General features: G+C 41.9%; 2 protein-coding genes and 1 long non-coding RNA gene across 7 annotated transcripts; 2 read left to right on the forward strand and 1 right to left on the reverse strand.

The window, feature by feature from the left end:
* Positions 1-27,205: 27,205 nt before the first annotated feature.
* On the forward strand, positions 27,206-38,141 carry LOC311249287 (uncharacterized protein). Of its 3 annotated transcripts, XM_084340211.1 has the most exons (11): positions 27,206-27,268; positions 29,040-29,086; positions 29,228-29,293; positions 29,454-29,581; positions 29,774-29,978; positions 30,090-30,165; positions 36,771-36,895; positions 37,409-37,474; positions 37,653-37,734; positions 37,878-37,967; positions 38,054-38,141. In XM_084340211.1, the coding sequence occupies exons 3-10, from the start codon at positions 29,267-29,269 to the stop codon at positions 37,952-37,954; spliced, it is 786 nt and encodes a 261-aa protein (XP_084196337.1). In that variant the 5' UTR covers positions 27,206-27,268; positions 29,040-29,086; positions 29,228-29,266; the 3' UTR covers positions 37,955-37,967; positions 38,054-38,141. The 3 variants fall into 3 exon arrangements, with proteins under 3 accessions (XP_084196337.1, XP_084196338.1, XP_084196336.1); XM_084340212.1 differs by lacking the exon at positions 29,228-29,293; XM_084340210.1 differs by lacking the exons at positions 29,040-29,086; positions 29,228-29,293 and having other exon boundaries at positions 27,207-27,268.
* On the forward strand, positions 38,133-42,848 carry LOC311249288 (uncharacterized protein; the record flags this gene model as incomplete). Its single annotated transcript, XM_084340213.1, has 7 exons — positions 38,133-38,259; positions 38,354-38,450; positions 38,997-39,153; positions 39,250-39,347; positions 39,606-39,750; positions 40,344-40,465; positions 41,546-42,848. 7 exons carry the CDS (start codon positions 38,133-38,135, stop codon positions 41,565-41,567), a joined length of 768 nt encoding a protein of 255 aa, XP_084196339.1. The 3' UTR covers positions 41,568-42,848.
* Positions 42,849-43,274: 426 nt separating this feature from the next.
* Positions 43,275-54,157, reverse strand: LOC311249101. 3 transcript variants are annotated; one of them, XR_014621114.1, is made up of 11 exons: positions 54,099-54,157; positions 47,014-47,093; positions 46,204-46,890; positions 46,010-46,055; positions 45,828-45,919; positions 45,616-45,744; positions 45,219-45,356; positions 44,789-45,059; positions 44,518-44,702; positions 44,260-44,301; positions 43,275-44,105 (listed from the first exon to the last, which is right to left on the reverse strand). It is a non-coding gene; the product is annotated as an uncharacterized lncRNA (long non-coding RNA). The 3 variants fall into 3 exon arrangements; XR_014621112.1 differs by lacking the exon at positions 45,219-45,356 and having other exon boundaries at positions 45,616-45,726; XR_014621113.1 differs by lacking the exon at positions 45,219-45,356.
* Positions 54,158-72,089: the final 17,932 nt, after the last annotated feature.

The following is a 72,089-nucleotide window of genomic DNA, read 5'->3' on the forward strand; positions in this document are numbered from 1 at the left end:
ATATTGGCTCGTGCAGATCCTCCGCAAGAGTGCTGTCAATTCTGAGGAAATCAAGTGTATGTCAGACATTTTCTATGCCAGCTTGACAGCAATCAGAAGTACATAAATCAAAATAAAACTTAGCGATTGTTTTGTTAATAATTTTTGGATTGACAGCATCTGATGAGGATTTAATACTAAGAATAAACCTGGACACTGCTGCAGCTCTGGCCTGGTGAACCAGGAGCTTGCCAGCCCTGTCTCCTGAATCAATAGCATGTTGTCTTGACTAAAGTTACTGCAATGCAGCTTTATTTGTAGTTAAAAGGTCAAACTCTGATTGAAGCGAGTGATGGGTCTGGGAGACTACCATAGCTTATGGAAACTTTAAACTTCTGCAACAGTACAAAATTGTACAAAATTAAAATCCCCACCAATGATAATGTGGTAAATCTCAACATTGGGAATGGAGGTAAAAAAGAGAAAGAAAAGAAAATAGAGGTAAATTGCTTTTCCTAGGAAGGTGCATAAATGTGTCATCTCCCATTCCCCTTAAGAGCCAGGTGTGCCAGGACCAGATACATATTAAACAGTAGCACCCATCTTCGATGAGGGAAAGGGATGTGATCCTCGGCTGCTGGACCCACCTGACCACACCTCATTTTAAGACCAACCAACCAAGGGGCGCACAGGTGGGTGCAAGTACATTTGCTATTTACACAACATGGGCACTGGATGTGAAAACTACAACTGCGTCAGTCTGAAACTAGCAATGACACTTGGCGCAGAGTGTAAGACAGAGCCCTATGTCTCTTCCCAGATCTTGAAGGTGAGATATATTATCATTTGTCTTGATAATGTTGCATTGTCTCCTTGAACATTATGTTTCTCAGTTGTCTGCCTTTTGTCTGAGAGGGAGTGCAGCTCTCTCTCTCTCTGTCTCTCTCCCTCTCATTATGATGGTTGTCTGCAGGTGCAGGACTCAGGGAGGAGCCACCAACTGCACTGCATCACCATAAACAATATAATCAAGACCTCTTCTTATACCCTGCTCAGTCATGTCCACCCTGCCAGTTCATCATTGTTACTACAGTTAGTGCAGCCATGTTCAAGCCTTTTTGCTAAGTGAGTTCTATTTTGCCTGAAAATGACCTTGTTTTCCATCTGCTTACAGTCCTGCCTTCCTAAGTCCGGCCTTGCTTATCCTACTCGACAGCCAAGCCTGCTCCTTATTCACCAACCATCCACACTGCTTTGAACCCAACCATCGGTTAAGAACCCCTGGAAACCCCCACCCTGGACCTACTCCTCTCTGCCCCAGCTCCTTGGTTTTCCTGAAATAAAAGACCTTAAATTGATTTTCTAGCTCCCTGGTGTTATCTGAATTTGGGTTCACTAGTTGCCCCTTAACAGGTAACTCGGTTTGACCCCTTGACCCCTGATGAAAACTGTGTTGTCACCTGAGCTGAAAGGACTAGCCAATCAGCAGAATCAATAGGTGCTGTCTTTGTGGACTGACTTGTTGCAGGCTGTGCTCTAGCTGTACATGATGTCTGGTACGGTGATTACTGTAGTGGGTAAACATGGGGCTGGTGCAGGCTTGGAGTGGCTACTCTGAAAGATTCCTGGTGGGCCCGGCTGGTTATTAGGCTGCAAGGTTCTTCAGTGACAGGATTTGTAAACACAAATAGATAATGCAGGCTGCACTTGCAGAAGCCCAGGAGGTTATGATTCGTCACCTCATTGATAATATAACGTTTGACCCTTGAATCTGGTCCACTGAGTCCACCCTGAGTGACATACAGTGAGGGGTGCATGTTGGTGAGAGATGGGAGTAACCCGCAGATTCCACTGGATACGGTACGGCTGCGTTACGGCTCCGCCACGGTGGCGGAGCTGATCCGTAGCACTCTAGTCCATGTGTTAACTTCCACCAGGTCCGCTGCGCTGCGTGTCTGCTGCGTCCCAGCTCCGGCAGTCCGCAGCCCTGCGGAGCAGATATGCAGGACTTCTATTCTGGCGGACGCCGCAACACAACACAGCAATTCAGCCGAATTTAGCACAGAGCAGACAGGAAATCAGACAAGAAACAACAACAAGACATCTGGTTGATTTTCAAAATAAAACACTCCTTGTTGATACAAACACAAAAACCTCAAAAAAGAGACAAATACGAGCTCTTCTTCTAATCCGTCGGTCGGGAACACTTCGTGTTGTTGTGTTTATAACACATACATATAACTGCGGTCGTGTGTGATTATGTAATTATCGCGGGAATTTCTCGGTTTCGTAACTCCAGCTGCGCCGTGGCGGACTCAAAACGCAGCTGGTGGGGGTTGCCGGACGAGAACGACGGAGCAAAATCGTACCGGAGCTGTAACGCAGCCGTACTGTAGCTGTACCGTATCCAGTGGAATCTGCGGGTAAGACATGAACAAGTACAAGATGGCTAATGAGAAGAGCAAAGAGTTCTGAAATGGCCAGAATGAAAAAACAGAAAGCTCTCCGAGCTCACGTGGCCAAATGTGCAAAATTCAGCTTAAAAAAGTTTATCAATAAAACAAGCTTGCAATTTGAGAGTGAAAGTAACATTAAAGAACAAGCCCCAGATGGAGACGATGAGAAAGGTAAGCTAGCAGTGCCAGGCATCAAAACAGAATACAATGTATAACATTGCCTGCAAACCACTGTTCAAGGTTATGAATCGAGTCAATGAATTGTGTGGTGTTACAGAATATAATGTATACAATACGAGTAAGTGCTTTGCAAATAGTATGTTGTGACGCCACCTAGGTGTGAGACACTTTGTCTTGTAGCCCCTCAGCAACAGACGTTATAAAGAGTGCATTCTAGACCTGCTCTACATGAAAAATTACCAGAAATAACTATGATTCGGCACTATATTAATAAAACTGACTTGACTCAAGATGATTAGAACATGGTTGTAAGGAGGGCAGACTGTGAGTGCTGAAAATGATGACAATTTTTCAGATTTGATGGAAGCAGTGCCAGGATTGATTATAAGCTCTGGTCTCCACTCTACCTGCTGCCAGATGACTTCATCAGTACTGAGTGGTAGTCCCTGCTACTGCTAATCTCTTTAAGAGTTTTCTCATGTTGTTCTCTGTGCATGTTACTAAGAGATCTAACTTGTTTTTGCTTTCAGTAATCTACATCGTTTTCATCTACCAGCGGCTGTTTCCAGTGACCCAGCCAAGGTGCTGAACACCTCTGCAGCCAACAGCCTTGCCCTGAGTTCCTCTGAGTTCCACACTCCATGCTATCCACCAACACCACCGTGAGCTACCTCTCCTCCTCCTCCTAATCTCTGGCGGATTCTCCAGCCAGAGCCTCTCACTATTCATACTTGCGTATTCCCTGTGAAGCATCAATTCATTTCCTTACTACTCTAGTCCCTGCCTTGTTGTCCGCTTCTGGGTCCTACTCAGTAGGTGATTTGTTAATTTTTAACAGGGGGGATGGTTCAATGGGAGCACCACCTTGCCCCGTCACACCTATGTACACCTCCTAAAGGACATTGTTGATGCCTTAACCATAACTGTGACATTTCTAATTCTACAATTCCATTTTATCCAGTTATCTTCCTTCTCTCCCTACTACAATTGTCTTTTTATAACTGTATTTAAGTAATGAGTAAATACACCTTTAAATTGTATGCAGTGGACTGAGTTTATTCAGGTAGGGTTTTCTCATGTTTCTCACAATACACTACAAGCAGGGTCATTTTAAGTTACATGACCCCTTGGAATTTTTTACCATCTAAATTCCTTGAAGGACACACATTGAACATTGTGCAAAATAGTAGAGCCCGACCGATTTATCGGTAGGCCGATTTTATCGGCTGATATTAGCCTATCACAGATATATCAGTATTGGTGTATATATTGTCCAATATGCACTGATATGAAAACCTTATATTTAAAAACTATAATGCAGAAAAACATGCTTGGGCTAATTTAAAATTGGTGTAATGACATAGTTTGTCCAGCAGAGTGCGCTTCAATGGGGGATAAAACAGCTGGTGTCTGGAGATGTAACAGCTACCTCACTAATGGCTAGACTATAAACTAGCACAAAAATGACAATTACCAACATAACATAAGCCACCATGTTCTGAACAGACACACTAAAAACACTTACAAAAAGTGACATTTTAGTTTTAGAACAAGCAAACTTGTTGTGCTCCTCCTCTACATGAGAGACGCGCTGGGAATCCACCGGAAGCTGCTCTATGACGTCGTGTCTGCTACAGGTTTTGTTCTGCCCTCCGCACGGCATCATACCATGAATGTATGAAGAGAACGACAGTGGGAACGTTTCAGAAGCGGAGCTTTTGGCCTGCCCGATATTGTTGACTTGCTCAGATTTTGTTGATCTGGTCATTTTACAATCAGGAGTCTGCACACAGTGTTTAATTTTGAAAATTGACCGGATGCTCTATGCCGTTCCTGTGTCTCTAACTTTCTGCTGAAGCGATCTGTTCTGTGCAGCTTGTTGTGGCTTCCGTCAAAAATCGACCAGGCAGCCGGAACGCAAAGCAGCCATGCACGGCTCAACTGTGCGCCGTCGATCGTGGCCGCTTGTGATTTGTAACACACTTTCTGCTACTAGGGGATGGAGAGTGATGGCAGGCTAACAAGGGGGAATCTATTTGGTAATTTTGCTAACAAGGGGGACGGCATCCCCCCTCAAATTGTTAATACCAACTCTGCATTTAATTAATTCAACCACTGGCCAAAGTCAGTCCCATAAGTACTCAGCAAAACGTTCAATTTCAAATACGCACAATTAAGGTTTGCAAAATGATGAGGACTCAAATGCAGACACTAGGTAGGCAGGAGGACTTGACAAAAAAGTGAACTTTAATGAACTAAATCTGTGTTCCAAATAACAGGCAACAAAACGGCTGGTTGTCAAAACATAGAATTGAGTTTCAACATACCTGTGGTTTGCAAAGACATACATTGCCAACATTTATTCTGGTGATTGGGTTGGGAGCACACAAAGGAGCCCCTGTTTCTTTCTTTCTCATGGATTCCCAGGTACACACACCTTTTTTTAACAATACAAACAGAGGTAGTCACATTGTGAGCAGGACATCATCCATCACAGAAAAAAAATCACTATGTGGACGACCACCAGAAACCCTTAAACTGGATTAATTTATTTGAGAAGTGTGTCTCAAAAGGTATAAAAGGCCTGTCTGTTGTGGGGAAAGCAGTTGAGAAATACACATGTTGCTCTGTACACTTGATCATTTCAACATTTACACATGCACATAATATGGCTTTTGTCTTTTAATCAACTATTACCATAAAACAGTGAAAAATGATGTGATGTAGTTTGTGAACCATCTGAAAAGGCCTGTGCCATAGAACAAACATTCCTTTAGGTAAGGTGGTCCAATTAAATTTACAGTAATCTGTGTGAAACATACCTCACTCTTTTTTAATTTCATTCAGAAAACTCACACTTAATGTTTGCGTATGTACAAATGAGGAAATGTACGTACGCAAACAAATATTTAGATTGATAAAAACCTGGCGTACACCAAACAGTGCACAATTTCCTTTTATAAATCCCAAGTCAACTTGATTCCTTGGTTTTCCTGCAATAAAAGACCTTAAATTGATTTGCTGGCTCCCTGGTGTTATCTGGATTTGGGTTCAGTAGTTGCCCCTTAACAGGTAACTCCGTTTGATCCCTTGACTCCTGATGACAAACTGTGTTGTCACCTGGGGTCCGTTTCACAAAGCAGGTTTAGTGAAAACTCTGAGTCTGTTAACCCTGAAATGAGGGAAACTCTGAGTTTTCCGTTTCACAAAGGGAGGTAACTCAAACCAGAGAAAGAGGGGAAACTCCAGCCTGTTTCACAGAGAGAGGTAACTTAAGCTCTAGGTCAGTTACCATGGTAACATACTCTATGAACCTAACCTGGTCGGGACCAGGTTTTTCTCAACAAACCTCGAGTTTCTCTCTGTCTCCGCCCTCTTTCAGCCACACACGGTATTTGATTTCCTCATTCATTCAGTCAGCAGGCGAGTTTTGGCGTAATATAGTTCTGCCGTCTGTTTTTTGAGAAAATCATTGTAAAAATCAGTCAGTAGGCGACATTAGCAGTTACATTAGGTGGCGACTATTTTCACTACCATGGCATGTCCTTTTGATAATGATCCCGTGGATGAAGGTGCAGCATTACTGCGCAGAGAATTACATATTCGTCGGGAGATGATTATCAGACCGCGCATAGAATTATCTTTTTGAGCGGTACCGTTTCACGTCACAGTCCATCATTTACATACACAACCTAATCCGTCCTTACATTTCCAACATTACCAACCGAAGTCATGCTCTCACATCCCAGCAGATATTGTGTGTTGTGCTGCGGTTTTTTGCAAATGGGAGTTTTTTATACAACGTCGGAGATGCAGAGCACTTTACAAAAATAAAAAAAAGTCATGAAAGGGAAATAAATATTTTTATGAATAGGCTTAAAATATATATATAGGTCTAGGCATATTACATTTTATAAAAGCACTTGTGTCTTGGGGGGTGAGCTCAGAGGATGAGCTCAGCCACTGGCCTTCCTAAACTCTGGCTCAGGCCCAGCTCCTCTGCCTCTGTTAGAGGTGCGGTGCTGGGCCACCACCCGTTTTACGGGCATCTGCTTTCTTTCTGTTGGCTGAGTAGAAGTCTGTGTTAGTTTAAATAGGCTTAATTCTTTAACAGAACATGATATAGATGAGAAGACATTTATGTGTGTGAAAACAGCATTATGTTGGAGATAAAACAACTGTACAGTCAAACAGCCACTTAATATTTACTTTACAATGTAAAACATGATCAAAATGAGGTACCCCGTGAGATTATGCTGAGGTCTTACCTGTTTGAACAATGTTTTTATGTTTCATCTTAAGCTGCTTACACTTCCTTCTAAAAACGTGCTCAAACTCACCGTATGGGCGCATTAATTAAAAAAAACGTAGCCCTCCTCTTCCCCGTTGCCATGGTGACTCGTCGAATCGGGGCTCCATTGATGCTGTCTTTTTATACTTGTGGCGCACGCGCTTAACTCCAGGTGAAACTACTCCGAGTTGATCAAACTAACTCAAATCAGCTGTTCTGGAACCGAAAACTCAGAGTTTAAGGTTAGACTCAGAGTTTGTTGAACCTGCTTTGTGAAACGGACCCCTGATCTGACAGGACTAGCCAATCAGCAGAGTCAATAGGTGCTGTCTTTGTGGACTGACTTGTTGCAGGCTGTGCTCTAGCTGTACATGATGTCTGGTATGGTGATTACTGTAGTGGGTAAACATGGGGCTGGTGCAGGCTTGGAGTGGCTAATCTGAAAGATTCCTGGTGGGCCCGGCTGGTTCCAAATCAACTTGGAAATGCGTGCATGTGGATCCACCTCATATCCCGCACTCTCCACACCCACATTCAACCATAGATGATCAATGCAAAGCACTTAATGAATGTTAAAATATGGTAATGAGCCGCTGATCAATGACCAATGAGAGAAAGATGAGGAAAGTACATATTTCTGGTGAGAAGGAGGTGTTCCTTTGTAAGGTGGAGGCTACAAAGCACATATTGTATACGTTCATTCATGTTGTCCTCGAGTAGCGGAGGACAGTGGCAGTCCGTGCAGTCCATGCAACAATACGGAGTGGCACTGCAGTATTTCTATGTTTTTGGTGATCAGACTGGCCGTTCCACTGGCCAAAATGATCGCGATCAGTGTTATCCCCTACGCTTAGATATCATTTGAAAGTGGAAGTTATATCAGTTATATGTGAAAATTTTTTTATTTATTTAAGTTTAGTTACGGTGAACCCGGCCTGCATTACGATTAGGACTCGTTATAATGGTATGGAGTGTAATGATTGTGAGAGAGGCGTCACTGACTTTATTTCCACACGTTCTTAATTTACACAATCCATATGTGTTGGTTGTGAAGGTCTACCGAAGGTCTACCGGGTGAGCTGAAGAGAGGAAAGAAAAAGTGCGTGTGTGTGGCAGCCACAGCACTGTCTCCAGTGCACTCTGTGCGCGCACAGTGTGTGCCTGACAGCATAGTTGATGGTGTTCACTCCTACTTAGTCTGTTATATGTGTACAGTATTCATTATTTGATGATTCTAAGTGCTGTATCATAGGCAACTGGACTTGTTATGCCTACGATACAGCACTTAGACCTCAGACCTTGATGACTGAGAAACCTTCATCAACATTATTTGATGATATCTGATGTGATCTTAGAATTCTACAACTGATGATGACAATTTCGTTATCAATCAGTCCTCTCCAGTGTGCTCTGGGGGCAGGAATGTGATGGTGAGACAGCACCAATGAAATATTGATTTCAGATGAGTTGGTTTATATCTTTTATGTTTTAAATGTGTTTATGGAATAGTCATGGTTCACTTCAAGCGCAAGTACAAATGACACTGCTGGTTTGAATGTTTATGATACGAAAGATGTATTACAGCAATAATAATGAAATGCACATGGAAATGTGATTACTAGTAATAACAGTAGTAGTGGTTAATGGTAAGGATGGTATGTAGTAATGCATTACAATAATAGTAGTGGAACGTATGTAACAGAGATGTGACTAATATTAGCGACAGTAGTGGTGGGTGTCAGGCAGGGCCATGGCAGTAGGCGCATCCACGATCAGGCCATATAGACCATATAGTCAGCTACTAAGATTAAGACGCATTTGCAATTCTGATTAATCTTGATGAGCAATCTAAAGAGCTTTGTACACATTTTAAGATGAGAGGTTATGGGAAAAACTTGTTAGAGAACCTTCTGAATAGAGTACACCAAGTTCAACAGTCTGATTTACTCGAATCTAGGTCAAGAGAAACGTCTTCTCAGGGTCCTACATTTGTATCCACCTACAGTCCTATATCCAAGTTTGTTAAACAAGTAGTGAATCGACATTGGTAAATCTTGAAAAGTGATCCTTACATTGCTTGTTCATTTCAAACTCTGCCTAGATATTTTTATGAACAGTCTTCGAACTAAACGATTATTTAGTGAAGTCAAATTTGCCTAAGAGGCACACTCACAGAACCTGTGAGCATTGTTCTATTCATAACTTTGTTGTTAAATCATCAGTAGCTAGGTACTTTAATAGTCATAAACACAGTTTGAGTGAACTACATTATATGGGCATTGAGGCAGGGAGAATGCCTTTGAGAGGTGGTAACAGGGACAGAATCCTCTTCCAGAGAGAAGTCTATTGGATACACTTTCTCGGCACTCTGATTCCAAAGGGACTGAACTGTGATACAAACATGTGCTATGTTGTTTCTTGTGATACAGTTAGGTGCTATTTTTTTGTGAGTTTTTGTGTGCATGAGACCCTGTGTGGTCCTTTGCTCTCCTCCAAAAAGATACAGCTTCCCCTATTGGGGTATATCTGTTGTGCAGTTTTTGGGTAACCTATAATTAGTACACCTGTGTAGTTTTATTGTGAATTTGCCAGACTACACGCTGAAGAAGGGCGTTTTGCCCAAAACATCCATGTGGCAAGAACAAACAGTTTGATGGGAGTGCTGTCCTTTATTTTTCTTTTGTTTATTCACTACAAGAGGGATTCAGCAACCCCGTACTGAAGCTATATATGTGAGTTGAGCGCATTGTTTCTTATTCTTTTTTTGATCAAAACTTTTGTGTGGGAAGTTGCATACGCCTCTTTCAGGCCCCATTTTGTGCATACATAACGTTTATAAATGAGACCCATGGCCTTTTTCAGCCATGCAGTAGGGCCTACTGTACATTGCAACAGTTCAGTTTCACATATTTTAGATTGAGTCTTTAAATTTAAAGGCTCATTATTTTTAATCACATTTTATTCATTTCCCTTGTAGTTTTTGTCGACTCAATTCAATACAGTTTTATGTCAATGAAAGGTCATACAATTTAACTTTCTTTTGTATATCTCTTTAAAATGATTCAATGGGCTGATAAGCCTCCATATAATCAGCTGCTCCATTTTTGCAGATTTGTTTTCAAATATGCCACACAGTTTGATCAGACAGTCAGTTGTACTTACTTACTTAGTTTTACTCCATTAATAGGATAATATATGATTAAGTATTTCACTGGTCTAACTAAAATGTACTAGTCCTGGACAGAGCATGTGAGTGGAGCAGAGCAAGATGATCTTGGATGTAGTGCAGAGTAGCTTTTTTAAATAGGTGGAGCATCCCCTTATCTCCCTCTAATTTTGCTCTGGTACCACTCACACCATGAGTCCGAAGTTGGCACAGTGTTCAGCATCTTGAACCGCTCTGCAAGCGCTGAAAGGGCATTCTCTGCTGTCAAGACCACCGCTTGAGTCTGAAGCCTCAGACTTTGGCCGAACTTGTATTCTTGAAGGTTAGCGCAAAAAAACTGGAGATAAGGCAAGCAACTCGTCCTTGTATTTTATTTTACAGTGCACTTTACAGTAAATGTAGGCTAATTTTTTTTTTGTTACCCTTATGCCCAATGTGCAATTTTAGTTATTTAAGGAAAGACAATTTTACTTAAAACAAGTCCAAATTTAAGGCTTGCCCTAATAGTTTCTTTTGCTTTAAAACGTGGATAACTTGCCTTTTGTAGCCTAATATTTCTTATTTTTTTAATTTTATAGATGAGTTTTAATTTGTGAGTTTTTCCTTTCTGTGTGAAAAATGTGGTTTTAGCTGCGGACTAACTTTGGATGCCAGGCTACAGTTTAAGCTAAAATTTAAATACAATGCAGATCTTTGATTCCTTTTTTTCTTTTTCTTTTTTTTTTTTTTTTTGAGCAAGCAGTGAGCAATTTGACTGGAGCGAATTGGAGTGAAATCTGAGTGCAAATTCTCACCACTCCACTCCACTCACATGCTCTGCTCCTGGAAATGTTATGAGACCATCTAAATCATTCATTCATTATTTTGCAAAGACGATGTAATGACATGGTTTGGCCACAATGAAAACTGGCTTCAGAGCCTGGCACTCCTCGTGGGGGCTTGAGGTGGCCACAGAAACAGGGTGTGAAATTAAAATATGGGAGGAAATGAAAAGCACAACATGACACATAAGGGTAAAACTTCAAAATAAAACAGGAAACCACAGACGCAAAACCAGAATCATGACATTTGCCACATTTTGTTCATGTTCCATATTGTTGACTGCTGACTGAAGCTAGAGGGGAAATATACTTAACTTGAAGAGGGTAATGCTACAGAGAGGAGAGGAGAAAAAGATAAGAGTGAATCGGAGTCTCTGGTGAGTGATGAGTTTAGTGAGAGGTTAGCCTGAATTCAAACAAACATACAAACACACACCCTTGGCGCCTGCCACTGCTTGCTATCTTAAGCCTTTACAGTAAGGGAATCTGGCTGTTTGGTGCATATAGTTTAGTTTATTTGGATCCTCATTAGCTACACCATTGCAGCAGTTATTCTTCCTGGGGTCCACACTTAAGCAAATATAGTAAATTACTGCAAATGATCCCACGGTCAAACTCGCTTCTGTGGGGCTGAACAAACCATTACACAACACTATTGCTGAAATTTGTCTGGTGTGACATAGGCACCAATATTATACATACAAGGTAATGTTTTAAAGTTTTGTTCACGTAACATTTAGTCTTATTCATTGACTTCCTCACTCTGACTCCCTCCCATAAGTTTCTTTCGCGAAAGGCAACCAAATGATACACATTGTAACCTTAAGTAAACTTTTTTTCTCTGGTTTGAACATTGTTGAAAACATTTTGGATAATGCAAATGCACAACTCAACAACAAAATATGATTATGATATGATATGATTTTGATGATACAAAATATTTAGCAAAGGTCTAGTCATTTTTACACATTTTACTGCAGAATTCTTGTACATCTTGCATAAATCTTTATTGTATTTGCACAGTATTTTGTGCAGGGGGTACAGGGTTGGGGTGGATGAAGCTCAAGCATATCAGATAAGACAGAAAGTGGGACAGTTGTAATATAGGCCTTCCTTGCTGAAAAAGGCCAAGTCCTGACAAAAAGGAGTGGGGTGTGACTCACATATATTTTTACTGTACAGTAAATCACTTTGGTATCAGACCACCTCACTTAAAATGGTGTTTGTTTGACACAGACCAAAGGCATGCAATCTTTGAGTGTGCAGTTAGCCTTTTATAATCACTGTGTACCCTGTGACATATAAAATACATGAAACAGCAAGAAGTAAACAGTTTTTGCCTGAAGTAAGTACTGGGAACACCACATAATTCCTGTGTTTGTATTAATAGTCGATACTGGGACAAAAGCCATACTGTAATGTGCAACTGAAAGGTGTTTATGGAATAATTTTTATACTTCACTACAAGTGCATGTACAGAAGTGCAAGTGCATCATCACACATCGTTATGTGTAAAATAATGCCTCTCATGTTTAATTTCTGCAATCAGGGTTTAATTTTTCCACCTCTCTGTCACAAGTTTCCCCAGTCTCCAAATTATTTGTATGCATGGGTCAAAGTTTTTAAAGAAACATCCCAATCTATGCTTAGAAAGTTGCAAGGTTTATAAATGAGGCCCCTGGACTGTGGACACAGCCTTAATAACATACAGTACAGACCAAAAGTTTGGACACACCTTCTCATTCAAAGAGTTTTCTTTATTTTCATGACTATGAAAATTGTAGATTCACACTGAAGGCATCAAAACTATGAATTAACACATGTGGAATTATATACTTCAGTGTGAAACAACTGAAAATATGTCTTATATTCTAGGTTCTTCAAAGTAGCCACCTTTTGCTTTGATTACTGCTTCGCACACTCTTGGCATTCTCTTGATGAGCTTCAAGAGGAAGTCACCTGAAATGGTCTTCCAACAGTCTTGAAGGAGTTCCCAGAGATGCTTAGCACTTGTTGGCCCTTTTGCCTTCACTCTGCGGTCCAGCTCACCCCAAACCATCTCGATTGGGTTCAGGTCCGGTGACTGTGGAGGCCAGGTCATCTGGCGCAGCACCCCATCACTCTCCTTCTTGGTCAAATAGCCCTTACACAGCCTGGAGGTGTGTTTGGAGTCATTGTCCTGTTGAAAAATAAATGATGGTCCAACTAAACGCAAACCGGATGGAATAGCATGCCGCTGCAAGATGCTGTGGTAGCCATGCTGGTTCAGTATGCCTTCAATTTAGAATAAATCCCCAACAGTGTCACCAGCAAAGCACCCCCACACCATCACACCTCCTCCTCCATGCTTCACGGTGGGAACCAGGCATGTAGAGTCCATCCGTTCACCTTTTCTGCGTCGCACAAAGACACGGTGGTTTGAACCAAAGATCTCAAATTTGGACTCATCAGACCAAAGCACAGATTTCCACTGGTCTAATGTCCATTCCTTGTGTTCTTTAGCCCAAACAAGTCTCTTCTGCTTGTTGCCTGTCCTTAGCAGTGGTTTCCTAGCAGCTATTCTACCATGAAGGCCTGATTCACACAGTCTCCTCTTAACAGTTGTTCTAGAGATGTGTCTGCTGCTAGAACTCTGTGTGGCATTGACCTGGTCTCTAATCTGAGCTGCTGTTAACCTGCGATTTCTGAGGCTGGTGACTCGGATGAACTTATCCTCCGCAACAGAGGTGACTCTTGGTCTTCCTTTCCTGGGGCGGTCCTCATGTGAGCCAGTTTCTTTGTAGCGCTTGATGGTTTTTGCGACTGCACTTGGGGACACTTTCAAAGTTTTCCCAATTTTTCGGACTGACTGACCTTCATTTCTTAAAGTAATGATGGCCACTCGTTTTCCTTTACTTAGCTGCTTTTTTCTTGCCTTAATACAAATTCTAACAGTCTATTCAGTAGGACTATCAGCTGTGTATCCACCTGACTTCTGCACAACACAACTGATGGTCCCAACCCCATTTACAAGGCAAGAAATCCCACTTATTAAACCTGACAGGGCACACCTGTGAAGTGAAAACCATTTCAGGTGACTACCTCTTGAAGCTCATCAAGAGAATGCAGAGTGTGTGCAAAGCAGTAATCAGAGCAAAAGGTGGCTACTTTGAAGAAACTAGAATATAAGGCGTATTTTCAGTTGTTTTACACTTTTTTGTTAAGTACATATTTCCACATGTGTTAATTCATAGTTTTGATGCCTTCAGTGTGAATCTACAATGTCAATAGTCATGAAAAGAAAGGAAACTCATTGAATGAGAAGGTGTGTCCAAACTTTTGGTCTGTACTGTAAGTTTTCACACTTTTATGATTTTATGGATATGGACATGAACACAGACTATGCAATAGCAATGCTTTGTAAACTTGGTTTCAGCACCGGCCTGCTCTTTGAGGAGCAACCTCCCCTTTGAACATCTAGTCTGTTCACTCTCTATTGTCCAGAGACACTCCGGCTGCGAAGAGAGGGTCCAGAGGACGAGTATAACTCAGGAATTCCACTGGATGCATGTGCGTTGCAGAACGGTTCCAGTATGGTTTTTCTCCGTGCTCCGTCGCCCATCAACCCCCACCGGCTCCACTTTGAGTGCAGCAAGGCGCAGCACTGCCGGACAGCTGGAGTTGCAAGATCGAAGAGTTCCCACGATAATTAAAGAATCCTGACCGCAGTTATACGTATGTGTTATAAACACAACAACAAGTGTTCCCATCTGAAGGATTAGAAGAAGTGCGTGGATTTGTCTCTTTTTTTAGATGTTTGTGCTGGCATCAACATGGAGTGTTTTATTATGAAAATTAACTGGATGTTATGTTGTCGTTTCAGTGTGTGACTTCCTGTCTGCTCTGTGCTGAATTCCACTGAATTGCTGCGCCGTGCTCCGGCATCTGGCAGAAATAGAAGCCTTGCGTATCTGCTACGGAAGGGTCCAGACTGCCGGAGCAGGAATGCAGTAGATACGCAACGCAGCCAGTGGAAGTAAACACATATACTAAAGTGAAACCTATCAACTCCACTGCTGTGGCAGAGCAGAGATGGACCGAAAACGGATCTGGTGGAATTTAGGAGTGATACACAAGAGCAGCAACCAGCCGGTCAGGAGAGACTGCAACAACTGTGTGTATACTTGGGAAACTACAGGTCACAATCCCAGTGACCACTATGTAATAATATTTGTCACTCAGTTCCACACACACATTTTTTTTTCTCTTGATTTCATATGTGAAACTTTTTTTTTTGTGCTGAAATAATAAATTGACACTTTTTCACAGATGGAAAAAACAAATCTAGGAACTTGGAAAGATTATCCTGGCAAAACTTGTTTTCCCCATCAGATCGCAAGTCATAAACACGGGAGAGAAAATCATTTAGATCAGACTTATACATGGATCACCAGAAAAGAAAAAAATTCTCACTTGCTACACAGGGCTTCTGTACAAAACAAACTGGAACAGTTAGCAACTTTTCAAATGCCATGGTGTGCCTGTTTTCTTGTTACTGCGCATTGCTCAAGCTGAGCTAAGTAATATATACTGTTAATGTACACTATACACAAATGCCTATCTTATGAAGATCATAAGATAGCAGTCTTATTTTGACCAGCAGTTTGGTCATTTTGCGTGTTCTTGCTCTGCTGTGAGTTATTAGTTGCCCATATTTATAAGAAATGACTGTAAATAGTGATTGTATGGACACACTAGTAGACCAACTGAAGAAATGTCGACCAGTTCATCATATTGTAACCAATTGGCATTACTCTTATGAGATGAGGCAGGATTTTCAGTTTGGAAAACTTCACTATACATATTTGAGGACATTACAAGGTTTATTATGCATCTCCCAGTGTAGGCTACATAATGTCAAACAGTGTCTTAGCTGCCGTCAGTAAATCTTGAAATTCGTACCTTAAGGAATGAACAAGAAGCAACTCCAGCTTCTACAAACCAGGCCTGCAAAGCCAGTTATGCTAATATGTGGGTAAATAAATGCATACATAGTAGAAAATATTTTGGTCTTTGCAATTTAAACAAATGAAATATATAAAACAAATAATAAAAAGGGTTTGAAAAAGAGTGGCTGGGAATTTCAAAATGCTCCATTAAAAAGAGAAAAATAACAATAAAAAACCACTAAGATAAATAAATAAATAACCACTAAAATAAATAAGGCGGGGAAAAACATTGAACATTGCCTACATCAGTTATTAAATGCACCAATGTTCAGTAACGCTGTTTGACTAAACCGTGAATGGAGGTGGGGTGGTGAGAGGTACAGGGGGATGGTGGCTGGAAAGAGAGAAGAAAGGTTTAAAAGAAAGGAAAGTTCAGAACATAATTGGACTTTTCTCTGTTTTCTCTTCCTGTCTGGATTAGAGGGGGGAGTCAGGCAGGATTTGGGACACATGGTAATTATCCCATCTGAGATCCCATCTGTGACCCCCCCCGTCCCCCCGTCCCCATCCCCAGCCTGCTTTCTAAACCCTCCCTAGCCCTCTCAGCTTAGGCAGGATTGTCTTTCTCTGCTTTAGAGTCTCAGAGGTCACTAAAAACAAGGCAGGCATTTGTGTCACAACAACAAAGGATTTCAAATGAAGAAGCAGATATCTTCTAATTCCCTATGAGTCGAGCAAGCACTTGTTTTGCAGCCTGCACAATTTCAGGAATGCTTGAGTTTTGTGCTGGTTGTGTTGTTCCCTTGATGTACTTAAAGTGTCTAGTTTGACTTCATTTGAACACAGACTTATGCAGTTTACTAATTGTTTAAATTTTGTTGATGTGAATACCTCATCATGCATGAAAACTTACCCTCCTACCATAAGAAATACAGTATATAGTAGTATACAGTTAACGCCCTTTTAATCCCCTTAACAGATATTTTAATGGTCAACTGAATTATTCAAATTAAATTGAAGTTAACTGCATAGGCGAATTAAAGCTGGAGTGTGTAAGTTATTTTAGGCGTCATTTGGTCAAAAATCAATAATAACCTTTCAGCATATTGTAATTCATAGTGTTATGACAGAACACTGGACTTCTGTGTCTCCTCTTGGCTCTGTATTCAGGCTGTAAAAAATCAATGCTGTGACAGCAGCCAATCACAGTTCATTTTGCAGAGCAAGCTGTTTTGGGCGTTCCTATTAGTTGCTCGACCAAAGTCGATGCCCGTTCACGTGCCATCGGTGGTGAAGGTGCAACGGCAGACGTCCTGGCAGGAAAAGCCGCTATCCCGGCATTACCAACAAAAGCGTACACAGCTAAGCAAGCCAAAAAAAGGAAGACCAATGTAGAGAAACGAGAGTCTAAAAGGGACAGTGACAATAGACGGAATAAATCGCTTGTAAACATTGGACAAGCATATCCGAGGTGGAGAGAGCTTAGCGATAGCATCGGGCTGAAGTTGGATTCTGAGCTTGCTGTTATTCTCCTGGACAGGTGAGCCTCCAATGTAAGTTTTACGTAGCTGATAATCTAAATGTGTGGTAGTAATTGGCTGTGTAGTTGAAATGACCGTGAATCTAATAAAGCAGGCGGTTTGTGGTCACAATTGACGAGTAATGTTGTGAGTTGATTAGCTTTCTGCTAACCGTAGCCAAAGGCTCACGACAGCTACAAGCAAGTCAGAGCCAAAGTCAACGTCAACTGTGTTGTCAATACCGTTATATATACACGACATACAGCGGACGTGTGCCGTGTAGATATGGATGTGACAGAAAGAAGTGTCTGAATAAAGTGGTTGTCTGCGATAGTCCGTGCATGTGGGGGTAATTGTTTACTTTAGCGTTAATAAGTTGTTTAATTATTCTTAACATTCACACCTCTTTCCTGTGATATATGTGTTGTTGTTGTCATAAGATTATGCTGTATAGTTATCACCTCAATATGACAAATATCGTGGCATGCTGAGACGTTAGCAAGAAATAATTGTTGTCGGACTCTATCACGAGAGAACGGTAAAGTACTTTCTTACCTGTAATTCGGCCATGGCTAGTGTATGACAGAAAAGTTCCGACGTGAATATTTCAAGCGCCACAGTAATGCACATTCATGAGAATTCAGGCAAAAGACGGGGTGGAGCTACGGAGTCGAAACAGGGAGGGGAGGGGAGGGGAGGGGGAGCACAGTTGTTTCCATCCCAGTGTCAGGCTTAGCAGATAAAAGAGGACTCCGATGCAGAAAGGTGGCAGTATCGACAGGCTTTTATTTTCTGTTTAGCAGCTCTTCAGACAGAATGACAAAACATTAGGCTATGAAAAGTCTATGTGTCCAGGGGACCAAACACAGAACGACAGAACTGCAAAACTACAAAACTACACTGATCTCGAGAACTCTCTATGAAAATTTAGCAAACTGAAAATCACTCAACGAGGAGGGTGAAAATTAAACAAACTGAAAATCACTCAACGAGGAGGGCTTACAGGCTATAAAAATTAAACTACTCTGAATTACAAAAACTTTATGAACGAAAAGCGCTCCAAAACAGAGGAAAAAACAAATGCTATGAAGCTATAAGACAGAAACAAACAACTGACCAAAAATACTATGAACAAAAAATCACTCTTCTTCAGAGGACTACTAACCAAAAAATAAAGCTTGGCAATACTTAACTTAGTACAGAATCGAGGCTGAGAACAAGGCTGTGGAACAGGGCTGGACGTATTCGACAGGACGAACGAAATACTCTGGCAACGCAGACAGGGGAAGACAAAGACTATATACACACACATGAGGAGGGATGGCACAGGTGGAAACAATCAGGGATCAGGGGAGACGCCAGACCGGTGACACAAGAGGAAGGGCAAGTGACCTGAAACGAGAGGAGAGTTACTTTTCAAAATAAAACATGAATTTCACAAGACAAAAACCCAAGACAGGACACTCCTCACCGCGGTGTGACAGTACCCCTCCCTCCAGGGCCGGCCCCTGACGGCCCAGCCTGTTCAGGACGGTTCCTGTAGAAGTCGTCAATGAGGGTGTGGTCCATGATGTGGCGCGATGGGACCCATTGTCGTTCCTCTGGCCCGTAGCCCTCCCAATCTACCAGATACTGTCTGCCCCGGCCCCGGTTGCGTACTGCCAAAAGCTGCTTGACCTTGGAGGTCGGAGGTGGAGGTGGAGGAGCGGCAGCCGGAACCATGGGACTCTCCTTGGCTGGTTTCACCTGCCTGACTTTGAAGGTGGGATGAACGCGGAGAGACCGGGGCAGACGAAGCCGGACCGCTGCTGGGCCGACGAGTCTGGTGACTGGGAATGGGCCAACAAATCGCGGCGCCAGCTTCCTGGAGGGGACCTTGAGGTGTAAGTCCTTGGCGGACAACCACACCCTCTGGCCGGGCTGGTAGTCAGGAGCAGGACGTCGCTTGCAGTCTGCTGCCTTCTTTACTCGGTCCCCCTGTCTGGCTAGTACCTGGCGTGCGGCTGCCCAGATGCGGCGACAACGTCGGACCATGGCATGGGCGGAGGGGACCGACACCTCCATCTCGTTCTCTGGAAAAAGCGGGGGCTGATAGCCAAGAGCGCAGTGAAATGGCGAGAGACCAGTGGCTGAAGTGGGCAATGAATTGTGAGCAAACTCTACGCAGACCAGGTGTTTGCTCCATGTAGAGGGGTTCTGATGGACCACGCACCGGAGGCCGGTTTCCAGCTGTTGGTTGAGGCGTTCGGTCTGGCCGTTGGCTTCTGGGTGGTATCCTGAAGTCAGGCTGGCTTTGGCTCCGATGAGTCTGCAGAACTCCCTCCAGAACCGGGACACAAACTGGGGCCCCCGGTCCGAAACGATGTCCTTAGGGAACCCGTGGACTCGGAAAACCTGAGTCATCATGACCTCTGCCGTCTCCTTGGCGGATGGTAGCTTGGTCAATGCGATGAATCGAACCATCTTGGAGAATCTGTCGACAACTGTGAGGACCGTGGTATTCCCTTGAGAGACCGGGAGCCCCGTGACAAAGTCAATGGATATGTCCGACCACGGTCTGGAGGGGATCGGGAGTGGCTGTAGAAGTCCCATGCGTGATCTGGAAGGCGTCTTGTTCCGTGCGCAGACCGAACATGCCTCCACGTACTCCCGGACCTCCCGTTCCATGGACGGCCACCAGAACCGCCGGGCAATGACGAACCTAGTTCTTTTCACTCCCGGATGACATGAAAGCAGCGAAGTGTGAGCCCAATGGATCACCTGTGGACGCAGCTCAGGGGGAACAAACAACCGATTATCAGGGCATCCACTAGGTGAAGGGGCTCCACCATTAGCTTGCTTTACCTCAGATTCTATCGGCCAAGTCACCGCTCCTACCACACGGTTCAGTGGCAGGATGGTTTCTGGTTGCTTGGCCTCAGGCTCGGGGTCAAACAGCCGTGATAGGACGTCCGGTTTGATGTTACGGGACCCCGGCCTGTAAGAGAGGGAGAAGGAAAAGCGGTTAAAAAAACCCGCCCACCTGGCCTGGCGAGAGTTAAGCCTCTTAGCCTTACGGATATATGATTTTTGTGGTCGGTCCAGACTATGAATGGATGAACGGCCCCCTCCAGCCAATGCCTCCACTCCTCCAAGGCGAGCTTTACAGCCAACAGCTCCCGGTTGCCGACATCGTAGTTTTGCTCCGCCTTGGACAGCCGCCGCGACAGGAAGGCGCATGGGTGCATCTTATCGTCTTTCTCTGAGCGCTGGGACAGAACTGCTCCCACTCCCTCATTGGAAGCGTCCACCTCCACCACGAACTGGCGTTGTGGGTCCGGCATGGTGAGGATAGCAGCCGTAGTGAATCGGTGCTTGAGGGTCTGGAATGCTCTCTCTGCTTCAGGGGACCAGTGGAACTGCACCTGGGTGGAGGTAAGAGCATGAAGGGGAGCGGCTATTGCGCTGAAGCCTCTGACAAACCGCCTGTAAAAGTTAGCAAATCCCAAGAATTGCTGAACCTTCTTGCGGCTGTCAGGTGTTGGCCACTCTGCCACAGCGCTGACTTTAGCCGGGTCCATCTGAACCTTTCCAGGGGCTACGATGAAGCCCAGGAAGGAGACAGTATCGGCATGAAACACTTTTCTCTGCTTTGACATACAGCTGATTCTTTAACAGTCTTTCTAGAACTTGGGTCACATGATCGTGGTGTGTTTCAAGGTCAGGAGAGTAAATCAGAATGTCGTCCAAATAAACATACACGAAATGGTCAAGGAAGTCTCTCAGTACATCATTTATCATAGTTTGGAACACTGCAGGAGCATTGGTAAGACCAAACGGCATAACCCTGTATTCGTAGTGGCCACTAGGAGTGTTAAAGGCAGTCTTCCACTCGTCCCCCTCTCGTACCCGAATAAGGTGATATGCATTACGGAGATCTAACTTCGTGAACGCCTCAGCTTGTTGAAGCTGGTCGAAAACAGAGGACATGAGAGGAAGGGGGTAACGGTTCTTTATTGTGATATCGTTCAAAGGGCTGTAATCAATGCAGGGTCTTAGGGACCCATCTTTCTTCCCCACAAAGAAGAATCCCGCCCTTGCAGGGGATGAGGAGGGGCGAATCAGGCCGGCTTTAAGTGATGCGGAAATGTATTCCCTCATGGCCTCTTTCTCCGGTCCTGAAACGGAGTATAAACGGCCCTTAGGAATCGTGGAACCGGGAATCAGGTCTATGGCGCAGTCATAGGGACGATGAGGTGGGAGTGACAGGGCCCGGGTCTTGCTGAACACCTCCCGTAGGTGGTGATAGGCGGGAGGAACCAGGTTAGGATCCGGGTATTCTGGGTCTGTGGCAGGGTTGGCAGAAAAAAGGTTAATTTCTGTGGGCTTCTCGTCCTGATCCACAGGAGAAACACAGTTATTACATTCCATCCCCCATTCTCTGATCTTTCCTGTTTTCCAGTCAATGTGTGGGTTATGTTGAAACAGCCATGGCTGTCCCAAGATCAGGGAATGGGAGGGCGAATTGATCAAATAGAAGCGAATGCTTTCAACATGGCAGTCAATGTGCATTTGAATGGGCTTACTGATGTGTGTAATCTCAAACAGTTCTTTTCCATTTAGTGACCTAGCCCTGATGGGTTTAGCTAGCGGTTCTGAGTCAAGTCCTAACCTTTTAGCCAAACCCCAGTCCATTAGGCTCTCGTCTGCCCCCGAGTCAATGAACGCCTTCAATTCGGTGGCAGTGTAGTGCTTCATGGTAACTTTCGTGAGGGTGCGTGGCACCGTGCTTAGTCTCGGGACATGACTCACCGCACGGGATCCCTTGGCTGGACAGGCGCTGACAAGATGGTCGATCTCCCCACAGTAGAAACACCTCCCCTCCAGCTGCCGTTTTCGCCGCTCCTCCGGTGTTAGTCGAGCCCTTCCCAGCTGCATGGGTTCCTCCTCCCGCTCGTTGCTGGGAAAATGAAGCCGCTCCGACGGAGATCTATGAACGGCCGGCCAGTTCGGTGTAGGGGAGTACGAAGATCCTCCCGTGGCTGCCGGTCTCTCGCTCCGCTGCCGTCTGAGCTGGACGAGTCGGTTGTCCGTCCTAATAGCGAGCGCGATGAGGGAATCCACATCAGCGGGTAAATCCAGAGGGACGAGGAGGTCTTGTATAGGCGCTGCCAGCCCCTTCAAGAAAACGTCGTATAACGCTGTGGCATTCCACCCGCTCTCCGCCGCCAGAGTGCGGAAGCGGATGGCATAGTCACAAACGGACCCACTGCCCTGCTTCAGGCTGCTCAGCTCTTGTGCCTTCTCCCTGTCAGAGGTAACCGGGTCAAAAGTCATGGTTAGTGCAGCCTGAAAATCCTTGAGAGAGTCACAGATCACCGAGCCCCGCCCCCACTCCGCGGAGGCCCATGCCTTGGCTCTATCCGTCAGATGCGAAATCATGAAGGCTACTTTAGCCCGATCTGTAGGAAATGCATGAGGCATGAGTTCAAAATGAATCGAACAGTCAATTAAAAACACTTTGCATAATCCTGGTGCTCCTGTATACGGAACTGGAGCAGCCAACTTACAACCGGCCCCGGGGAGGGGGGAGCACAGTTGTTTCCATCCCAGTGTCAGGCTTAGCAGATAAAAGAGGACTCCGATGCAGAAAGGTGGCAGTATCGACAGGCTTTTATTTTCTGTTTAGCAGCTCTTCAGACAGAATGACAAAACATTAGGCTATGAAAAGTCTATGTGTCCAGGGGACCAAACACAGAACGACAGAACTGCAAAACTACAAAACTACACTGATCTCGAGAACTCTCTATGAAAATTTTGCAAACTGAAAATCACTCAACGAGGAGGGTGAAAATTAAACAAACTGAAAATCACTCAACGAGGAGGGCTTACAGGCTATAAAAATTAAACTACTCTGAATTACAAAAACTTTATGAACGAAAAGCGCTCCAAAACGTGAGGAAAAAACAAATGCTATGAAGCTATAAGACAGAAACAAACAACTGACCAAAAATACTATGAACAAAAAATCACTCTTCTTCAGAGGACTACTAACCAAAAAATAAAGCTTGGCAATACTTAACTTAGTACAGAATCGAGGCTGAGAACAAGGCTGTGGAACAGGGCTGGACGTATTCGACAGGACGAACGAAATACTCTGGCAACGCAGACAGGGGAAGACAAAGACTATATACACATGAGGAGGGATGGCACAGGTGGAAACAATCAGGGATCAGGGGAGACGCCAGACCGGTGACACAAGAGGAAGGGCAAGTGACCTGAAACGAGAGGAGAGTTACTTTTCAAAATAAAACATGAATTTCACAAGACAAAAACCCAAGACAGGACACTCCTCACCGCGGTGTGACACCCAGTCTCATGCGTTTTTCACATATTCTACAAACTCCAGCTTTAAAGGTTAAAGGTTTATTTATTCGTCATTTTCCAAAACTAGGGTTGTACAACAAAACTGAGTCCCTTTATACCTGAGAAGCTGCTCGGCAGTCTGGTGGTATGGCAGTAGATACTTCTGTATCTTTTGCCAGATAGCAGCAGGGTGAACAGACTGTGGCTGGGGTGCTGTTGTCTTTCAGTATCCTTTTGGCTCTGTGCAGACATCTCACTTCACAGATGTCACTGATGCTCTGTAGAGGGGTACCAATGATGTTCTGCATGGTTTTAATCACCTGCTGTAGAGCCTTCCTGTCCTGGACCATGTATGACCCATGCAAGCTTGTGATATTTCCAGTCAGGATGCTTTCTATTGTTCTTCTGTAAAGTTTACAGCTGGAATTCAGTCTTCTTAAGTTTCTGTAAGAAGTTGAGCCTTTTCTGTGTTTTATTTCTCTTTGGAGATGTGTGATGACCATGATAGGTTCTCTGTGATGTTGATTCCCAGGAACCTCAACTGCTCTGATGTCAACAATTAGCTCTTTGGTTTTGCTGAGAGCAGTAGATTGTTCTCAGTGCACCACTCTGAAAGATTCTTGATTTCCTTCTGATATAAAATCTCATTGTTTGTAATATGGACACTGATGGTGTTGTCATCCACATACTTCACAATAGTGTTCTCTCAGTGTCTGGGGATGCAGTCATAGGTGTACAGCGTGATCAGGAGGTGGCTGAGAACACAGCCCTGGGGGCTCCAGTGTTGAGCGCTAAAGTATAGGATGTATATATATATATATATATATATATATATGTTTATATATGTGTGTGTGTGTCTGTGTGTGTGTGTGTGTGTATAGCAAAAGGTGGCTACTTTGAAGAATCTAAAATATAAAACATTCTAGTTTGTTTAACACTTTCTTGTTTACTACATAATTCCATATGTGTTCCTTCATCGTTTGGATGTCTTCAGTATTGATCTACAATGTAGAAAATAATAAAAATAAAGTAAAACCATTGAATGAGAAGGTGTGTCTTTTGACTGGTAGTGCATGTGTGTGTGTGTGTGTGTGTGTGTGTGTGTGTGTGTACATATATTTATATATATATGTATATATATATATATATATATATATATATATATATATATATATATATATATATATATATATTAGGGCTAGGACTTTAACGCGTTAATTAAGATGAATTTATTACACAAAAATTGACGCGTTTAATCGCACTTATTTTTGCACCGCGGAACGTTTCACACTGGATGAGTTTCAGGTGTACCGATTATACTGGAGCACAATTATTTAACGAGTTAAAAAGCCGCCGACACTGATCACTGCCCATGGATCTATAAAGTTTTAATGTAGCCTGAACGCAGCTCAAACCGACCCGGTGCCTCAGCACTGCGACCAAGCTTTGATAAACACACCGGATCCACGCCGGTTTACAGTATCCTCCCGTAGATTAGCCGGTCGCTACTGGAGCTTAATTTAAAAAAAATAATAATTTAAAAAGCGCTTGTCGCAGTGGAGCTGAGAACAGCGGAGTTTCCTCTGCTGCAGCTGAACAGCTGATATGTGGTCAAGACGTAGGTAGCCTACAGACCTGTCACTGTCTCACGTTGCATAAGACTTCAACCTCAGAGCTCTCTGTCTTCAGACTGTCCTGACCTGTCCCTGAACATCACAAAGGGAAAACATAGGGCTGCCTGTGTTTTATTAATGTTTACATCAGGCTGAGTTCAACAAATCAGTTTATGCTACTGTGATTTAAGTAGTTAAATACAGTAATCATCATAGTGTAGTGGCAGGAAAGACCATTTACCAAATAACGTGTTACTTAAACATTTTTCATTGTGCTGTGCTCTAAAAATAAACTAACACACTAGTGTAGAGTCCTGTATAAGGAATGTTCAGCTCAAATTTCCCCCTTAAATTTAGGTTGTCAGGAAAATCGCATCTTATCAGGTAATCGATCGATAAGGTCCATCAACTAACGATTAATGAATTAATCGATAATTTGCATCCCTAGTCTGTTGGTCTTGGTTAATTTTTTTAATCGAGTCCCGGCCCTAATATATATATACTGTATATACAGTATATATACTGTGTATATATATATATATATGTGTGTATATATACAGCGCTCAGGCATAACATTATGACCACCTGCCTCACATTGTGAAGTTTCCCTTTGTGCAGCCAAAACAGCTCTGACCTGTCAAGACATGGACTTAAGACCTCTGAGGGTGTCCTGTGGTGTCTGGCACCAAGGCGTTTTATAGTGGATCCTCTGGGTCCTGTATGTTTGGGGGTTCAACACCTTGGGCCCTTTATTGTGTTCCTCAAGCTGTTCCTGAGCAGTGTGTCAGGGCACATTGTCCTGCTGCATGGCCTCTGCCATCGGGTAGTGTTGTTGTGATGAGGGGGTGTACTTGGTCCACAACAGTGTTTGGAAGGGTGGTGCGTGTCAAGTGGCATTCAAATGAATGCCAGCACCAAGGGAGTAGGTTTGATTTTGAGATTGGTGGGGACACAAAAGTGCTCCAAGGCAGCACTCCTTTTGCATTAGCAATCATAATTTCACGTCATGCAGATGTTATAGGTTAAATAAGGAACATACGAGGAATATATGAAGGTAGATTTGTGTCTTTATTATTCAATCAAAAAAAAGGTTGCTTCAATCAAAATATATATTTTCAATAAAAAAAAAACCTTTTCAATCAAAGAAAAAAAGTGTTTGAATGCAAAAATATAGTTGAGACTCAAAAAAATGCATTTGAACACTGTTTTTCTTTGATTGAAAATGTTTTCTTTGATAGAAGTGAAGGTTTTTTGTTTGAAGCAACTTTTTTGATTGAAGTAATGTTGCTTTGTGTTTGAGCCATATTATGGGTAGGACATTTGTGTCTTTATAATTCAATCAAAAAAGAAGTTGCTTCAAACAAAAAAATATTTTCAATAGAAAAAAATCACTTCAATCCAAAAAAAACCCCTTTTTCAATCATAGAAAAAAGTTTTTGAATGCAAAAAAATATTTGAGACTCAAAAAATTGCATTTGAACACCCCTTTTTTGATTGAAAGTGTTTTCTTTGATTGAAGTAATCTTTTTTGTGTTTGGGCCATATTATGGGTAGGACATTTGTGTCTTAATTATTCAATCCCAAAAAAGTTGCTTCAATCAAAAAAAATATTCTCAATCAAAGAAAAAACTCAAATGCAAAAAATCATTTGAAGTGTTGTTTTTTATTGAAAATATTTTTTCGATTTGAAGAGTTTTTTTTTTTTTTTTTTGAATGAAGTGAAAAAAGTTTTGAAGTCGTTTTTTTTTTATTGAATTATTTTGACACAAACATCCCGCAGTGGGCGGGTGCTTCCCCATTGGTCAGACATGTTTGAGTGACAAGTTCTACACCAACGACGTCTTTCTGTCCGCCAGTAAAACAAAGAAGAAGAAGAAGAAGAAGAAGAAGAAGAAGAAGAAGACGTCTTTCTGACAAGCAAGTCATGGTCGCCAGCAGGTCAGGCCAGGGAGCAGTGGTGGAGTTGTTGGTAAGTAGATCAAAACAGTATTAAAATGATTGGTGTCATGTTATTAGCCTACTCTGTTTGATATTTCGATTAAACATAAAGCTTGCTAACTTGGTTCACGTTGACTAATTTGTGTGATGGTGTTAGATATCTAACGCTGTCATATTGTCAGGCAGGCTAGCAGGGTGCGCTAACGGCTAGCTAGCTCATAACGTTAGCCGATGGCCCTGCACACTGAATGAATTGTTTATTTCACTTAAGCACAGAGGCTTGCTATGTGCTAGTGCTATGTTATGTTATAATAAGTAACGTCATTAGTGGTCAAACAGCAGTCCACAGGCCAACTGTTGCCCGCAGCGCTGCCTGTTTAGCAGCAACAGGTCATGCAGAGCCTGAGTCTATCTTCTCACACAGCCCACTGGATTACAGCTATTTGACTATCCCGCTCTCTCTCTCGCTCACGGGTAGTGGTCTCCCCACCATCACACATACAGGCAGTCAAACGCTCACAGACACACAGGCAGATGCTTTTATTTTGAGAGCGGGACATACATATGCCGTCCCGTACGGGACGAAATCATTATGATGAAAGTACGGGACGTCCCCGTGGATGTATTATATCCGCTGACGTCCCGACGGCCAAAACGGGACAGTTTGCAACCCTTGGCGGCAGAAATAGGATAGTTTCCCGGAGGATTGAAAGAGGCCATCCTGGTACTAGTCAGTCTCTGGGATAACGTTGTAATCTAGCTTCTGCTTATCAGTGGAGAGTTTACAGCTCACAACAACTTCATTCGATGTAATGTTAGCATCTGGCTTTTGTTTGATGTCTAGTGTCGGCAAAATATGTTGCATACCGCCGGTAATTTATAATATATTCCGTTGCTCGGTGCGCTAACTAACTGTGTTAGGCATTATTTATCAGTAGTTATTACACAACCCCATATGAAAATCTGGAAGTTCAATGAAGTGATGCTTATTGTCTGACATAGTGTCCAAGTAGTTACTAGCTTAAAGTATTGTGCCAATAATGATCCTTCTGGTAAATTTGGCATTCAGTTGAGACACAAAAGCTCTTAGTTTCATGAAAATCCTTGGAAAAGAAGACAAGATGGTGTGTTTAATTAGTATACATTTATTTAGATTTCTAATATCATAAAGTATTGTCCTGTCAGCCAATTAAAAGTCTTGCCTTATTCAGTGTTGACTTATTGATGTGTTTATGTAAGATGTTTTATTCCAAGGTGTGTGAGTGAAAGTTGTCTGAAGTTGTATTTTTCTATTTTATTGCAATGCTGATTGATAATGGACTCTGGCTTGTCCTAAGTTTTGGTGTATCTAGGTGCTGTGCTCTGTATGCATGACACATTAATTTATTAATGTGATACTTTATTTTTTGCATCAAATTATATGAAGTATTGATAAGCAGTATTGATATCGATACGGGTATTGCTGCACTCTCAATTATAACTGCTCAGTAGTGTCGTGTAGTTATTTTACTATACAAGCCATCAATTTTGATGGCTTGTAAGTGTAACCGTTAAGCATAATGGCATTAATGCTAAATATAGTGTACACTTAGCCAGATATTTTTTTATTTTGTTTTGTTTTTTTAAAGTAGTAAACTAGCTAAAGCCTTAAGTAGCTGAAATTAAGTTGTCTCGTGTCTCTGTCTGCAGCAAAACACACACACACACACACACACACCTAGCTACCTACATTAACTGCAACACCTTGCCAGGCAGCAGATGGACTAATTGTTTTTCCTGTTGATCAAATTATGTTCTTTTAGGCCAAGAACTCCACTAAAATTTTTTGGAACAGGATTGCTTAGTAAAGGTAAGAATGGATGGGTGGATTTTATTTATGGTTGCTGAAGAGGACCTCGGATTCAAACATTATTGCTCTTTGTATGTGTGTCTGGTGTATTGTAGGTCATAACCATTTTCACCACAGCCATCTTTCCTCCCTCCCATTTAGAAAGACCAATACTACACATCATCTCTTGTGCATGTCTTCATGGCAAGGCGATTATCACATACTCAGGTTACACTCCACTTGCTATTGACTGGATCCACACTTTTAAATCTTTTTTTTTTTTTTATAAATTATTAGTCTTTTTAGACTCTACCTGCTTCATCTAAAGTGATTGATGGTGTTATTGTTGGTAACAGTGGTTAACTTAGGATCTAATCTCTCATCCCAGTATGACCAGCAGGCAGCCACTGCCGCTGCACAGACTTTTCTGTCAGTGCTCAATCGCACAATAGAAGAACCCAGGCAGGGAAGTCAGGACATGTCTCCTCCTCCAACTGTACAAAACGAGATGTCCAGGTAGTGTAGCCAGCCAGCAGTAGTGCATTTATTTTTCATGTCAGCCATGCGGGTTGTAGGGGATTTGTGAGATGTTATTCCACATACATAGCCATCCCATGCAAATTTAATTTTTTACTGACCCATTTTTGTCAAATATTACAAACCTATTTTACAAACAGGGGTCTCATATATTTTTTAACTTTTTTGCAGATCATTCCCTGGATTTTTCAAAAGAAAATCTGCAGACAAACACAGAGGCAAGAAACAAAAACCATGGAAAGGATTTGACATGGCTTTTTTCTTACTGAGTGACAAAGCAGAAACAACCCCGACCACACAAGATGAACTGGAGCTACTACAGGCAGGGCTGGGGAAGAGGACTCTCTCGATCACTAAAGACTTAAGCCATGAAGAGGTGAGGAGTAGTATCTTTATTTATCTCCCCCTACCTCCTCTATTATTGCCTTCTCCACGATCAATTTTTACAGATATACCTTCCTGAAATGTTCTGTCTTTATTACTGTAGTTGTCCACTTTACTGGAGAGCACCTACCCGAAAATGGCAAGTCTTGAAGGAGGATGGCTTCTATACAAAGCAGCTGGTATGTTAAACAAGACATTAGATTAACATAAGGCTATTTGAATAGAATGGTCTGCATTTTTGGTCTGAATCTTTAAATAGTGTGGAGCCCTGCACTACACCAGGCTTTTCCGAGTTCAAAAGGAGTTTCCCAAAATAAGCTGTTCAAAAATACTGACTGTACAAATCAAATCAAATTTTATTTGTATAGCCCAAATTCACAAATCACAGTTTGCCTCAGAGGGCTTTACAATCTGTACAGAGACGACACCCTCTGTCCTTCGACCCTCGATTCGAGTGAGGAAAAACTTGCCCCCAAAAAAAAGCCCTTTTAACAGGGGAAAAAAAATGCGGAAGAAACCTCAGGAAGAGCCACAGAGGAGGGATCCCTCTCCCAGGACGGACAGACGTGCAATAGATGTCGCATGTACAGAGCAGATCAACGAGATCACAATGTATTCAATTATAAGCGATGGTTGACAGGAGTGAAAGTACACAAAGATGTATTACAGCAATAATGATGAAATGCACATGGAAATGTGATTACTAGTGATAACAGTAGTAGTGATCAATGGCAAGGATGGTATGTAGCAATGCAGTACGATAATAGTAGTGGAACGTATGTAACAGAGATCAAATCAAATCAAATCAAATCAAATTTTATTTGTATAGCCCAAATTCACAAATCACAGTTTGCCTCAGAGGGCTTTACAATCTGTACAGAGACGACACCCTCTGTCCTTCGACCCTCGATTCGAGTGAGGAAAAACTTGCCCCAAAAAAGGCCCTTTTAACAGGGAAAAAATGCGGAAGAAACCTCAGGGAGAGCCACAGAGGAGGGATCCCTCTCCCAGGACGGACAGACGTGCAATAGATGTCGCATGTACAGAGCAGATCAACGAGATCACAATGTATTCAATTATAAGCGATGGTTGACAGGAGTGAAAGTACACAAAGATGTATTACAGCAATAATGATGAAATGCACATGGAAATGTGATTACTAGTGATAACAGTAGTAATGATCAATGGCAAGGATGGTATGTAGCAATGCAGTACGATAATAGTAGTGGAACGTATGTAACAGAGATGTGACTAATATTAGCGACAGTAGTGGTGGGTGTCAGGCAGGGTCATGGCAGTAGGTGCATCCACGATCAGGCAGGGCCATAGCAGTAGGCGCATCCACGATCAGGCAGGGCCATAGCAGTGGGCGCATCCACGATCAGGCAGGGCCATAGCAGTGGGCGCATCCACGATCCACGACCCGGGCGCGGCCAGGATCCAAGGGAGCCTGTAGGACTAGAAAGCACAAGGACTCCGGGGAAGAAGCAAGTCAGTGACATGCAGAGATGGGGCATGTATACAGGCATAATGTATACAGATGGAGAGGAGAGGAGAGGGGAGGAGAGAGAAGCTCAGTGTGTCATTGTCCCCCGGACTAGGCCTATAGCAGCATAACTAAGAGCTGGTCCAGGACAGGCCTGGGCCTGTCCTGGACCAGCCCTAACTATAAGCTCTATCGAAGAGGAAGGTCTTAAGTCTACTCTTAAAGGTAGAGAGGGTGTCCGCCTCCCGGACCAAAACAGGAAGATGGTTCCACAGAAGAGGAGCTTGATAACTGAAGGCTCTGGCTCCCATTCTACTTTTGGAGACTTTAGGAACTACAAGTAATCCTGCGTTCTGGGAGCGTAATGCTCTAGTTGGGTGATAGGGTAATATGAGCTCCTGGAGATATGATGGTGCCTGACCATTAACAGCTTTGTAAGTGAGGAGAAGGATTTTAAACTCTATTCTTGATTTTACAGGGAGCCAGTGCAGAGAGGCCAGTACAGGAGTAATATGATCTCTTTTCTTAGTTCCTGTCAGTACACGTGCTGCAGCATTCTGGACCAGCTGGAGACTCTTTAGAGACTTGTTAGGGCAGCCTGATAATAGAGAATTACAATAGTCCAGTCTGGAAGTAACAAATGCATGGACTAGCTTTTCTGCGTCTTTTTGAGACAGGATGGGCCTGATTTTTGCAATGTTACGTAGATGAAAAAATGCAGACCTTGAAATTTGTTTTATGTGGGAGTTGAAGGACATATCTTGATCAAAGATAACTCCCAGATTCCTGACGGTGGTGCTGGAGGCCAAGTTAATGCCATCCAAACTCGCTATATCATTAGATAATGCATCTCTAAGGTGTTTAGGACCAAGTACTATAACTTCGGTTTTATCTGAGTTTAACAGCAGAAAATTGCAGGTCATCCAGGTCTTGATGTCCTTGAGACATGCATGGAGTTTAGTAAGCTGATTAGTTTCATTTGGCTTTATTGATAGGTATAACTGTGTATCATCTGCATAACAATGAAAGTTTATGGAGTGTTTCCGAATTATATTTCCTAGAGGGAGCATATATAAGGTGAATAGTATGGGTCCAAGCACGGAGCCTTGAGGAACACCATGACTAACCTTGGTATACAGGGATGACTCATCATTAACATGTACAAACTGAAATCGATCCGATAAATAGGACTTAAACCAGTTTAATGCGGGTCCTTTAATGCCAATTAAGTGTTCCAGTCTCTGTAGTAGAATGTGATGATCAATGGTATCAAATGCAGCACTAAGATCTAGTAAGACCAGGACAGAGACAAGTCCTTTGTCAGAAGCGATTAGGAGGTCATTTGTAACTTTCACCAGTGCCGTCTCTGTGCTATGATGTGCTCTAAAACCTGATTGAAAATCCTCATATAAACTATTTTTATGAAGAAAGTCACATAGCTGGTTGGCGACTGCTTTCTCAAGGATCTTGGAGAGGAAAGGGAGGTTGGATATAGGTCTATAGTTGGCTAAAGTTTCTGGATCAAGATTAGGCTTTTTAAGGAGCGGTCTAATTACAGCTAGTTTAAAGGATTGTGGTACGTATCCTGTTAATAGAGACAGGTTGATCATTTCTAGTAAAGATGTGCTAATTAAAGGTAAAGTTTCTTTCAGCAGCCTAGTTGGGATGGGGTCTAGGAGACAAGTTGTTGGTCTAGATGAAGAAACCATCGAAGTTAGTTGGTGGAGGTCAATGGGAGAGAAGCAGTCTAAATATAAGTCAGAATTTAGAACTGTTTCTGAGGTTCCTGTGTTTAAAGATACAATAGTGCCAGTTGAGGGCAAGCGATGATGGATTTTGTCTCTAATAGTTAAAATTTTATCATTGAAGAAGCTCATGAAGTCATTACTACTGAGCGTTGTAGGAATACATGGTTCAGTAGAGCTGTGACTTTCTGTCAGCCTGGCTACAGTGCTGAAAAGAAACCTGGTGTTGTTTTTGTTTTCCTCTATTAATGACGAGTAATAGCTTGCTCTGGCATTGCGGAGGGCCTTCCTATATGTTTTAAGGCTATCTTTCCAGGCTAAGCGGGATTCTTCCAAGTTGGTGGAACGCCATTTCCTTTCAAATTTCCGTGATGTTTGCTTCAATTTGCGGGTATCCGAGTTATACCAGGGTGCTAACCTCCTGTGCTTTATAGGTTTCCTTTTCAGGGGGGCAATAGAGTCCAGTGTTGTTCGCAATGAGCCTGCAGTGCTATCAACAAGATGATCGATTTGTGAGGAACTGAGGTTAGTGGAGGAGTCCTCTATTATATTGAGACATGGCATTGAGTTTAGTGCCAGCGGTATAATTTCCTTAAATTTAGCTACAGCACTATCAGATAGACATCTAGTGAAGGAGTTTTTGCCTAATGGTGTGTAGTCCAGTAATAGAACTTCAAAAGTTATTAAGTGATGGTCTGATAAAAGAGGATTCTGTGGAGAAACTGTTAGATTTTCAATCTCGATACCATAAGCTAGAACAAGGTCAAGGGTGTGGTCAAAACAGTGAGTTGGTTTATGTACACACTGAGAGAAGCCAATAGATTCTAATAATGAGATAAATGCAGTACTAAGGCTATCATTAACGACATCCACATGAATATTAAAATCACCTACAATAATTACTTTATCTGATTTGAGGACTAGACTTGATAAAAACTCAGAGAATTCAGATAAAAATTCTGAGTAAGGACCAGGTGCTCGATACACTACAACAAATAGAACTGGCTGTAAAGTTTTCCACGTTGGATGTGAAAGACTCAGAACAAGGCTTTCAAATGAGTTATAATTTAATTTAGGTTTAGGAATGATTGACAGACTTAAGTCATAAATAGCTGCAACACCACCTCCTCGGCCGGAGCCTCGAGGAATGTGAGTATTAATGTGACTGGGTGGAGTGGATTCATTCAGGCTGACATATTCTTCAGGATGCAGCCAAGTTTCAGTAAGACAGAATAAATCAATATTACAATCTGAAATTAAGTCATTTACTAGTACAGCTTTCGATGACAGGGATCTGATATTTAGGAGTCCGCATTTAATTCTCTTGTCTTGTTTTGAGATTGCAGAGTTGCTGTTAATTTTTATTAGATTTTCATGCACAACTCCTCTTCTGTGGACTTTTGATTTGATTAATTTAATTAATTTAGGTGGTCGGGGGGCAGACACAGTCTCAATGAAGTTTTGGGTGTGCAACTGATCTAATGGAAGCTCAGAGAAGCGTGTAAGACTGCAGCTCTGCCTCCTGGTCTCAACTCTGGGTTGTCAGGCTGGTTGTTGGCTAATGAAATGGGTTAAATTTCTAGAGATGAGAGCCGCTCCGTCCAAAGTGGGATGGATGCCGTCTCTCCTAATGAGACCAGGTTTTCCCCAGAAAGTCCGCCAATTATCATCAAAGCCCACATCGTTTGCTGGACACCACCTCGACAGCCAGCGGTTGAATGATGACATGCGGCTGAACATGTCATCACTGGTTAGGTTTGGCAGGGGCCCAGAGAAAACTACGGAGTCCGACATTGTTTTGGCGTAGTTACACACCGACTCAACATTAATCTTAGTGACTTCCGACTGGCGTCGCCGGCAGTCATTACCGCCGACATGTATTATGATCTTACTATATTTACGTTTAGCTTTAGCCAGCAGTTTCAAATTTGATTCGATGTCGCCCGCTCTGGCCCCTGGGAAGCATTTCACTATGGTCGCTGGTGCCGCTAACTTCACGTTTCGTACTATGGAGCTGCCAATAACCAGAGTTTGTTTCTCAGCGGGTGTGTCGCTGAGTGGGGAAAATTTGTTTGAAACGTGAAGCGGCTGGTGGTGTAACGTGGGCTTTGGTTTGGTATTATGCTTCCTTCGTTCAGTCACCCAGCCGCCCTGCTGTCCCGGCTGCTCGGGAGTTGCCGAGGGACGGCTAGCTGAAGCTACGGTCGCTCGGTCCGCACTAGCTAAGTGGCTAGCTGCAGCAGTTACAGTCGGAGTTTCCATGCTGCGGAGCCGAGCCTCCAACTCACTGAGCCTCGCCTCCAACACTACAAATAAACTACACTTAATACATGTACCAGTATCACTAAGGGAGGCAGAGGTGTAACTGAACATCTGGCACACTGAGCAAGAGAAAAGAGGAGAGGGAGAGAGAGAAGCCATCGCTAGCTGATAGTGGCTAAGCTAGGACACGATAGATTAGCCAGCAGAGCTAAGAGAGCTACAAACAGCAGCAAGCCCGGCGACCAAGCTATAAACACAGAGTATTGTTGAATGCCTTAGTGGACCAGCAAGTGCCCGATCACAAGCGGGATCTCGGTCGCTGCAGAAAGGAATACAACAATAATCTGCTTGGACGAGCCGGAGCAGCACAGTTACGCTATCAGTCAGTAACACAACAACAGGAAATGACGCAATGACGCAACACGCTTACCGTAGTACGTACGAGATGTGACTAATATTAGCGACAGTAGTGGTGGGTGTCAGGCAGGGCCATGGCAGTAGGTGCATCCACGATCAGGCAGGGCCATAGCAGTAGGCGCATCCAAGATCAGGCAGGGCCATAGCAGTGGGCGCATCCATGATCCACGACCCGGGCGCGGCCAGGATCCAAGGGAGCCTGTAGGACTAGAAAGCACAAGGACTCCGGGGAAGAAGTAAGTCAGTGACATGCAGAGATGGGGCATGTATACAGGCATAATGTATACAGATGGAGAGGAGAGGAGAGGGGAGGAGAGGGGAGGAGAGAGAAGCTCAGTGTGTCATTGTCCCCCGGACTAGGCCTATAGCAGCATAACTAAGAGCTGACCAGCCCTAACTATAAGCTCTATCGAAGAGGAAGGTCTTAAGTCTACTCTTAAAGGTAGAGAGGGTGTCCGCCTCCCGGACCAAAACAGGAAGATGGTTCCACAGAAGAGGAGCTTGATAACTGAAGGCTCTGGCTCCCATTCTACTTTTGGAGACTTTAGGAACTACAAGTAATCCTGCGTTCTGGGAGCGTAATGCTCTAGTTGGGTGATAGGGTAATATGAGCTCCTGGTGATCATAATGTGATAACCAAACTTGCCACAAGGAGATATGGGAAATTTAGTGAATAATGTTAGAGCTTAACTCAAGAAGAGATGTCATAGAGGCTCATATCTAAAAATAAAAAATTCAAATATATTTTTACTGAAACATGACATTGTAGATTATTATTATGCAGAACACCTGATTGTGCACGTTTTAACTTTTTTTCCTCAATTTCATTATCATTACAGTCGATAATACTTTTCCTCATGTCAACATTTTTCAGAGTTCAGTCTCATGCCAAAGGCTACATGCACACAGTGCAAAATGGTCATGCCATTGCAAATGCTAGCCCTTCATGTGCAAGGTGATTGTGAAAGGACGTCTCGGACAACTCTTTGTGATTCAGAGGTGAGACGCCTTTCTTGTCACATTTATCCACTTAATGCAAGTTAAAGTTGAATGTTGCCACCAGGCCTCCAGACTAACTTTTTTCAAAACCGTCCCTGAACATTCCTGAAAAACTATCTCAACCATCCCGAAGTGAATGTAAACTGCCAAAATTGAAATGGTGTTTTTTTTTTTTTTTCTCCAATTGTTATCATCTATATCTGTTATTGGCATAAGATAAACATAAACATCATGATGAGGAAATAAAGTTTAGTCAAAATAAATTGAAAAAGCCCTTGGAAACATGAATTTAAATATTAAAAATACATATATTATATCAAAGCCGAGTGTCTGATTAAGAATCCACAAAAGTCTGAGTGAAAATAACCATAACTATAAGAAAATCTGGTTTAAAAAAGTTAATTTTGCTGTTTAGATAAAACAACTCTTGGTCTGTTTAAATGTTAAATGACTGACAACTGTCAATCAGAGTGCTATCTGCTTATCTGACACATTGTTTGGCTGCATTTTCAGCAAGAAGATGAGGAGCTTGATTCTTCTGTTCCTGGGACTTCAGATGTAGTGCCACCATCGAACAAGGTGTGGTTCTATGTAGGACAGAATAATATTTATTGCGATAATATATTTTATATTTTTATTACTCCTGATGTTGAGTGAAACCATAAATGATCAAATGAGCATTTACCATTTACCATTTATGCTGAGAGGGTTGCTATAAAAATTGGAACTAATCCTGTCAAAACATCTTCTCATTTAGCAAAGTAAGACACAATGCCCGATATGCAACAAATACTTCCCAATCCAGGACATTGAGTTCCCGCCAGTATCTGTGGAGCAAGGTAAGTCAAGTCAAGTCACATTTATTTACATAGCACATTTCATATGACAGGCGCAGAAGTGGTGTATGTCCTTTGCATATAATAACATCACATTTTTCAGTTTGCTGTGATTAGATGGAATTCATTGTAACTTCCATTCTTAGTTGTAGTCCTGTACGGAGCCCAGATACTGGACCTGAAAGTCCCCATGATCTGCAAGAACCAACACAAAATCCAATAGATGACATCTCATGGTAAAAAAAGAAAAGGGATCTTGAAACTCGGATTTTGCTGCCAAAATATCTTTAGATTTTTAAGATGTAATAATTTATTTTAACAGTGAAGAAGATGTTCCGCGTTGGGTTGACTCAAAAGTTGAGAAGGGGAAGACCTTCAACATTTGTGTCTCGAGGGACAACATGCTGGAGAGAGGTCTAAAGCTTTGGCAGCGCCAGAAGACTGGAGTCCCGGCGAACAAACTGAAAATCACCTTCATAGGAGAAGCTGGCATCGACACTGGGGCATTAAGGAAGAAGTTCCTGTCTGGTAAGTAGTAAGCCAGTCACAAGTGTGTAATACTTCCAAATCAACAATAAAACCCCGTGACTGAGGCTGTTCTCTGGTTTGTTTATGTCCACAGAGATGGTTGCTGGGATAGAGATGCGCCTCTCTGAAGGGGGGGAGAAGGGGAAGATCCCAAAATACTCCATCACTGACCTGGACAAAAACTATTTTAAGTTTGTTACTCTTATTCATATTCTCATATTAACCAATGGTATTACTTATTTACTTGTGTTTACACAATGGTGTATACTATAATGGTGTGTACAACTACTCACTGCTAGAGGAATAGTGAATAGCTTGGCAGAATTTGATGTGGCCAGAAGGTCCAGTTGGACTCTGAACTAATTAGATTTTGGAGTTCAAAGGTCAAGGTCACTGTGATCTCACAAGGTGGTTTTAGTCTGAAGAATGTGATCTTTGGGATGGATTGATAAATTAGTCACAATTAGCCTAAATATCCACTTTCATATTTAAATTATATTCGTTCAGCCTTCACTACATGGGGTAAACAGAGGATGTTGGCCTAGATGTCAAACTGACTCTTGTTGAAAATACTGCCATGTGAGTATATTCCTCCAGCAACAAGCAACTTTCTCTAGCATAGTTTTTAGATAATTGAGGAAACAAATTATATCCATGGTAATGGCCTGAATGAACAGGGAGGTCAATACATTATTTTGTCATAGCGTCACATTTTTATTTCCCCCTCTTACATCCAGATTTGCTGGTGAAATATTTGCAGTGAGCCTTGGCCAAGGTGGACTGCCTCCACGCTTTCTTCAAGAGTGGTGTTACCGGTATCTGGTGACTGGGACGCTGAAGGACATCACAAAAGAAAATGTGCATGATGCAGAGTTGTCCACAGTAATCGAAAAGGTGTGTTGAAATCTCAAGCACATATCCTTTCCATGATGAAAGTCTTGTGTGAAAACTATTTTTTCTGGAAGTTATGTTTGGAAAATATGCTTTCAGATCGAAAATGCAACTGACGTGACACAGTACACAGAGGAAATCCTCAACTGTGGATATACAGGCCCCATCACCTTGGAGCACAAAGACAGCATAGTAAGGTATATGCATTGTATTTTCTATAGCTCACCAAATGTTTCATGGATTTTTACCAAGGTGCAGTGAGCCAGCCATGGTCTACAGATGACAAGTTAAGGTCATTGGGCCTCATTCACAAACGGTGCGTACGCACAAATCTGTGCTTAAACCTTACGTACAATCGTTTGTTGCACAAATCTGGGATTCAGCAATATTTTCAAAAAGTCTGCAGTAAGATAGGCACTAAAGTTAATGTCCAATGTCTATCTTCTTTTTGTTAGAGCTGTTTTGCTACATGCCACCACGAAGCGTACACCAATGCTTCAACAACTACGAGAAGGCCTTGAACTCTATCAACTACTGTCAGTCATGCAAAAGAAACCCAAGGAATGTCGGAATCTTTTCGTGATTGGGGATGATGACAAGGTAAAATAAACAAGACAGGTGCTCATAAAACACAGACCTATGCATGAATGGTTTTCAAACCATGTGTCTTGCTCACGAGCCTAAGGCAAGGCAACTTTATTTAAATAGCACATTTTAAGCACAAAGTGATTAAAAGTGCTTTACACAGTAAAATAAAAATCTGCATACAGCATCCACATTTATAAAATAGTAACATGAATGCCTAAGTCCAAGTCCTGTAGGTCTCACACCCCACACTTGGAGCTGGCTTTCTGTGTTACCTTCAGTTGAGAGACGGCCATTTCAGTCCCCCTCTTAGACAATTAATGGGGTGGGATTTTGTTTTGATTGGTGGTCCGACCTATAATAACTCTACTGTTAAGTTTAAAGTGGTTCAGTATTTCCTCACCCCACTATTTTACTTGTGATCTAACGGCAAGTGACTTTTCGTTTGTCTGAAATGCGTGAAATTTTATGATTAGATTCCCACTTAAATATCATGTCTCATACTGGTTGGTGTGCTAAATATAATTGGTTTTGGCTATGCTCTTGTCTGTCTTGACTTCTAAGATGCAATCCAAACTAACCAGCCCAATATACTTTATTGTTTCAAGGTTGATTCACATTACATCATCTCCAGCCTGGCTCCAGTGATGAGCGAGACTGGTTCAGTAAAACAAAGGACAGAGACGCAGATACTGGACTTCTTTCAAGATTTCCTTCTCGAGCTGGGAGGGTATGTATTGGCATTACATTTTTACATGTTGGTAGCAGAGCTACTCCATGTCTACAGCAGCTGGTTTAAGGTCATATGCAAGTAAGTCACAGACGCTGGCTGTGTCCAAATTCAGGGGCTGCAGCCTTCAGTGGCCTAGCCTTCGCGGTCCACGAGGGCCGGGTCCTTCGGACAGGTCTTTGAAGGCCTCGTCCACCGTTGTTAAATGGGACGGTCTAGCCTTCGGAGTATTTCCTGGTTGCCTCACCAGATGTTCCCGCCCCTTACCCTTACGTCACGATTGTGAATGAAGAGATGCATTAAAGTCTGTTTTGGTTCAAATCTATCAAACGTGTACATTTATTTGTGTGTGTATAAAAATTAACAATAAAATGTGTCATATCTAAATTGAATCATTAACATTACAAAATAAACATGAACCCGTTGGTGAATAACAACTATATTTACCATAGCATCACCAGCGTCACGTATTTTAACTGAAAGTTGAAATTTGGAGGTTTTGAAGTTTAACATATCTGGCGTTGGATGCTACATGACTAAAAACCGAGTATAAACCCATTACTTAAATTTAAATGTCATGTCTTCGCCACTTGATGTCGCCATTTTCTCTTGCCTCCTCTTCTGTTTTGGGACTGAGCAGCGGTGCGCAAAGGATCTTGGGATATAGCGGGCCGCGAAGGATAGTAGCGATGCGTCCTCCAAACAGAGGGAAGGCTAGGCTGCATTTGTGGGCTGCGTTTGAAGCAGCCCTCGAAAATGGACAGCCTTCGCGCAGCATTGTGACGTAATTGGCCTTCAAATGCGCACTTTGTGGGCTGCAGCCCCTGAATTTGGACACAGCCATTGTGGGGAGTCTGGGTACGCTACATGAGCGACCTACAGGGGGTGCCACTGTCATGTCAATCTGTGCAATTTATGCTTGTTCTACTAGTGCAGCTTACTCCCCCCGCTTTTGGTAATTTTCCTAAAATCACTTTTTGCTTTTAAATCAACTGAGCTGCACCAATGTCAATGTTATCCATCAAACTGAATATGAAATTTTTTCACCATTTTCTTGCATTTGACTATGCTTAACTAAAGATGGGGACACCAGTCAGCCTGATGAAGAAGACAATGGAGCACCTCTCTCGGTTCCTCAAGTGATGCAGTGGCTGACGGGGCAGGCTCACCAGACACCTGCTGGTCTCAGAAAGGGAGAATTTCAAAATCAAAGTCCTTTTTGATCACACTTGTCTTGAACACATGCCAAAGCAAACATTGTGCTTCCCTGTTGTGAGTGCATGCAGCACCACTATAACATTCCCCACAGCACATCTGAAAGATAGTGATGCATTTAAGTCCAACCTTGAAATTGCAATCCGATATGGTTCCAGGTTTGATAGAGTTTAACTTTTTGTTTTGTTTTACTAAACCTGATGTGTTTAGTCAGTTAATTTTAGTTTGACCCTGATCCTCTCAAACTACTAGTAATCACCACTACTTCAGAATGTCTCCTGTTCTCTGCTGGGTGTTCTGTTATTTTCTTGCAACCATGTCATTTTTTCAAATTTTTGCTACCATGGTCTTGCTTATAGAAAAGTTCTGAGATATACTGTACAATTAATGGTACAGTATACCAGCATTGACACCCCCTCTGGGAAACAAGCAGAAACTGATAACATGACAGCAGAATTTCAATTGGCAACACACTCAAAAGCTCTGAATGTTTGGACAGTTGCTATTGCTCTCATGTGTCTGATACACTGTGCTCAAAATTATACGAAGCAAAATTTAAAGAGGGATGTATTTCTTTGCATTTCTGCTTGTTTCCCAGAGAAGGGTGGGTGTAAGTCTGACATTTGACATTAGGTGTTGACCACTGAAGAGACCAGTTATAGTCTTTCGTTACTATAATAATTGTTAATAATAAGAATAATAATTATTATTCTTTGATCCTAAAATGATAATGTATTTTATTGTCATATAGTAATGTTCAATTTTAAATATTCTTGTTGTATTGAATATACTGTATTTTTCACTGATCGTTTTTACACACAACAAGCAGGCAGCAAACTTAATTGATTAGGCTATTCAAATCTTCCTATGTGGCGGCAGGACGATTCAGGATCTACAAGGTCATTAATGTTCTGTATTTTGTTCCAACAATAAAATAATTTCAATTAAAGTGGTTCTCGTCAGGATGCGAAGGTCTGATGCTCCTACTGTTTATGCATTGTTCATGTTTAGAGATGTGTGTACATACAGATATGATAGTGAAAGCTTTACCCAGCAAACATTTTGATGTCTTTCTCACGTCTGATTGACGTTGTTCGTTACGACGCTGAAGTTAGCTTCCGATTCGGCAGTTAAGGGGAAATTTACTTAATGGACTGTTTATCCATTGATTGTCTGTTTTTTGTGCCACTTATTGATGTAAAACTGACAAACACTCAGTCTGTACGTTAAGTAAATTTCCCCTTAACCTTCCCCTTAAGTGCCGAATCGGAAGCTGACAAATCGGAAACTAACTTCAGCGTCGTTTGGTGGTCATTTCGGTTCATCCTGTCGTCTATTTGAGGCAATAGAGGGGCTGAAATGAAAGTTTTTCTTAGGTCATTTTTTCGGACAGACGATTAAACGCCGGCAAATCGACACGGAAGCGACAGAAGGAAAATGCAGAGTGAGACTCGAACTCATATGTCCCAGTTGAGAGACGTGCAGTAACGTTAATTTTGTTTCGACTTAAATATTGTTATGATTCTACTTACTGAAAACAAATCACTAAAAATCTTTATATAAAATAAATGTTCAGTAAAACCCGCTGTTTGTTCTGTCACCTTACGTTTATTCGGCTCCACCCCTACTATATAATTACATATTTATATGGGAATTTTATATGAAACAATTTTACATTTTATATGAAACATTCTGTTACATCATTGCAAGTTTTCCTCAAAATCACCATTTCCCGAAGATTATGTTTTAATGTTCTAATTATCATTTAATCATAATTTATGAATGTTAGCAGCAGCAGGATCAGCAGCTTGGAGAGCTCCACAACAAACATTCCACACAGTTCCTGTATTATCTTTCTGATTTATGGCAAATAAAATATGGTTTGGGGTAACATCACAACGTGGAAATGAAAGACCAACACTAGTTATCATTTTAGGGTTTAAAAATCCTTGGACATATTCATTGTTGATCAAAAATGACCATTTCCAAATACTATTATGAACAACAAAAATTATACTACTAGTAATAAACAATATAGCACTTTTTAAAAACATGTTTTCCAACTGCTTCACATTTCAAAAAATCACTTATAAATCAGTATAACAGACATGCAATAACATTTCATATTTAAAATGTATTTTCAAACTTATTGCACAGGGTATATGCAGGAATGCAAAAGTTTATTTCAATACCTTTATAAGGCTTTTTATCGACCTCAAAATATTTTAAGACCTCATTCGGTCGGTGGAGGAAGTGGTGTAGGACTTCATTAACAGGAACAGGAAGCAGGAGGCAGAAGAGGACATTGATGAACTTGTGGACAGTGAGCGAGCCCCATGAGGTGATCTATAAGGTGGTGTAGTTATCCGTCATGTAGGCCCCAGGCGTATTAGGGCTCCAGTGGGTTATACTGTTGTTCTTTACACTGTTGGGGGGGGGGGGCGGGGTCCAGAACAAATAGTTTTATACGTTATAGTAATCAAGTTTTAGATGGTTAAATTTTAGACAGTGACAGAAAATACTTAAATGCCTGTAGTGTAACGTTTCATGGTGTATGTGAGTAACCATGTGTTAGTTACCTTCATTCAAAGCTGAGTAGTGTCTGTCCATTTACGCATGGGCTGTGGGTTTCAACATACAAAGGTTGGGTTGGTTTTTGGAACGCATTTAGAAAAATATGTTTAAAATTTATAGCTAGGAATTTGTAAAAAGTAAAGACATTTTCTTACTGTCCCTGTTTTAATCCTAACATTTAAATGATTAGCTGTGTATTTGTATTGTTTCAAAACATGTTTGCTATAATGATTAAACACTTAATAGTGTGGAGAGTCACTCACTCATTACAAATTGAAGAGCACGCAGGTATATATCCTGACCAAAGGATAAGGAGTCAGAGTTAGGATTCACTTCAAGTTGCAGCAGAGCAAGATTCTCTGCAGACAGGGGGGATTGGAATGTCAGGAACAACAACCCCATGGTCAGTGTCTTCAGATACCTCCTCCTGATGGTCTATGTGCTGCAGCTGCATGGCCCAACAAACAAATGAGTGATAATAGACAAAGTGCTTAAGGGAAAAACTGTCATGCAAATCAAGTATTACATGCCCACCTCTGCATAGTTTGGCTCAGGCACAGGTGCTTGGAGCATTCCAATGTTCCACATCTGTTGAGGTGTAAGGTTTGCCTCTGTGCTGATCGGGTGGTTGTTCCAACTGTCTGTGAAATGCTGTAGATCTGACCGCGGACGAGGTATGAACACATATTGCACACAGAAGAGGTGGATAGACAGGTCAATGAAGCCCTCTTCCTCCAAGCTGTGTAGTGCGTTGTAGTACTTTGACGTTACAGAACTCCAAACATCTCTCCATAAGCGTTCCACCCTGAAAAAAGGCAGACAGACAATGGTTAGAAAAAGAAACACTGATGTTATCTGTTCATAAGTAAATGGCATTTATGGTTTTTAAGTGGTGCAGCCACTTTTATGCCAGTGTGTGTGTGTGTGTGTGTGTGTGTGTGTGTGTGTGTCCGTCAGTTCACACCAGGATATTCCAATCAGGAGTGGAGAGTATAGGAGAGAGCGAGCTGAAATCTGTGCCAAGGTTTGTGACCGCTGTTCAATATAAGAGATGACTGCCAACTATAACCAGCATGCCATGGAGCTTGTTGAAAGCAGCCATCTTGACAGAAGAGGGTAAACCAACATCCGGTCAGACTGACACATGATTGACCAACAAATGGACACAAATTGATAACGTAAATAATGCTTCCTGTCAGTCACATTAATAAAACACAAGTTTACCTTCAGTTCTGTCAAAGTAGCTGCTATAAAAAATGGTCTATTGTTGCAAAGCAGCAGAGCACTGCTTACTCCACCACTCTGAGTAGGATTATCAAAAAAGCAGATGTCAAGTGTAGATGCGAAGTTCACTTAATTACCTCTGGTTATGGGCACTTTTGCCTGCAATAAAGCTTCCACGGCCTGTTCCTCGGACAGTAAACACGCACCTGGCTATGTCGACATTTTCCACCCCTTGATCAGCTCTCACTCTGAAAGAAAAGCAAATGCTTTCCCCCCCCATATATGACATAACTTCATAATCTACAGCAGCATGTCATTCTTTTATTTCTCCTGCAATTTGAATATATACCTTGAGGGCCATCCATTTCTCTGAACACCCTCAATGAAGAATCCAAAAGCAGTTGCTGCTTTGTTGTTAGCAGCTGCGTCCAGATACATAATCTATGAAAGAGGTAGACGCATACCATGTATGTTTTAGAGTTGTTCATGAGGGTTAATATGTTGTGAATGAATAGAAAATGAAATATCTACCTTCCTGGAAAATCCATCTATTCCTCCAAAGATGACGATGTTATACCTTTAAAAAATGCATTTGAAAAAATATATAATTCATTGTGTATTACAGGCTCATGTAGAATTCCCACATCATACAACACAGTAAATTGGTCAACAAGCAACGTCATACAAACGTAAAATAAGTTCTGCCAGACAAGACATTCATTTACCTTATCAGTTTATGATTTGTATCAATGTGGACGAGAGACAGGGGAGCAGGAACAGAGTAGCTTCGTCAAGCAATGCAACGAAGCTGGATCATCCTGGCAATGATACCTGCACCATCTACACGCTGCAACGACAGCCTCACTCTTTTCCATTGAAGACGAAGGCCCATTGCTTGGAGACTTCCTTTGACCATTCTGTAGCCTGCATGCGGCATCCTTGCCTTAATGGCCCTGACTTTCTGGTCTAATTCTTCATTGGAAATTACAGAATAGCATGCCCTCACTGACATGTTGTGGTCCTTCATTCTTCTGTAAAGGGTTGACTGTGAAATGCCATGCATTTCTGCTAAATGAACTAGAGGTAAAGAGGTATCCAGCAGCGTCTGTAGTGTGTCATGACTCATTTGTAGTTCTGGCCGTCCTACATTCCCACTCCAACAAGTGGTGGCTACATCATTAAATAATGGAGGAACAGGATTCTGTGACAGATGTGAACTGAGCACTAAAGTCAACTGTTGCAGACCATCAGCCAGCTCTGCAGGAATATCCATGTATTGGGTGCCAGCTTGAATAAACTGCAACTCTTGAGTGCACACAAACAGGAGGTACTCAAAATCAATGGGTACTCTATTGATGACAGAAACCAACCTATCCCTTAACCTCAGTAACAGCTGTTGTGCCATTGGATGCCTGCAAATTAAAATTTAGCAGAATAAGAGGAGCAATATTTTTAACACAGCTTTTTTAAATTCATGTATATGGCTGAGAAGAAGGGCCAAAAAATCCCCATAGCATGAAAATCAGTTAACTTACATGACAGCTTGGGTGGTGCATGGAAAAGAGGCGGTTTGCTGAAGGTGGAGGTAAAAAAAAATCCTCAGGATCAGGTGAACCTTTAAACAGGAAGGTACATTTACTCATCTGAATACAAGTTCATCTGTATGTCTGTATGTGTGTGTGTGTCAGCCAAGGTAATTGGGAATACAATATGAAGACTACGCACTAGAGGAGAGAAGAGAGGACAGAAGTGAAGAGAAGTTCTGTCTTTTCAGTTGGATAATGTATCAAGACTCTAAGCTGAAGGTGCCTATAAGTGCTGTTTTTAATCTTATTGTGTGTGTTGATTTGACAGGGCACCTAGAACTTGTGGGGAATAGCCTTCAAGGTCAAGGAACAACTTTCAAAAATAGGACAGTGGTGTTTACTGTGTATCAAATTGTATTTTGAAGTGATAGTAAGGCTTTTTAAAGTGTACTTGTATGAGATAGTCAGTGCGTTACCAGGGCCGTAGCCAGGATTTTTGAAATACTGAGGTCAACATTCGGCAGGACCCCCCCCCCCTGGAAAAAACAAAACAAACACACAGTACCATGTTGCTGATGAAACATTTATTTTAGTGTGTCTTTGTATGAATGCGTTGCTGTAATCGTAAAATAAATATATATAAAACTATAACTGAAGTATTTGAGTGTGTGTGTGTGTGGTGTTGCTGCCTCACAAAAAACTACAACTAAGATGATCTGTAACTGTACACATGAAGTGTTTGGTATAGGCTATGGTGAGTGATTGAGTGAGTGAGTGAGTGAGTGAGTGAGTGAGTGAGTGAGTGAGTGAGAGAAAGAGAGAGACAGAGAGAGACAGACACAACCATTATTGCTATGATATAATATTGTTGTTGTTGTTTTTCATTTCTTTATTTTATGTATTATTATCATTATCATCATCATTTCATATGAACTGTATATATATATTTTTCATTATATATAACAACTTGTAACTGCCTAATGACACCCAATCTGTCTATAAGAGAGAGACAGCACTTCATCAGCACACACACACACAGGGTATACAGTATAAATGCATATATACTTTTTTATTTTATTTTATTATTTATTTTTTTATTTTATTTGTATATATTTGATTCTGTGCGTTGTATTTGTTTTGTTTCTTTGATTCTTGATGCTTTGGCAACATACTTCTCGTAACATTCATGCCAATAAAGCGAATTTGAATTTGAGACAGAGAGAGAAAGAGAGAGATATACTAAATTACTGAGCTAATAGAAAGTAGAACAACACTGAATAATTCATAATCACTTAACATTTAACATATACTTAACTTTTTATTTTTTGTTTTTATTTTTATTTTTATTTATTTGTTCATTTTGATCACATTATGTTTGTTTTTGCTTGTAAATCGGATATTAAGTGGTACACGATTCTGTTAAGGTAAAGAAAATAGCATCTTTTTCAATAAGTAGCTGGAACATTCAGGGCATATGCTCTTCAGTTTTTGGTTTGAAATCAACAAACCCTGACTTTCTGAAAAATATTAGAAATGTAGATATAACAATATTGAATGAAACTTGGAATCAAAACCAAAATCAATCTAACTGTCCAAACGATTATATAGAACTTATTATACCCTCTGTAAAACACAAGCATATTAAGAATGGCAGAGATTCAGGTGGTTTACTCATATGGTACAAAGGAGAATATAAAGATTACATCTCACCAGTTAAAAAAGGTACAAATCACATTTGGATTAAAATTCACTCAAATATTCTAGAAAACAACAGAGATGTCTATCTATGTGCAATATATATTCCACCCTCAAACTCCCCCTATTATGCAGAGGAGGTTTTTGAGGAACTCCAGAAGGAAATTTCCTTCTACCAAAGTTTAGGATCAGTCTTAATATGTGGCGAGCTTAATGCCAGAACTGGTAGAGAGCCAGACTTCATTAACTATGAAGGAAACAAACATATTTTCAAATGTCCCCCTTTGTACCAGACCTGCATAAACACACAAAGACAAAGCTATGATAACACGGTTAACAAAAATGGCAAACAGGTACTACAACTGTGTAAAGGTTTGGGTCTGTACATTGTTAATGGCAGAGTCAGAGGAGACTCTCTGGGCAGACTCACACAATGCTCTGTGTTAGGTAGCAGTGTTGTAGATTATGCCATTACTGACATTGAACCACAATATATAAATGCATTCACTGTATCACCACTACAGCCCTTTTCAGACCATAGCCAGATCACCTTATTTCTGAAAAAGTCATTGTCAACCACCATAAATCCAAATCCTGAGCCAAGGCTGTTTCCTCTACCGAGGAGATACAAGTGGACAGAGGAGAGCACTGCTGCCTATACCGCTGCGCTAGACTCTGCTCAAATTCACAACATGATTGATATTTTTCTCAACACCCAATATCAGCCTGAAAGAGAAAATGTAAATCTGGCCACACATCACTTAAATACAATATTTACTCATTTGGCAAAAGAATCTTAATTCAAAATCTCACAAACTAAAAAATCCAGCATGAAACAAAAAGAGCGCTGGTTCGATAAAGAATGTGCTGTATCCAGACAGAACCTGAGAAAACTGTCAAACAGGAAACACAGGAACCCAAATGACCCGTTAGGACGGCTTGAATATGTCCAAGCCCTGAAAGAATACAAAAAACTCCTCTGTGTGAAAAAAATGCATCATATGGAGAGAGAACTCAACAAAATTGAAAAAGCCATAAATGACAACACCTTTTGGAAATTATGGAAAAACATCAACAGAAACCCACGTACAGAGACCAACCCAATTCAAAATGGCAAAATCTGGAAAGATTACTTTGATGACCTCTATAAAAATCCAGAGTGTCAGGGTCTGAATCATAACCAAATTTTAACAATAGACAAACTGAAAGAACTAGAAAGGACAGTGAAGGACAACCGATGTGCCCTCGACCACCCCGTCACCATTAAAGAAATACAGCACAAAATCAAAACCCTTAAAAATGGAAAAGCTTGCGGTATAGACAGCATTAACTCAGAGATGCTGAAACACAGTAACTTAAAACTCCAACTTGCCGTGCAAAAACACTTCAACATGGTGTTGGCCTCTGGATATTACCCCAGTGTTTGTAATAAAGGTCTCATTTCTCCTGTATTTAAAAATGGAGACAGGTATAACCCCAGCAATTACAGGGGCATCTGTGTTCACAGCAACCTGAGTAAACTCTTCTGTAGCATCCTCAACTCCAGATTAATCACTTATCTCACTGAACATAATATTCTGTCTAGAAGCCAAATTGGCTTTTTACCCAAACATCAAACATCTGACCACATATACACTCTGCATACACTCATCCAACAGCATGTTCACAGAAAACACAAAGGAAAGATATTTGCATGTTTTGTAGATCTAAAAAAGATGTATGATGTAAGATGTAAAATGTATGATTTAATCAAATCCAAATATTCTGACAACCAGTGCTGTGTTAAAATTGGAAACAAAAGAACAGAGTTCTTCAAACAAGGAAAAGGAGTGCATCAGGGCTGCAACCTGTCTCCCACTCTGTTCAACATTTACATCAATAAACTGGCCACTCTTCTTGAACAGTCCTCAAGCCCAGGATTACATCTACAAGGCAAAGACATCAAATTCCTCATGTATGCAGATGACCTGGTTCTACTGTCCCCAACAGAACAGGGCCTACAGCAGAACCTCTCTCTGCTGGAGACGTTCTGTCAAAACTGGGCGGTAGATATCAACCTTGACAAAACCAAAGTCATGGTATTCCAGAAAAAGGCCAGGTTACAGGAGTCCAAACATGTTTTCAGGGTAAGAGTGAACACACTTCAGCATACAGTGGAATATAATTACCTGGGCATCACCATCAGTTCATCAGGCAGCTTTGACAAAGCAATAAACTCCCTCACAGAAAAGGCACGCAGGGCCTACCATAGCATCAAAAGCTCACTATATAAATTCAATCCTCCAGTTACAATTTGGCTAAAACTATTTAACAGTGTAATAAAACCCATCCTGATGTATGGAAGTGAAGTGTGGGGCCCTCTGATGACCCAGAGGCACACCTCATGGGACACAACACCCACAGAGAAACTCAACCTTCAATTCTGCAAGGAAATCCTCAAGGTCCACAGAAACTGTCCAAACCATGCACGTAGAGCAGAGCTGGGACACTTTCCTCTCTCTCTACACATGATCAAAAGGTCAATTAAGTTTCAGGTTCACTTAGCACAAGCTGATCCTGATTCCTATCACCACAGAGCCTTCCTCAGTAACAGCCTCTGTCCAGAGACAGACCCTCTGAGAAACACCAGAGAAACCTGCCACCTCAAAACCCAAGACCTCCAAACTCTCTCCAAAACTCATCTGATATCTATAGACAAAGAGAATAAAAAGACTTACATTGACAATTGGAAAAATCAAATCAAATCCATCAATAAATTGGAGTGCTATTGCTCACTGGACAGAGAGTCTTCTCCAGCACAATATCTGGTCAGCATACAAAACCCCAAACAAAGACAAACACTAACAATGTACAGACTCAGCGGCCATCAGCTGCAGGTTGAAACAGGTCGGCATAAGAAAGAGTGGAAGCCCAGAGAATTAAGAGTCTGTAAACACTGCTCTTCAGGAGAAATAGAAACTGAGGCCCATTTCCTCCTCTCCTGCCCCCTGTACCAAACTGAAAGAGAGGTTTTCCTCCAGCAGATCACTGCAGCAGATCCAACATATCAGGGAAAAACATGTGATGAGCTGTTAAAAGTCTGTCTGGGAGAAGATCCATCATTTGTAAAATTAGCTGCACAATACGTAACACTCTGCCATGAAACTAGAGAAACACACAAATGCTAACCACAACCATTACTGCTATGGTATAATATTGTTGTTGTTGTTGTTTTTCATTTCTTTATTTTATATATTATTATTATTATTATCATCATTTAATATGAACTGTATATATATATATATTTTTTTTTTTTAATTATATATAAGAACTTGCAACTGTCTAATGACACCCAATCTGTGTATAAGAGAGAGACAGCACTTCATCAAAACACACACACACACACACACACACACACACACACACAAGGTATACAGTATAAATATATATATTTTTTATTTATTTTTATTTTTATTTTTTATTGTATTATATTTGTATATATTTGATTCTGTGAGTTGTATTTGTTTTGTTTTCATTGACTCTTGATGCTTTGGCAACATAGTTCTTGTAACAGTCATGCCAATAAAGCAAAATGAATTGAATTGAATTGAGAGAGAGAGAGAGGGAGAGAGAGAGAGAGAGAGAGAGAGAGAGAACGAGAGAGAGAGTGGAGATCCTGCTCAGGCTTCTTAGCATCTCTATTGGCTGTCTGTTGCATCTGTAGGCTCGTTCGCTATTTTTCTCATTCTCTCAGCTTATTACAATTCTCACCTTTCCTCCTCTTTGCCTGATCATCCTCTGCCTTTCTTGCTGCAACAAATGATAACTTGGATTGATGCAGCCTCTTACCACCAGGTTGCATCTTTGCTCCGATTCATTTAATTGCCGTTCTAAAAATAGACACTTACACTTACAAGCCATCAAAATTGATGGCTTGTATAGTAAAATAACTAAACGACACTACTGAGCAGTTATAATTGAGAGTGCAGCAATACCCGTATCGATATCAATACTGCTTATCAATACTTCATATAATTTGATGCAAAAAATAAAGTATCACATTAATAAATTAATGTGTCATGCATACAGAGCACAGCACCTAGATACACCAAAACTTAGGACAAGCCAGAGTCCATTATCAATCAGCATTGCAATAAAATAGAAAAATACAACTTCAGACAACTTTCACTCACACACCTTGGAATAAAACATCTTACATAAACACATCAATAAATCAACACTGAATAAGGCAAGACTTGTAATTGGCTGACAGGACAATACTTTATGATATTAGAAATCTAAATAAATGTATACTAATTAAACACACCATCTTGTCTTCTTTTCCAAGGATTTTCATGAAACTAAGAGCTTTTGTGTCTCAACTGAATGCCAAATTTACCAGAAGGATCATTATTGGCACAATACTTTAAGCTAGTAACTACTTGGACACTATGTCAGACAATAAGCATCACTTCATTGAACTTCCAGATTTTCATATGGGGTTGTGTAATAACTACTGATAAATAATGCCTAACACAGTTAGTTAGCGCACCGAGCAACGGAATATATTATAAGTTACCGGCGGTATGCAACATATTTTGCCGACACTAGACATCAAACAAAAGCCAGATGCTAACATTACATCGAATGAAGTTGTTGTGAGCTGTAAACTCTCCACTGATAAGCAGAAGCTAGATTACAACGTTATCCCAGAGACTGACTAGTACCAGGATGGCCTCTTTCAATCCTCCGGGAAACTATCCTATTTCTGCCGCCAAGGGTTGCAAACTGTCCCGTTTTGGCCGTCGGGACGTCAGCGGATATAATACATCCACGGGGACGTCCCGTACTTTCATCATAATGATTTCGTCCCGTACGGGACGGCATATGTATGTCCCGCTCTCAAAATAAAAGCATCTGCCTGTGTGTCTGTGAGCGTTTGACTGCCTGTATGTGTGATGGTGGGGAGACCACTACCCGTGAGCGAGAGAGAGAGCGGGATAGTCAAATAGCTGTAATCCAGTGGGCTGTGTGAGAAGATAGACTCAGGCTCTGCATGACCTGTTGCTGCTAAACAGGCAGCGCTGCGGGCAACAGTTGGCCTGTGGACTGCTGTTTGACCACTAATGACGTTACTTATTATAACATAACATAGCACTAGCACATAGCAAGCCTCTGTGCTTAAGTGAAATAAACAATTCATTCAGTGTGCAGGGCCATCGGCTAACGTTATGAGCTAGCTAGCCGTTAGCGCACCCTGCTAGCCTGCCTGACAATATGACAGCGTTAGATATCTAACACCATCACACAAATTAGTCAACGTGAACCAAGTTAGCAAGCTTTATGTTTAATCGAAATATCAAACCGAGTAGGCTAATAACATGACACCAATCATTTTAATACTGTTTTGACCTACTTACCAACAACTCCACCACTGCTCCCTGGCCTGACTTGCTGGCGACCATGACTTGCTTGTCAGAAAGACGTCTTCTTCTTCTTCTTCTTCTTCTTCTTTGTTTTACTGGCGGACAGAAAGACGTCGTTGGTGTAGACACTTGTCACTCAAACATGTCTGACCAATGGGGAAGCACCCGCCCACTGCGGGATGTTTGTGTCAAAATAATTCAATCAAAAAAAAAAACGACTTAAAAACTTGTTTCACTTCATTAAAAAAAAAAAAATCTCTTCAAAAAAATGATTTTTTGCATTTGAGTTTTTTCTTTAATTGAGAATATTTTTTTTGATTGAAGCAACTTTTTTGGGATTGAATAATTAAGACACAAATGTCCTACCCATAATATGGCCCAAACACAAAAAAGATTACTTCAATCAAAGAAAACATTTTCAATCAAAAAAAGGGTGTTCAAATGCAATTTTTTGAGTCTCAAATATTGTTTTGCATTCAAAAACTTTTTTCTATGATTGAAAAATGTTTTTTTTTGCATTGAAGGGATTTTTTTTAATTGAAAATATTTTTTTGTTTGAAGCAACTTCTTTTTTGATTGAATTATAAAGACACAAATGTCCTACCCATAATATGGCCCAAACACAAAGCAACATTACTTCAATCAAAAAAGTTGCTTCAAACAAAAAACCTTCACTTCTATCAAAGAAAACATTTTCAATCAAAGAAAAACAGTGTTCAAATGCATTTTTTTGAGTCTCAACTATATTTTTGCATTCAAACACTTTTTTCTTTGATTGAAAAGGTTTTTTTTTTATTGAAAATATATATTTTGATTGAAGCAACCTTTTTTTTGATTGAATAATAAAGACACAAATCTACCTTCATAGGAATAAACCGCAATATAAATTTCACAACTGTATAGCAACTACTGTAGACACATACATACACACTAGTAATACATGATGAGGCCTCTGAACACCAGACTTGATATAAAGCTCTGATTTTAAAGCCACATGGGTGAAGCATTGCTATTCAGATCATCATCACACTAACATTTGTCACAGTGCTGAATCTCATGACTAACATATCCGTCATTATTTAACCTCACCTGTGAATTTCCAGCCTCTCTTTCAGCTTCTCCTCCTCCATCTCCTCCAGCTTCTCATTCTCTACCTCCTCCAGCCTCTCCTTCTCTACCTCCTCCAGCTTCTCCTCCTCTATCTCCTCCAGCCTCTCTTCCTCTACCTTCTCTGGCCTCTCCTCCTCCATCTCGTCCAGCCTCTCCGCTGTCTGTCACCTTACAACAATATGTTGATGCATGACATGAACAGATACATTAGGGATACAATGATCATAGAGCTTGATGGTACGGTTATTGCCTGAGCAAAAAAGGCCAATCACATGTAAGTTAGCGAGAAACCGGCAGCCGATCAGGGAGTGGTATTTAGGTAAGAGGCGGGACTTCTAGCAGACACCGACATTTAACCCTTTGTGTGCCATAATCATTGACTAAACACTACGGACAGCGGTTGTATTGATAGTGAATACACAGTAGCGGCCGAATATTGGTAGGGACGTGTCCCTAGCGTCCCTACCCAATTCTACGCCCTTGGCCAGCACCCAAGGTTTCCCAGCAGAACATCGCATTGTGATGAGATGATCAATGTTATTCACGTGCACCTGTCAGTAGTTTTAATGTTGTGGCTGATCGGTGTATATTAGGGCTTTCAATCGATTAAAATATTTAATCACAATTAATCGCGTAATTGTCGTAGTTAACTCCTGATTATTCGCAATTTAATCTGACATTTTTTTATCTGTTCTAAATGTACCTTGAAGGGATATTTCACGTCAAGTTTTTAATACTCGGGAGTCGACAAATATGCTTGCTTTATGCAAATGTTTGTATTTATTACTGCAACAGTGACAAATACTGTCTAGAATATTCTCCTGAATAACCTCAAAGGTACTGCATGCTAACAGGGCAAACTTGAGCCCAACAAGCAACAACAGATGGGCATACTGACCTGAATGTCACATTCCTTAGTAATACTAACACAATGTAATGTCCAACTTTACACTTAAAGGAAAGGATAATTAACAATTTTAATTGGCCTGCAAGCTGTAGCCACCCATTTAGTGATGGCTGTTCAAAGTTTGTTGCATGTAGCAATGTCCAGGCGTCTCCGTTGCAAAATATCCATCGTGGTCTGCCTTTGGCGAGTGGGAGGAGGGTTCTCTGGATCAGCTGTGTGCTTGGCCAGCAAGGGGTATTTGAGACTCGACGTTCTCCAGTGGTAACTCAGTTCACATTGACAGTAAAAATTCAAGACACTTTTCTTTATCCATTTCTGTTCAAGGTTTGTTTCTGCTTGCCATCCACAACGTTACTGCTGCATCACTTCCTGCTTTCCCAAACTCTTGGGCAGGTTGAGGGTCATAACGTGCGTTAATCACGCATCAAACTAAACGCCGTTAAGAGGAATTTGCGTTAATGCGTTATAATCGCAAACAGTGCAAACAGTTGTTTGTAAGTATAAAGTGCATGGCACAGTTGTATCACTGCCACGATCAGGAAGAAAACGCGACGTATCACCTGCTGCTGAGAGAGAATTGGTAAGGATGGTTGAGTCACCTAAAAACCACCAAAAGGCAAGTCTGCAGTGAATTAGAAGCTGCTGGAAGGCAGGTGCCAGCGTCCACAGTCAAGTGTGTTTTGCAGTGCCATGGGCTGAGAGGCTGCCATGCAAGAAAGAAGCCCTTGCTCCAGAAGCGGCGCCTTCAAGCTCAACTGAATTTTGCTGCTGATCCCATGGACAAAGAAGAAACCTTCTGGAGGAAAATTCTGTGTTCAGATTAGACAAAAATTTAGTTGTTTGACCACAGTGAGCATCAATATGAAATATGAAGGCTAGAAGATAGAAGGTCTTTAACTACAGAAAACACCATACAGATTGTTGGGCATGGTGGTGGAAGTATTATGCTGCAAGATAACAAATTTGGTCGAACATCACCAATTCTGTCAAGAGGAGTGGTTAAAAATTCAGCCAGAGGCCTGCCAAAAGCTTCTAGATGGCTATCAAAAGTACATTATTAAAGTGAAAATGGCCAATGGACCTTTAACCAAATATTAGGATTATGAAGAAGACCTATAATAAATTCATAATTGAACCAAACCAAACACAGAAAAATTAATTTTAGAAATCACTGGAACTTAAGACTACCAAGATATAGTACATGTTCTTTACAAGCGGATGTAAACTTTTGACCATGACTGTAGCTCCAGATGTGCTGATGTAATAAATTGAACAATTGAGTATTCCTTTATAGGTTGAAAAATTTTCCTCCTTCTTAAGCTAAGTAAACTAGTTAAATACCTTCTTGGATTAGCTGGAAAATGCATTGTCACAAGGCTGTAAACAGGCCGTTTTTCAGACTTTTACAGGTACATGGTTTTTCCAGGACAGCCACATTACAATCATATGATAATCTATAGATGAAGCCTCTTAAAACTTCCCGTTCCTCCGTGATGGGGCTCTAATTGGCCTGTGATGGGTCCGTGCTTGGACCTGAAAGAGTCTGACTGGAATGAGATCCCCTGCAGTGACATAGTGAACGCGGGGCCAAATTGTAATGCCCCTAAGCGCCATGTGTAGAAGCCTCTTGCAATGGTTTATCTATCCACCAGGCGGAGCAGTGACGATGGAGGCTGAAGCATTATGTCAGTGTGAAATCAGCTGTTCTTACAGTATCATGGGCATACAGTAGTTGATGTGTGTGAGTGTCAGAGCATATTTAATGATTATTAGGCTACCATATCATGAGATCATCAATATTATGCTTCAGCTTTTTTTTTTTTCAACAGTACTGCATGAAAGTGAAAGCAATCCTACACAAAACAACACAAAATCAAAAAATTTGCAATTTTTTTTTCATATTTCCGCAAATGTGAAGGGCACATCAGGGCAATTTTTGGTGAGGTGATGATGATATCTAGTCCCTGTTGAGTCTGCCTTGAATGCACCAGAGATCGTGGGATTTTCCATACTGAATAAATGCTGCACATATAAACACAGAAATGCTTAGCTAGCCTGAGATTGCTGCTGAAGAATAATATTTTCCACAGACAGATTTAGGTAGGCTACTACATATCTGCAGACTTCATGTGAAGTAAAATCATAGTATTAAAAATTCCAAAAGCTGAAATAATAGATAAAAATATCGATCATTTCCAAAATCCACAACATGGTTTTAACTAATGAAATATTCTGCTTCAATATGTGTTTTATCACAAAAACAATATTTTCACTGCGGCAAAACAAAGTTTGCTCCCCGATTTCCGCACACACCTGAAGGTGCGGTCTAACAATATTCTAACAGCATGAGAAATTACATTTTTATAACTACAATAACAAGAAACGTAGCTAATAGTATAACCTAGCTAATAATAATAATAATAATAATAATAATAATATAACCTAGCTAATAAACCTAGCTAAGCAAATTGTACCTTAAGTACAATTTGCTGATAATAAGGGCCCGAGCACGAATCTCGTGCGAGGACCTATTGTATCTGTAAGGATTATTAGGGCCCGAGCACAAATCTCGTGCGAGGACCTATTGTATCTGTAAGGATTATTTATTATTCTTTGTCCTTCCCCAAGATTGCATATTTGGCGGCCTGAACATACCACAAAACTCACCAAACTTGGAATATAGATCAGACCTGGCGAAAATTTTTTTAATCTGTTGTCGTTGTGAATTTCCACCACTAGGTGGCGCTATAATCAAGCAAAGTCATTTTGGCTCAAAACTCCCACATACTTTGTCGCACATTCAAAAACCTTATATCCACGCGTTCAGTGAATTGTGCTGAATCTCGTGATATAGGCCACGCCCATTTCCGGTTACCTACTTTTTTCGCAAATTCGCAAAATGTCGCAAACCTACTTTTGCTAACTCCTCCCAGACAATTTCACCGATTTGCATCAAACTTTGCACACAGCATCTGTGGACCCTCCTGACCCAGAGTTGTGCTAAGCATGTTGATATTCCAAAGATTACTCAAGTTATTAAATAACAACTTCCTGCAGATATCGTACCAAACAGGAAGTGTTGCACATCTCCACATTGGTCTGTCCGAATGACATGAAACTCAAGATATTATTTCCACATGAGCCCCTAAGGCTCTGTACAAAATTTTGGGCGATGACCACTAGGTGGCGCTCTTTAAATTAAACTAATTTATATCTCAACATTGGTTGGTCATATTAACACAAAATCTGGTATACTCATTGCCACTGCCCTCCTGAGGATACCTGATGAAGGTCTTACCGATTCGCCACTAGGTGGCGCTCTGGTGGCAGTCTAATTTTATTTTTGCCACTGTGACCACACCATCACACTTATGGATATGAAATTAATAGGGGTGGTAAAGACTGGCCCCTGTAACCCACACACCAAAAATTACCAGCAGGTGTTGCTAAACGGCTCCATAGCGTCCCCTGGAATATTTCAAACTCAAAGCCCCGCCTCCTACACGCACATACATGAACAAAATTTGGTACACTTATGTATCGTGACCAGACGCACAAAAAACCCTCTTGGACCCATAGCCTCAGTCCAACGGGAAGTCTGCCATATTGGTTCAAAGTTGAGATTTCGCAGCCATTGTCGTACATTTCTATGCCTCGTACATTATTTAACTTGGCCTACAGATTTAACGCCACAGGCTTCACATTCAATATATATCATCTTCAGACCTTGATAATGAAAAGCTGTTAAAAGCTTTCACCTACGTTATTCCTAGTGGGCGTGGCAGTGCGTTCAATTGCGATGACCCCCTTATGGCTTTTTCCATTTTGTAGGTACCCATTTCTATGCCTCGTACTTTAATTAACTCTTCCTACAGATTTAACGCCACAGACTTCACACTCACTATATATCATCTTCAGACCTTGATAATGAAAAGTTGTAAAAAGCTTTGACCTACGTTATTTCTAGTGGGCGTGGCAGTGTGTTCAATTTCGATGACCCCCTTATGGCTGTTCCCATTCTGTAGGAACCCATGTCTAAGCCTTGTACATTGTTTAACTTGGCCTACAGATTTAACACCACAGACTTCCCAGTCACTACGCCTTATCCACATGCCTTGATGATGACAAGTTGTGAAAAGCTTTTGCCTACATCTTTTCTGGTGGGCGTGGTGATACGGTTTATTTCAATGACCCCCTTATGGCTTTTCCCATTCTGTAGGAAACCCATTTCTAAGCGTCGTACATTAACTAACTCGTCCTACAGATTTAACACCACAGACTTCACATTCACTTAGAAGCATCCTCATACCTTGATGATGAAAAGTTGTCAAAAGCTTTCGTCTACGTTATTCCTGGTGGGTGTGGCGGTGTGATTAATTTCAATGTCTCCCTTATGGCTTTTCCCATTCTGTGCGATCCCAGTTTCCAAGTCTCATACTTTCACTAACTCGTCCTACAGATTTAACACCACAGACTTCACATTCACTCAGTAGCATCCTCATACCTTCAACAGCCTGTGTTACACCTGATGGGCGTGGCGGTGTGGTCAATTGTGATCCTTCGCCATCACGCTGGAAGTGCTTATAACTTCAAAATACACTTGCCCATCTGCATCAAACTGCTCACACATGTAGAGGAGCTCACCCTGAATACGTATCCCATTTAGGTAGGACATTTCCAGGCAAAGGCAAAGGGTGAGTACACATCTGGGCGCACAGGCCTCCGACGGCGCCACAGCCCAACGTACGTGGGGGGGCGAGGGCCCGTTCATCACTGCTTGCAGTTTTAATTAGGGCCCGAGCACGAATCTCGTGCGAGGACCTATTGTATCTGTATCTGTAAGGATTATTTATTATTCTTTGTCCTTCCCCGAGATTGCATATTTGGCAGCCTGAACATACCCCAAAACTCACCAAACTTGGAATATAGATCAGACCTGGTGAAAATGTTTTTAATCTGTTGTCGTTGTGAATTTCCACCAGTAGGTGGCGCTATAATCAAGCAAAGTGCGTTTTGGCTCATAACTCCCACATACTTTGTCGCACATTCAAAAACCTTATATCCACGCGTTCAGTGAATTGTGCTGAATCTTTTGATATAGGCCACGCCCATTTCCGGTTACCTAATTTTTTCGCAAATTCGCAAAACGTCGCAAACCTACTTTTGCTAACTCCTCCCAGACAATTTCACCGATTTGCATCAAACTTTGCACACGGCATCTGTGGACCCTCCTGACCCAGAGTTGTGCTAAGCATGTTGATATTCCAAAGATTACTCAAGTTATTAAATCACAACTTCCTGCACATTTCGTACCAAACAGGAAGTGTGGCATATCTCCACATTGGTCTGTCTGAATGACATGAAACTCAGGATACTACTTCCACATGAGCCCCTAAGGCTCTGTGCAAAATTTTGGCTGATGACCACTAGGTGGCGCTCTTTAAATTAAAGTAATTTATATCTCAACATCCGTTGGTCGGATTATCACACAATTTGGTACACTCATTGCCACTGCCCACCTGACGATAGCTGAAAAAGGGGTTACCGATCTGCCACTAGGTGGCGCTCTGGTGGCAGTTTAATTTTATATTTGGTACTGTGCCCACACCATAAGACTTATGGATATGAAATTGATAGGGATGGTATAGACTGGCCCCTGGAACTGACACACCAAAAATCACCAGCAGGGGGCGCTAAATGGCTCCACAACGCCCCCTGGAATATTTCAAACTGTAAGCCCCGCCTCCTACATGCACGTACATGAACAGAATTTGGTACGCTTATGTATCATGACCAGACGCACAAAAAACCCTCTTGGACCCATAACCTCAGTCCAACGGGAAGTCTGCCATATTGGTTCAAAGTTGAGATTTCGTTGCCATTGTCACCCATTGCTATGCCTCGTACATTGTTTAACTTGGCCTACAGATTTAACGCCACAGGCTTCACATTCACTATATATCATCTTCAGACCTTGATAATGAAAAGTTGTAAAAAGCTTTCACCTACGTTATTCCTAGTGGGCGTGGCAGTGCGTTCAATTGCGATGACCCCCTTATGGCTTTTTCCATTTTGTAGGTACCCATTTCTATGCCTCGTACATCGTTTAACTTGGCCTACAGATTTAACACCACAGACTTCCCAGTCACTATATATCATCTTCAGACCTTGATAATGAAAAGTTGTAAAAAGCTTTCACCTACGTTATTCCTAGTGGGCGTGGCAGTGCGTTCAATTGCGATGACCCCCTTATGGCTTTTTCCATTTTGTAGGTACCCATTTCTATGCCTCGTACATCGTTTAACTTGGCCTACAGATTTAACACCACAGACTTCCCAGTCACTATATATCATCTTCAGACCTTGATAATGAAAAGTTGTAAAAAGCTTTCACCTACGTTATTTCTAGTGGGCGTGGCAGTGTGTTCAACTTCGCGACCCCCCTTATGGCTGTTCCCATTCTGTAGGGACCCATTTCTAAGCGTTGTATATTAATTAACTCGTCCTACAGATTTTACACCACAGACTTCACATTCGCTCAGTAGCATCCTCATACCTTGATGATGAAAAGTTGTGCTAAGCTTTAGCCTACATCATTTCTGGTGGGCGTGGTGATACGGTTTATTTCAATGACCCCCTTATGGCTCTTCCCATTCTGTAGGAAACCCATTTCCAGGGGTCGTACATTAACTAACTCGTCCTACAGATTTAACACCACAGACTTCACATTCACTCAGTAGCATCCTCAGACCTTGATAATGAAAAGTTGTGCTCAGCTTTTGCCTACGTCATTCCTGGTGGGCGTGGTGATACAGTTTATTTCAATGACCCCCTCATGGGTTTTCCCATTCTGTACGGACCCAAGTTCTTTGGCTTGTAGTTTAACTATCTTTTCCTACATATTTAACACTATAGACTTCACATTCACTCAGAAGCATCCTCATACCTTCAACAGCCTGCGTTGTACCTGGTGGGCATGGCCGTTCTGTCAATTTTGATCCTTCGCCATCAAGCAAGAAGTCCTTGTAACTTCAACATACAATTGCCCATCTGCATCAAATTGCTCACACATGTAGAGGGGCTCGCCCTGAATATGTCTTTGCATCAATACTGTGTCATATCTATAGCGCCACCCACTGGACACAGGAAGTCACTGAATATGTCACTGTTGTGTTTTGTGTGACACATATCCCATTTAGGTAGGAAATTTCCACAGGCAACGGGTGAGCACACATCTGGGCGCGCGGCCTCCAACGGTGCCACAGCCCGATGTACGTGGGGGGGCGAGGGCCCGTTCATCACTGCTTGCAGTTTTAATTATTATTTTTATTCCATCCCCAAGATCGCATTTTTGGCGGCTTTAACATACCCCAAAACTCACCAAACTTGGAACGTATGTCACATGTGGTGAAAAATTTGATAATTCAAAATGATTGGGGGTGGGTGTGGCCAGGAGACTCCATAGCGCCACCTAACGTTGTTTTGTCCCTGCAAACTTTTTCTCGGATCGTCTTGAAATTTACAGGAGTCATGGGTCTCAAGGATTTAGGCTGGAATTATTTTTTACAGAATTTTAGCTGCAACAGGAAGTCGGCCATCTTGAACGGCTTGCGGCGATTTTCATTTTTCCAACGCTGTTTTCGGGACTTTAGGATGTTCGCAGACTCACCAAATTTGGCCCGTAGCTTCTTACCCATGAGTACGTTAATTCGATACCATAACTGCCCTCATGCGTGGCACGACAGCTCAGTAGCGCCCCCTAACGCCCCCCTTATGGGTTTTCCCATTCATTTTTTGTCATGTTTTCGCTTCATAATTTATGTAACTTGTCCTACATATGTAACGCCACAGACTTCACACTCACTACATAACATCTTCAGACCTTGATGATGACACCTTGTGCAAAGCTTTCACCTCCGATATACCTGGTGGGCGTGGCAGTGCAATGACCCCCTTATGGCTGTTCCCATTCTGTAGGAACCCATTTCTAAGCCTCGTACTTTAACTAACTCGTCCTACAGATTTTACACCACAGACTTCACATTCACTCAGTAGCATCCTCATACCTTGATGATGAAAAGTTGTGCTAAGCTTTTGCCTACGTCATTCCTGGTGGGCGTGGTGATACGGTTTATTTCAATGACCCCCTTACGGCATTTCCCATTCTGTACGGACCCAAGTTCTATGGCTTGTAGTTTAACTATCTTTTCCTACAGATTTAACACTACAGACTTCACATTCACTCAGTAGCATCCTCATACCTTCAACAGCCTGTGTTACACCTGATGGGCGTGACCGTGCGGTCAATTTTGATCCTTCGCCATCACGCAGGAAGTCCAAAGGCAAAGGGCGAGCACACATCTGGGCGCACAGGCCTCCGACGGCGCCACAGCCCAACATACGTGGGGGGGGCGAGGGCCCGTTCATCACTGCTTGCAGTTTTAATTCTTTTTATTCCTTCCTCAAGATCGCATATTTGGCGGCCTGAACATGCCCCAAAACTCACCAAACTCGGAACATACGTCCCATTTACGTGCCGCTATCTGAATTCAAAATGATTGGGGGTAGGTGTGGCCAGGGGACTCCATAGCGCCACCTAACGTCAATTTGTCCCCGCAACATTTTTCTCGGATCCTCATGAAATTCGCAGGACTCATGGGTCTCAAGGATTTAGGCTGGAATTTTTTTTGTCAGATTTTTAGCTGCAACAGGAAGTCGGCCATCTTGAATGGCGTGCTGTGATTTTCATTTTTCCAACAATGTTTTTGGGGCTTTAGGATGTTCGCAGACTCACCAAATTTGGCGTGTAGCTTCTTACCCACGAGTACGTCATTTTGATACCACAACTGCCCTCATGCACAGCACGAAAGCTCAGTAGCGCCCCCTAACGCCCCCCTTATGGCTTTTCCCATTCATTTTTTTATTTTTTCTATGCCTCGTACTTTAGTTAACTGCTCCAACAGATTTAACGCCACAGACTTCACACTCACTATATATCATCTTTAGACCTTGATAATGAAAAGTTGTAAAAAGCTTTCACCTACGTTATTCCTAGTGGGCGTGGCAGTGCGTTCAATTGCAATGACCCTCTTATGGCTGTTCCCATTCTGTAGGAATCCTTTTCTAAGCCTCGTATATTAACTAACTCCTCCTACAGATTTTACACCACAGACTTCACCTTCGCTCAGTAGCATCCTCATACCTTGATGATGAAAAGTTGTGCTCAGCTTTTGCCTACATCGTTCCTGGTGGGCGTGGTGATACGGTTTATTTCAATGACCCCCTTATGGCTTTTCCCATTCTGTAGGAAACCCATTTCCAGGGGTCGTACATTAACTAACTGGTTCTACAGATTTAACACCACAGACTTCACATTGACTCAGAAGCATCCTCAAACCTTGATGATGAAAAGTTGTCAAAAGCTTTCGTCTACGTTATTTCTGGTGGGCGTGGCAGTGTGATTAATTTCGATGACCCCCTTATGGCTTTTCCCATTCTGTAGGAACCCATTTCTAAGCCTTGTGCATTGTTTAACTTGGCCTACAGATTTTACACCACAGACTTCCCAGTCACTAAGTATCATCCTCATGACTTGATGATGAAAAGTTGTGAAAAGCTTTTGCCTACGTTATTCCTGGTGGGTGTGGCAGTGCGGTCAATTTCGATGATCCCCTTATGGCTTTTCCCATTCTGTACTGAGCCAATATGTCTATGCCTCGTACTTTAACTAACTCATCCTACAGATTTAACACCACAGACTTCACATTCACTCAGTAGCATCCTCAGACCGTCAACAGCCTGTGTTGCGCTTGGTGGCCGTGGCGGTGCGGTCAATTTCGAACATTCGCCATCGCACAGGAAGTCCTTATAACTTCAACATACAATTCCCCATCTGCACCAAATTGGTCACAATTGTAGAGAGTTTGTCCCTGAATAGGTCTTTGCATTAATACTGTGATAAGTGAACAAATGGCTCCATAGCGCCCCCTGGAATATTTTAAACTTGAAGCCCCGCCTTCTACATGCACACATATTAACGAAAGTCAGTACGCATATGTATCATGACCAGACGCACAAAAATCCCTCTTGGACACATGCCCTCAGTCCAACAGGAAGTCCGTAATTTTCCATCAAATTCAATCCTTCGCCATCAAGCAGGAAGTCCTGATAACTTCAACATACAATTTCCCATCTGCATCAAATTGCTCACACATGTAGAGGGGCTCACCCTGAATACGTCTCTGCATCAATACTGCGTCATATCCATAGCGCCACCCACTGGACACAGGAAGTCACTGAAGATGTCACTGTTGTGTTTTGTGTGACACAAATCCAATTTAGGTAGGACATTTACACAGGCAAGGGGCAAGCACACATCTGGGCGCACAGGCCTCTGACGGCGCCATAGCCCGACGTACATGGGGGTGCGAGGGCCCGTTCATCACTGCTTGCAGTTTTAATTTTACTTGGTTTTGAATGCAGGGCTTTTCCTTGTAGTGGAGTATTTTCACACCCCATGGTCGCACAAAGGGTCTGAATATTGATCACTATTCAATATAGTTTACCACTTTGACGGTTAAAGTGCAGAGTGAACATGGCACTTTGGTTATCATCTCAAGTTCGAAGCATCGTCCTGTAAGGTTGTCATCTTGCACGGAGCAGCAGCACCACTCCTCCATATTAGCAACTCCAGTATCAGTGCAAGGAGTGCCTGCTTCTTGCCGCTGTTTAGTAATGTTGTCATCAGTAGTGGCTGCCATTGGTAGTTTGGCCACAATTTTTCTGTTTTCCCTCTCACTTCCTCTGTTTCTCTGCACAGCGAGTGTAAATTTGTTGCATTTTCATTTGTACTTGGCGCACCAAGGAGTTTGTTTTGTACTGTTTTCCTGTAAAATTTCTACAATTGCACTGCAAGATGGAGAAGCCCAGTGCAGTAGGGAATAAACGGGGGCCTCAAAACACTCATCATCATCATCATCATTTATTTATTTGTCATTGCCATAAATAACAACGAAATTCCGTTGGAGCATACAACCTTACACAGTGAAAAGTGCATAGTGCAAAATGTGCAATGGTGCAGAATCCCACGGGCATGTCATGTACACGAGAGAAAGGACAAAAACACAGGGGCGCCAGAGGACATGGTCAGAGGAAGTATAGTGTGTGTTGCAGCAATGCAAAGGCCAGTCCACAGTTATTGTAAGGTGGAGTGTGGTTACTGTCCATATGGGGGAGGGGGGAGACATGGAATGTAGACAAAGGAAAGACAAAAACAGGGGCATCAGAGAACATGGTCAGAGGTAGTATAGTGTGTGTTGCAGCAATGCAGAGACCAGTTCACAGTTATTGTAAGGTGGGGTGTGGTTACTCTCCATGTGAGGGGGGGAGAGAGAGGAGGGGGGCACTGTTCAGCAGCCTCACTGCCTGAGGGTACAGGCTGTAGGCCATTCTGGTGGTTCTGGCAGATAAGGCCCTGTGCCTTCTACCTGAGGGCAGCAAGTGGAACAGGTGATGGGCCGGGTGGTGTTGGTCATGCAGGATGTTACGCACTCTCTTCAGACAGCGGGAGGTGTAGATGGTACTGATCTCTGGTAGAATGGTCCCCATGATTTTCCCTGCTGTTTTTACCACCCGCTGGAGTGCCTGCTGTTCGGCCTTAGTGCAGCTGGAGAACCACACAAGGAAACCGTACATCAGAACACTGCTGATGGCACAGTTGTAAAAGTTCACCATCAGCTGTTTCTGGATCCCGGCATTCTTCAGTTGCCTCAGGTAGTAGAGCCGTTGCTGGGCCTTTCCTTGATGCCCCAGGACAGGTCCTCAGTGATGGTCACTCCCAGGAATTTGAAGTGTGCCACCCTCTCCACCGCCTCGCTGCTGATAGAGTGGAAGATGGTTGTTTTGTCTCTTTTTGTGGGGGTCCACAATAATCTCCTTGGTCTTCTTGATGTTCAGTATGAGATTATTACCCACACACCATGCTGCTAGATGTTGCACTTCAGTCCTGTAATCCGTCTCATTATTGTTGTTGATGAGTCTGAGCACTGTGGTGTCGTCGGCGAATTTAACAATGAGATTGGAGGGAGAAGAAGCAGAGCAGTCATGTGTGAACAGGGTGTAGAGCAGAGGACTGAGCACACACCCTTGGGGGGCCCCGGTGTTGATTGAAAGGGTGGAGGAAGTGTACTTTCTCTCACACTCTCACACTCTGTGTTCGGTTTGTAAGAAAGTCCAGAATCCAGTTGCACAGTGAGATGTTTAGTCCAAGATGGTGTAATTTGGCTTGGAGCCTGAAAGGCCGGATTGTATTAAAGGCCAAGCTAAAGTCGACAAAGAGGAGTCTTGCATAGGTGTTCTTCTGCTCAGGATGCTCCAGTAGTGAATGAAGCACGATGGCAATAGCGTCCTCTCATTTTTATTTATTTATTTATTTTTTTTAATTTTGCCTTTATTTAACCAGGTCGGTCCCGTTGAGACACAATGGTCTCTTTTTCAAGGGAAGCCTGGCCAAGACAGCAGCATAGAAAAGTTGCAACAATTACAAGACACACAAAAATCACACAGCAACAGGGATAAAATACATTTCAAATAAGAAGCAACAGGACTAAAGCTCCAGATTCACATTAAAACAAGAACAAGTGCGGTATGAAGCTGCTCCAATTTCTCTCACACAAGTTTTCAAAGACCCAAGGTTGATGAGCTCCTTTAACTTTAGTGTTTTCTGAAGTGCGTTCCAAGCAGCAGGTGCAGCGTACTTAAAGCAGTGTTTACCAAATTCAGAGTTAACTTTGTGCACATTTAATACATAAAACTCGTTAGAACGCAAGCGGTAATTGCTTTGAGATTTAGAGAAATAATTACATAAATATTGGGGGAGCAGACCCAAGATGGCTTTATAAATAAAAATATGCCAATGTATAAGGCGGCGTGCTGCCAGAGATGGCCACTCAACTCGAGCATATAAAGTGCAGTGGTGAGTGAGGGCTTTACATCCAGTGACAAACCTTAAGGCACCATGATACATGGTGTCCAGAGAACGCAGACAATTTGCAGGGGCATACATATATAAGAGGTCGCCATAATCAAGTACAGGGAGGAAAGTGGCAGCAACCAACTTTTTCCTGGTAGAAAAAGAAAAACAAGATCTGTGACGGAAGAAGAATCCCAGTTTCAGTCTTAATTTTTTTACCAGGTTTTCTACATGTGGTTTAAAAGAAAGCCGATCATCGATTAAAATGCCGAGATACTTGTAACAGGACAGAAGTTCAATCTCACACCCTTGTAATGACAAAATGCTGGGAGGAGATACTGGTACTTCCCTGCCATTGGAAAATATCATCAGTTTAGTTCTGGCAGCATTTAAGACGAGTCTTAATTCAATGAGCTGACTTTCCACAAAGTTAAAAGCAGTCTGTAAGTTGCCAAGAGCCTCGGCAAGAGTGGAGCCACAACAGTATATAACCGTGTCATCAGCATAAAAATTAAATTTGGCATTTGGGATGTTTCTGCCCAATGTATTTACATAAATAACAAACAAAATCGGGCCCAGAACTGAGCCCTGAGGCACACCGGTAGAAACATTTAGCAGTGTGGATGAGCTCATACGTCACGCTCATACTGGATTAAGCATTCTGATGCCATTTAAGTACGTGGATTTTTAGACCTAATCGTAAGTCCGCCTGTGCTGGTCACAGTATGTTGACAATGATATCTAAGCTTATGGCTTGGCCTTTGGAGATGAAACAATAGCAATATATATCGGCAATTGACACATCATAAGCAATAAGAAAATAGTTTGATAAAATAGTTTGATAGATTCACGTGTATGCCGTTTGCTCTACCTATGAGCCCAGAAATACCACAAAGTGGTTGGTGTGATTATCAGGGCATCAAGGACACAATCCGTGGTATCAGCTCACAAGCTACAAGTACAATGCAATCACGTTAATCGATGAATCAGATGGTTGATCACTGCGTGTTTTTTTGTAATGTTTTTTTGCTGGCGGTGCAGTACATTACTAGCTGAAACACTGGAACCTTTCTTGCACCTGCAGGCTGTCCAAAACAGCTCAAATTGCTGAAGGTGCAGTGTAGCCAATGCTAGCGAAGCAAACCAATCTGGTTAGAAAACTGGTTACATGATTCAGAAGAAAATATGTAAAGATGAATGTGAAAAGTGGAAAGAAGAAGCATCTTTGTCCATGTTGGCATTATTTATCCAGCTGACAAGCCAGAGCAGGCAGGCTGTTTTCTGGGGCATAGATGCTGAAATCCAGGCTAGTGCAGGTTACTGCAAATATTCAACCCATGTTGAGAAGTCATGCATCATACAGAAACGCTAAAATAGTCGTTAGTCCAATATTAATACTCCTCTTTTCCTTTCACACAATGTAAAATAAAACATTTCCAAATCAAAAGTAATTTAGCCACACTTCAAACACAGAGCTTTTCGATAAGACCACAGTCTCCTTGTCAGGGTGCATTCTTTAAACATGTTAAAGTAGCTCCTAATGGATCCTTATGAACTTGGGATACACTCCAAAAATGGCATCCGTTCTAATTTTTAACGTATGATACTTAACATACATAACAGTGATTTATGAAATATATTAACACTGAAACTGTTTGCGTTAAAGGGGCACTAGTTTTGGAGAAGAAATTCAAACTCAGAAATATTTATCTTTTCCATAACTGAATAAACAAGCTGTTCACAGAGGAAAATAAAGTCCCCAGAGCACTGTTTGAAGACAGAAAGGTAGCAGGGTCCGTAGTAAAACATTCTGAAATTTTGTTGTCCTTTTTTGGTCAAGGACACTGGCAGGAGAATTGACCTAACTGATGGTGAGGAACACGGAGCACCTAGAGGAAACCCACATGTAACCTCAATACAGAATACCATGCCCCAGCCTGCACTCCAACCCAGACTTTTCTAAAAGTCTGGGTTGGAGTGCAGGCTGGTAATGGAAAAGCAAATCATGCTGCACTGATTTGCTTTTCCATTACCAGTTTTCACTGCACCACCCCCGAGATGGACCCTCTCCAGAGTAAGACCAAAGTGACCAAGACATAAAAAAATACAAGATGGATAATACAAGATGGATAACAGAGAGAGTAAAGAGGGTGCTGACTTTTTAATTAAAACAAGCTTGCAGTTTGAGAGTGAAAGTAACATCACAGAAAAAGCACCAGATGGAGCGTTCAACTTTATGGATCAAGTCAATGAATTGTGTGGTGTTATAGAATATAATGCATACTATATCAATAAGTGCTTTGCAAATACTATGTCATGACACCACCTAAGTATAAGACACTTTGTCTTGTAGCCCCTCAGCTACAATTTGCTGTTGTCAGTGACAGTGAAGAAGGGCCAGCACCAAGCGGCATCAATGTTAATGTTCTAAAGAGTACGGTCTAGACCTGCTCTATATGAAAAGTGCCCAGAAATAACTATGATCTGGCGCTATATAATTAAAACTTACTTGATGATTAGATGATTAGAACACAGTCGTAAGGAGGGGAGACTGCTAAAAATAGTGACATTTTTTTAGATCTGATTTAGTGTCAGAAGCAGTGCCAGGATTGTGTGCACTTTTACAGTGCTCTATAGCAGGTTTACATAGTAAGGCTATAATTATAAGTCCCCAGTATAAATGGTTGTGGACTTAAGTGGACTGGTCTGAGCGATGAAACTCCTGGGCTGAAAATGAGTCCCTCTCTGGCCTTGCTGGTCAGTATGCTCTCTATTATGCAGCTGTAGAAGTTGCTGATGATCCACTGCGACATGCCGAATTTCCTTTGTACAGCCACTGTTGTGCTCTCTTGACTGACTGGGTGGTGTTAAGTGTCCAGGTGAGGTCATTACTGACATGGATGCTCCAGAATGTGAAGCTGCAATCTTTTCCTTTTCAAGCTCATGGATGGTCAGCAGCTGATGAGGTTTCCTCTCCTTTCTCATGACCAGTATCATCT

The sequence above is a fragment of the Pagrus pagrus genome, assembly GCF_965226575.1.
Source record: "Pagrus pagrus genome assembly, chromosome: 20".
NCBI classification, from domain to species: Eukaryota; Metazoa; Chordata; class Actinopteri; order Spariformes; family Sparidae; genus Pagrus; species Pagrus pagrus.

Bases quoted from the DNA above. Each gene is read 5' to 3' on its own strand.
- LOC311249287 (XM_084340210.1), top strand. From the start codon at position 27,224: ATGGTCGCCAGCAGGTCAGGCCAGGGAGCAGTGGTGGAGTTGTTG. The intron at 27,269-29,453 runs GTAAGTAGATCA...CTCTCATCCCAG, and splicing joins GAGCAGTGGTGGAGTTGTTG to TATGACCAGCAGGCAGCCAC. The intron at 36,896-37,408 runs GTGAGACGCCTT...CTGCATTTTCAG, and splicing joins CAACTCTTTGTGATTCAGAG to CAAGAAGATGAGGAGCTTGA.